The 72,089-nt window shown below is 43.3% G+C and overlaps 1 long non-coding RNA gene across 1 annotated transcript; it reads left to right on the forward strand.

Moving 5' to 3' along the window:
- Nucleotides 1-14,821: 14,821 nt before the first annotated feature.
- Nucleotides 14,822-48,741, forward strand: LOC140908280 (uncharacterized). Its single transcript, XR_012157824.2, has 3 exons — nucleotides 14,822-14,871; nucleotides 15,747-15,814; nucleotides 48,640-48,741. It is a non-coding gene; the product is annotated as an uncharacterized LOC140908280 (long non-coding RNA).
- The last annotated feature ends 23,348 nt before the right edge of the window (nucleotides 48,742-72,089 follow it).

Here is a 72,089-nt window from a genome sequence, read left to right on the forward strand (position 1 = left end):
TGGGCATGACTCAGGCTGGGCTGGTGGAAACTGGTCAGTCTCCTGGTTTGGGACACTGGGGGTGGGTGGCGGAACCCAGGATTGGAGAGACTGAATTCTCCCAAGGTGGATTTTACTGAATGTTCCTGATTTCTGTGCTAACAAGATATGTTCTACACTGTGTTCCTGTCACCTAATAAACCCTTCTGTTTTACAACACTGGCTGAGAGTCACAGCTGACTGCGAAGTTGGGGTGAATGGCCCCTATGGGGACATGTAAGGCTTCCCCAGGTGTCCCTTCCAGGTGGATTCACTGCGGGAAGCTCACAATGTGAACAGGGGTGCTGAATGCTTCGAGGCCAGACCCAGAAAGTACTGAAGCCGAAGAGGCTTTTTGCCCTGGTGAGAGTGCGTCTTGAGGGGAGACACTCCCCTAGAGTCCTGCCTGGCACCATTCAGAGCAGTTTCAGAGCACCGAGATTGTGACTCCATCACAGAGGGCACAAAATCCATTTGTGAATTCAGGTTGAATGTAGCAGTGTTAGTCAAAAAAATATTTTTTTTTCTAGGGACGTCAAAACATTTTGTTTCAATGTTTCATCTCAAAATGACATTTTCAAAACAAAATGTCAAATTAAATCAACATTTCATTTTGAAAACGTTGAATCAAAACAATGTTCAAAACATTTTGTTCAACCCAAACAAAGTGTTCGATTCAAAACTACAAACTTTTTCCAGATTTTTCACTTTGGCCACTGAACTGAAAAATTGTCCACGCTGCATTGTAAACCTGGGCTTATGATTGCTGGACCCAGGTCTCACAGCTATGCTAATATGTCCTTATTGTGCTAGGCAGACCTTCTGACTTGGGTCTGCAACCTGAACTGTGTCCATACTTCAAAATGACAGGGCTTGGACCCAAATCATAGAGGGACTCGGGCTCTGACCCATTGTACTAGCAGGGTCCTAGTCATGAGTGCTTGCTGACCCAAGTCAGGATGGGTCTACATCCACAGTGGCATGTACAGTACAGACAATGCACACCCAGCTAGCATGGATATAAATAGCAGTGTAAATGGTGAGGCACTGCTTAGGTGAGTAAAGTAGAATGGCCAGCATGCCTGAACTCCCAGGGTATATACCCTACATGACTCTACCTGACCAAGCCATGCCTCACATGTCTAAAAATACACTACACTAAAAATAGCAATGTAGTGCCCCCCCACCCCCGCCAGAATCTTTTTCTATTGCAGTGAAAGGCTCCAGCTGCAGGGAGTCGATAAAGCCTTTCCCTGCCACAGTGAAAGACTCTAGCAATAGGGAAAGGCTCTGGCAGGTTGAAGGCAGCAGTGAAAAGCTCTGGCTGTGGGCAGGCGGGGGGCACGGAGGTCAATGGTGAAAGGCTCCAGCAGCTCCCCACTGTCAGAGCCATTCCCCATTACCTCCCTCCTGCCAGAGCCTTTCACTGCTGCATGAAGCTACGCAATGCAGTGAGTGTGGACGTAGCCTGCTTTCCACTGAAGCATATAGCTACACATTCCCTACTTGCTGTTGCAAGTGTAGACAAGATCTCACATTGATTTGTGTGTGGATGGAAGGGGGACTTGGGCTCAAACCTGAGTCAGAGTTCAGGCTTAGAGTGCAGTGTAGACATCTCCTTTATGGCCCTGCACACTGCCAGCTCAGCATACAAAGGTTGCAGTAGGGAGCAGAATCTGGCCTCTGTTGCTCTCCCTAGTTCAAGCACCTGATGCTTAGTGTCACCTTCCTCTTGCTTGGAAATTCTTGAGACACTGTTTTCTCTTGGCCACTGACAGCTGCATCAATGAAAGAGGAGTCATGGTATATGAGCAACATCCTCCCATACCCAGTCCTCAAAGAGAACAAAAACATCTGGCTATTTTATGCTAATAAACACCAGAGTTGTTTATTATTAACAGCAGTGCTGTGTCCAATGGCCTCAGTCAGAATCAGGGCCTAGCTGTGCTAGAAACTGTAGAAACACTAGGTGGGTAGTGAGTAGCGCTGAGTGAAAATTGGAATGTCCACTCTGCAGGAAATTCCAATACTTGTTTTTCTCCTGAAGGGGGGTGAAAAGTTGAAATATTAATTTTTCACAGAATAAAAATTTCCCCCAAAATTATAATTTTTGGAAATGGTGAAATGTTTTGTTTCAAGTCTGTTCAATATTAACTGCATTTCCCTATGGTGGTACATTGCCTCATGACAGTTGTAGTTCAGGGCTGATGTCTCCCTTGTCCCCTGTGAGCCAGGTTCTCTGGCCAGGCTACACCTCCTATGATCCACCCTGTGACTCCCATGATGCACCATGCTGGTCAGAAGGGAGACTACATTGCTTCATAGGAGATATAGTCCAGCCAGGGAGCTCAGCCCATAGGGGAGAATGGGGAATCAGTTATCTTAACTACAACTCCTGTGGGGCAAAGTAGATATGCAGCTGGATGTTTGAACTTACTCAAAACAAGATGTTTTGTTTTCTTTTTCCCACATGAAAAATTTGGCAAACTTGACGTGACCTTTGTGAATCAAATGGATGGCTTATTCTAGTTCCAGGTGGAGAGTCAGGTGTCCACAACCCAGTGTCACACTTGTCATTAGTTCATACTCTGGTGGGAAGCCTCAGCAGAGAAGCCAAGGACAGAATAGGCCCAAAGACGGAATACACCCTCCACACCTCCGGGCCATGGCTAAGGCATGGCGGCCAAGCATTGTGGGGAGGATTGCATTTTTACTGCCTGTTCTGTACCTCTTTTGGGCATAAAAGAGTTCATTCTCAAGGATTTTCAATCCAACACTTTTCCCTAGCACTAAATTCATTTCCCCCTTCCTATTACTCTTCCTCCAACCCCCCACAATAAATAAAAAGCACACACACACACACACACACACAAGAATGGTGACATGCAGCAGAATTAAAAGGCAGTTCCATGGCCAGAAGCCTTGTGTCCCATGGCTTGATGAACAAAGCAGTTGTTCTTTCTCTCTTAAGATGATCATCTGTGCCAAGTATTCTGGCACATTTCTGAGCCTGCTTTCCAAACTTATTCACTTAATAACAGGAGTGTTTGTCTTTGGGGAATGCTCTAAGTTATACCATTGGGGTTTCCAGGGCATGAGAATTTTCAGTCCTGGAAAATGAATAAAAGGCCATCTCCTTTCTCTGCAGGCAAGTGGAGACTCTGAATTCCCTCAGTGTAGGCTCCTCTTTGTTTTTAGTCCAAAGATTGTCTTAGATCCAAGCCAACAAAACAAAAGCTGATTCTCTCACCTTTAAATAGAGGGATTACTGAAGACAAGTTGAAGCTGTGGGGGAAACTGTGAGCTCCACTTGAACAACTGAGGACACAACATTTCATATGAAACAAAGGTGAAGAAGAAAAAAAAAGCCCTGCTGAAGATTTACACAGAGTGATAGCTGCAGGAATCATTGCTGACACTTGAGATATTGTTTATAGCTCTTTGTATTTATATAAAGAGGGCATGTAAATAAACAGCAACATTATTTCCCTCTGCAATAAGAAACTAGCTTTTAAGCTAAGAAAGTTCACTATAAAAGCAATCTTAGTGAGTTGTGTGTAACAGAAGAAAAATGCCAATGTCCTCAAATACTGATGTCTGTCTTTCTTCTTTTCCCATACCTCAGCAATAAATCATGTTTAGAGACATGTATATTACCAGCTATTCATGGTGGATGCCATGCAAACAACAGTGCTACAAGACAATTTCTCATACCTTCTTTGGAACAAATCACTCCTAGCAACAATGTGAAAAACAATTATGTCCCAAAATAACATCTCACTCTGGCCGGGAAATGCTCAGCACAATTCAGGTGGTGGGTATGGAGCAAAGGTAGTTGCAAGCATTTTTTGCACTCCCCCAACCTTGGGCTGCTCCATACTGGAAAAATCCTCTGGCACAAGTTAGAGAAGCCTGAAAAGTGCTTTTATCTTCACTGCCTGCAGACAGATCCAAGCAGCCATTATAGTAGTCTGGGATTGCTGGGGATCTCTGAGGCAAAGGAATACCCTGGCCTTGCTTCCTGGCTATGTTCCCTGCACCAGCTGTAGGGAAGGTATTGGTGCTGGGAGTCACTCTGGCAGCTCTATGCCAAACAAGGGTCCTCCTAAATGGGAGTAATCTTCCTCTGACCTACCACCATTTGCTGTGGGAGAACAAAGCTAAAAGAAGGGGAGGTGGATTCTAGGCTTTTCCCTGAGCATGGGCACACCCCTGTCTATTACAGTACTGTCTTTGGCAGCTGTACTTGCAGAAGAATGACATTGACTTATAGAAGTCTCCCCCCAAATCAGTTTTTTATAGGGGCTAGCATTGATTCTGAGCCTTTAAATATTGATCCAGTTTTCAAAAGAAAAAGAATCTTCATGGTAATTGGAACCAAGTTAGGAAAAGAGCACTGACACTACCATCAAGCTGATCCACAATATTTCATATCTTTAAATGAACTAAAACCAGTGAGAGAAAGAACACATCAACAATATGTAATTGTCATTCTACCTGTGCCTGATTTAAACTGGTGTGATTTCAATGGTGATAATTCTGATTTATAGCAAGGTAACTGAGAGGAAGAATCAGGCCCGTAATATCTATAAGAGCGGCCATGCTAGGAAAGGGTTACAGGTTTAATTTGTCATCTTAGGCAAGACAAAACAGATTTTCTTGCCACCTACCCATGACCTTGCAGCCCATGATGGCTCAAAGCTCTCAAATATGGGTTTATGAACTCAAGGAGGGTGGGAATCAAGCTATGAGAACTCTGTGAAGCATTTTTTCCTGCATTTCATCTTTTTCTCTGGTTTTCCTTACAACAGCATAATCTACATCTGCCACAGCGGTGCACTGCATGAATAGCATTTGATGTCATGCAGGCTTTTGGAAAACTTGAAGATATTGCCTGGTTCAAGTGTCAGACAGGCACTGGCAGGAACAATTTACAGCAGAGTCAGAAATCTGAGACAGTCTGAAGTACGCTTGTCCCCCCAAAAAAGTGCATTATGAAAATTGATGTGACATTGTGCAGCGGTGAAAGAGGAAATGAGTTTCATTTTACTTTAAGGAGTATGTATGGCTTCAGATTCTAATACTAAGAAAAACTAGTAGGAATATCTTGCATGGATTTCCCATCCAGGTGTAAGACCAGTTTTGTGTGTGTGTGTGTGTGTGTTTGTTTTTCTTAAAAGCTCTGGGGGAATTTGGATTTATACCTGTATAACTAAGAGTAGGATCTGATGCAAGCAGTAAGAGTAAAGAGAAGACACAGATCACCCTGCAGAACAGAGGCAAGGATTCTGAACCAGTCTTTGCTGGCAAACTGAAATTTTTCTCCTATATAAAGCAATGGGGAATAGCAATCAAAATTGATTGTTCCAGTTAAAAGGCTGGATCATGATGTTACCAAAAAAGTATCATGATGAGCTCAGCTCTTCTGCTAACATGTTGCAATAAATATAGACAGGAACCCGTTAAGATTAAACAGTTCTTTGGCGCATTGTACATTTGCTTGGTTCATTGTGCATCATTAAACATATTTTTTTATGATGCTTTGTTTATTTCCTGGACAAGACATTAAATTCAAATGACATCTTAAAGAAGTTTTACTCATTTCAGATCTCACGGTGGGAATATCTCATTATCAGGGTTTGTAATTCTAATGCAGATGAATGGGTTAGACTTTGACAGCAGGTCAAGGAGATTAGGTGAGCTCAGAGTCATTTGGATCCAAGGCACTTTTTACATTAGCTAGTCTGCTGCTACTTTTTTGTAAGGAATCTACAAAATATTTATGTAGATCTGGGCACCGAGGTGATAAAAATGATAGAGAGCCCTTTTTTTCTGCCCCCAAAACATAATTTAATGTTATTGTTGATTATGGTGACATTGAATAGTCAGTAAAACATGTATGTGTATCTCACAGTGTGTAAATGGTGTTTCAGATTCCTGTCTAAAATGCATAAAAATATTCAGTGGCACAGTATCTAAAATGGTCCCTCCCTCCCACTCCCTTTCCCCTCATTCCTTTGCCAGTTGGTCATGAATTTTAAGAGTAAAAGGCTAAAGCTGTATAATCAAATTCATTATACAAAAGTAGAAAGGCTTTATTTGTCATTAATTTGAAAAAAATTTGTCATTGCATTCTCTCTTCCTTTACCTAGAGATAAGCATTTTATAGCATTTAATAAAGTGCATAGGGTGAGTGCAGAGTTGAAAGACTTGTGCAATTGTTAAAGGTCCTCTCAACATTATCACAGGTTTCTTTAAACTGTTGCTGGCTCTCGCTCACCCCCCTCCCCCCTCCCCAAGATTCATCCCCACCACATTAAGTTAGGGTTTGCCATGGTCAAAGAGCTCAAAATTGAAAGACAGTTTTTCTTGATAATAACAGAGATTCAGACCTGAGTAATTTCAAATCCTTTCTGGTTTTTAAGAAACCAGTGGAAAATTCTCTATGATTCATGGCCAGTCTCTCTCACCTTTGGAAATGCATGTGCTTGTCAGTTTTACCATCACCTACTGCATTATAGTTTGCTATTTATGGACCCAATCAAGCAAGGGGCTGAGTCCCCTCAGTTCCTTTGGGAATTGAAGGAGCTCAAGCACCTTGGAGGAGGGGCTAAGCACCTTATAGGATGAGGTATAAGCCCTACAAGCAACATTTTGTTCTGATCAGATACAAACCATCAATGCTGAGCGACCCTTAAGATAATGCATGAATTTCTTTTAACTTGCCTGTCATTTTTATTTATGATAATGCTTTGCTGTTTGCTAAAATCCCAATAAGATGCTGTATTATAAAGATAAGCCTTTCTCCAAGATTGCATTGTATTTTTGTGTCCTAGAAAAAGAGCATGTTCAAGGTTGTGCTCCAAGATACATCACTATGTTGTACAGGACTTACAGTTTTCTAATTACTGCATTGGATACTTACCCAAGAGATAGGCTGTGAGCCTGGGCAAGCCACTGCAGAGAGAGCGAGCAAGCAGGGCCTGCTGGAGGGTGCCACAGTGAGCTTCACTCCTAGCGCAGGGATCTTTGGAAGATCTCTTGCTGGAAACTTGATAATCATTCAGTGAGAAAATGCAAACTGCTAAACTTCTCTGGGGGAATTTGGGGAATATGTGAGTAATTCTAAACTCCAGCAAAGGAAATTAGTAAACAAGGTTAGTTGCTGTGACCCCCAATTCCCATTTTGGTTCAGAAATTGCTGAATGCTTCAGCCTCACCCCTTAAAATATCACGGATGCTAACTTTGTTCTTAACCATGAAATGAATGGTTGCATAGGACTCTATCAGAATTGTTAATAGGAGAACGTGTTTTATCAGAAACATGATGATTACTAACAGCCTCCGTAACAACAATAAAAAGAGAATTGACCATTGCATTTGCACCCTTCCTTTAGCCTTCCTTTTGTACAGTATGCATTTCCCTTTATTTATCCCTAACTGGGAGCTGCTGCAATGAAATTCTGTCAGAGCAGAAAGACAAGGTGTGTGCTAAGCAGCAACCACCAGTGCAGCTGCACATAGGTCAGGACTGCATTGCAGTGAGGGCCTCTTCAACCAGACAAGGTTCCTCGCTTTCATGGTAAACTTAACCTCCATTGACCCTGGAGATGAGATCTCTACCCCATCAAAGTCAGTGGGAGTTTTGCCATTGATGTCAGTGGGGCCAGGATTTCACCCTAGGTTTATAACAACTTGAGACTGCTTCAAAACCAAGAATCCCCTTCCCTTTTCGTTGCCAAAGCAAGATGCCACTTGAACCCAAGCTGACTTGTGTAATAATACTTGTTACATAAAGTGTTAAACATCATTAAGAGGAGGCAGTAGAGCTTCAAGTCAAGCTTGTGTCTCCAAAAATTCTCAACCAGGTCAGAGCCAGGGCTTAGATAAACAGGGTGGGCTAGATCTGAAAGGTGGTCTTTGATGCTTAACTGCCACTTTAGGCACCAAAGTCCAACAATTAGGCATCACTTGCATTCACAAAATCAGAACTCAGCTGCCACCTAACCCCATAGGTACCTACCTCCAGGACAGGGTTCATGGCTGTAAATCCCAAGCGGAGATAGGCAACTCCTTCTGGCCCAGAATTAGGTGCCTAACCATCCTGGAAGGGCAGGGCTTAGGCCCCATCCCTCTCCTCAGCATTTCTACTGCCTATCTTATGCAGCTTCCTACTCAGCTTCCTACTCAGCCCTAGGTAGTGGCTGGCTAGGGCTGGTGGGTGTTCAGACCCCTCCCAAATCTATTGAGCAGTTCACCAACTTTTCTCCAGTTTTAGCATAAAGCTACTCTCCAACAGCTCTGCTGTACCACTTTCTGAGCTACCCCGCATGCATGCCCAAGCCCAGCATGACAGGCAAAGTCCATGTCCGACAGCACCAGGGTCGGGGGGGTGGGGAGCGGGAAGACCCCACCTATGCATGGATGTGCCCATCATGTGACACTGTGGTGGACTCCTCCAACTCCATGAGGAGCAAGAGCCAACAAGTCAGAGTGGAGAGTAGGGACCCCGGCTAGAGGCTGAGTGCAGGTGGGCTTGCTCTCCAACACTCCCAGTGCCCACCCCCACCCCCTCGCACCAGGCTGGGATAGACATGCTATAACTATGAATCGTTCGGTTCTGAACGGCACTAAAAGTTCCTGAGCACCGTTACTATTAAGTTTTGCTCAGCCCACCCCCAAGGAATATTTTCACCCACTGCCTATGCCCCTCAGCTTGCTGACTTTTGTGGATCCCATGAGTAGATGCCTAATTCTCCCCATGTAGTGCATAGGGAGCCTGGGAACCAAACTCAGGGTGGCTGTGGATTCCATTAGGCAGCAGGGTGCCTAGAAGGTAGGCATTGTGGCACTGAGTCTCCCTCGTGGATCTAGTCCTGAGCTTTTTATATTGAGATTTGTATTGATTAAGAACTATTTAGGGCCAGCTCCTCAGCTGGTGTAAACCAGCATAGCTCCGTGGACTGCAGACACAAACACTGAGCTTCTATATTGCTGGTGTCACACGTTGTGTAGTTTTATAGCAATATGGCTGTCTCCACTGAGTTATCATAGAATATCAGGGTTGGAAGGGACCTCAGGAGGTCATCTAGTCCAACCCCCTGCTCAAAGCAGGACCAACACCAACTAAATCATCCCAGCCAGGGCTTTGTCAAGCCTGACCTTAAAAACTTCTAAGGAAGGAGATTCCACCACCTCCCTAGGTAACACATTCCAGTGTTTCACCACCCTCCTAGTAAAAAAGTTTTTCCTAATATCCAACCTAAACCTCCCCCACTGCAACTTGAGACCATTACTCCTTGTTCTGTCATCTGCTACCACTGAGAACAATCCAGATCCATCCTCTTTGGAACCCCCTTTTAGGTAGTTGAAAGCAGCTATCAAGTCCCCCCTCATTCTTCTCTTTCATCCATTCATCCAGCCCATACTTCTTTAACTTACAGGCAAGAATCCAGTCAAAGGAAAAAAGGAAAAGTTCCAGAGCAACTGGAAGTTTGATACATAGTGAGAATTTCTCATGGTGTGAATTTTAAGAACCCTACACCCAGCAAAATGGAGCTAGCTTAGTTTTGTAGACAAGGGCTCTGTACAGCTCACCCTGCACATCAAACTCCTCTAGAAATCACCCTGCTTGTAAAGGTTCATCTACGTTAAGTCTTAATTACCCAGCAAACAAAAAGGGAGCTTAGTTCTGCTAGTCACAAACTTGGTGGATTGCCCCTCTTCCTCTCATAAACAAAGGCTGACATCATGCTGCTCACTGTCTGAATACTGCTTTCGGTGGAACAGCATAGCTTGCAATAAATAAGAGACTCTCAGCAGGGTAGCTGCTGGCATTCAGTCTCTCATCAGTGGTGAGGAGATAGGAAACCAGCACTTTAGCTCTGTATCTGCTTTGTTCAAGGGTGGGATAAACTGAGAGCTCAGTGCTTTTCATACAGTTGTGTTATCAGGCAGACATTTCGTTCTTTGGGGGGCCTGGCTGATAGTATTTATCCCAAAACATGAAAGTTTTAAAAATTGTTTTTTTACTGCCAACTGATTTGCATGGGCAGTGTCTGCCTCATTAGCCTCCACCTCCAAAATCACCCAACTTCTGCGGGGGACTTGTGCTCTGCTGAGTTGTGCCCTGTGTCTGAAGGCCTGACTGAATTTCCCTGATGGCCAATTGCAGCATCCTGTGGCTAGGATGGGACCACAATTCCCAATTTGCCACTTGAACTAAATTTGATAGCAAACAACTGATACATAACAGTGTTTGATAGGAAAATCAGGGCACACTGGGAGTGATGTTTTGTTGTCATTGTGTGTCCTGTTTAAAGACTGCCATTTTCTCCAGCTCTCCATTAGTGGCAGTTTTACTTAGTAAGGATTGTGGGATATATTCACAAAGGGACTTTAGGTGTTACAAGGTCTAACTCTTACATGCTCTGCCACCCAGGGGAATTCATTGCCCTGAGTTAGGCACCCAGGCATCCCATACAATCCACGGGAAGTGTTAGGTGCCTAAGAAAGGCATTCTCTGAAGCCAGCAGACTGAGCAGGGAGAGACCTAAGCTTCCACATGAAACACAGAGGAAAGAGATAGGGCTTAGGGCCCAGATTCACAAAGGTACTCAGGCATCTAGCTCCCATTGATCTGGGCTTCAAAGGCAAAGCAGGAATTTGAATCTGGGTGTCCCACAGCCCAGGTGAGTGTTGTCAGCACACACACAGGTCTTTGGTGCAGGGGTGCCCTGAGCACACCAGTTGGATCAGCCCCTGCAGGGGAGATAGGTAGGGAATACCTACTTTGAGAGTCCCTCTGGGGCTTAGGCTAAGCAAGGGCTCTGAGCTGCTCATTAGCTGTGGGGCAGCATCAGGACTTAGGAAGCTGGTGGAGACTTAAGTAATTAGGAGACCTTAGGTGCCTTCAGGGTTAGATGCCAGCTGAGTAGGGGTTTCAAGGATCTCAGTGGTGACTAAATGTTGGACATAGGTACCTAAAGAGCCAGTCGGGTGCGTAAGTACTTTTGTGAATCTGGCCCTGTAAGATTAGGCTCACCCGATCTGATCCTTTCAGATGCCTCCAGTGGAAGCTAAGGGCACTCAGCAATTGGCAGGATTGGGCTCATAAAGTTCATTGAGCACTTTAAAATCCTCAGATGAAAGGTTCTGTGTAGGGCCCTGATTCAGCAAAGCACTAATGTTAAGCAGATGAGTAGTCCAATGAGTTCAATAAGACTAATCATGTGCAATCACACGTGTCATAAATATAAAGGGAAGGGTAACCACCTTTCTGTATACAGAACTATAAAATCCCTTCTGGCCAGAGGCAAAACCCTTTCACCTGTAAAGGGTTAAGAAGCTAAAATAACCTCACTGGCACCTGACCAAAATGGTGCCAGAGACCTAGACAGAGCCAGTCCCAGAACCGGAACTGATGGAATAACCAGAACCATTGCCAGCACTGAATCCAGTACTTGCAACCCCAACACCAGAGGGCCCCACCGAACCTGCACTGGCAGCAGCAGATAACCCTACACAAGAGGCTCAGCCGGAACCTGAACCCCAACATAGTGCACAAGCGGAAAGCGGTTCACAGTCAATGGAAACAGCCCCATCTCCTACATCGCTTCCAGAGGGACCAAGCCCAGATCCACAATCCAATGAACAACTGATGTCTCCAGCCTCAAGGGAACAGTTCCAGACCGAACAGGAAGCAGAAGAAAGCCTCCAAAGAGCTTGGATGGCGGCATGGAGCAACCCACCACCTCTCAGCTCTTCTAATTGATCCAGGTTTGTTTTAGAAAGAGGACTTTTATACAAGGAAACTCTTTTGGGTGGACACCAGGAAGACTGGCATCCTCAGAGACAGTTGGTAGTTCCGACTAGGTACCGGGTAAAGCTATTAAGCTTAGTCCACAATCATCCTAGAGGCCATGCCAGGGTGAACAGAACCAAAGACCATTTGGGAAAGTCATTCTGCTGGGAGGGAATGGGCAAGGATGTTTCTACCTATGTCCAGTCTTATGGGGTGTGCCAAAGAGTGGGAAAACCCCAAGACCAGGTCAAAGCCCGTCTCCAGCCACTTCCCATCATTGGGATTCCATTTCAGCGAGTAGCTGTGGATATTCTGGGTCCTTTTCAGAAAAAGACACCCAGAGGAAAGCAGTTCATACTGACTTTCATGGATTTTGCCACCCGATGTCCGGAAGCAGTAGCTCTAAGCAACAGTAGGGCTAAAAGTATGTGCCAGGCACTAACAGACATTTTTACCAGGGTAGGTTGGCCCTCCGACATCCTCACAGATGTAGGAACTATTTTCCTGGCAGGAACTATTGAAAGCCTTTGGGAAGCTCATGGGATAAATCACTTGGTTGCCACTCCTTACCACCATCAAACAAATGGCATGGTGGTGAAGTTTAATGAAACTTTGGGGGCATGATATGTAAATTCGTAAATGAGCACTCCAATGATTGGGACCTAGTGTTGCAGCAGTTGCTCTTTGCCTACAGAGCTGTACCACACCCCAGTTTAGGGTTTTCACCATTTGAACTTGTATATGGCCGCGAGATTAAGGGGCCATTACAGTTGGTGAAGCAGCAATGGGAGGGGTTTACACCTTCTCCAAGAACTAACATTCTGGACTTTGTAACCAACCTACAAAACACCCTCCGAACCTCTTTAGCCCTTGCTAAAGAAAACCCACAGGCTGCTCAAAAAGAGCAAAAAGCCTGGTATGATAAACATGCCAGACAGCGTTCCTTCAAAGTAGGGGACCAGGTCATGGTCTTAAAGGTGCTCCAGGCCCATAAAATGGAAACATCATGGGAAGGGCCATTCATGGTCCAAGAGTGCCTGGGAGCTGTTAATTATCTCATAGCATTCCCCATCTCCAACTGAAAACCTAAGGTGTACCATATTAATTCTCTAAAGCCCTTTTATTCCAGAGAATTAAAGGTTTGTCAGTTTACAACCCAGGGAGGAGATGACGCTGAGTGTCCTGAAAGTGTCTACTACGAAGGGAAAAGTGATGGTGGCGTGGAAGAGGTAAACATCTCTATGACCCTTGGGCGTATGCAGCGACAGCAGATCAAGGAGATGTGCACTAGCTACGCGCCGACATTCTCAGCCACCCTAGGACTGACTGAACAGGCATACCACTCCATTGACACAGGTAATGCTCACCCAATTAAAGTCCAACCTTACCGGATGTCTCCTCAAGCTAAAACTGCTACAGAACGGGAGATCCAGGATATGCTACAGATGAGTGTAATCTGCCCCTCTGGCAGTGCATGGGCATCTCCAGTGGTTCTAGTTCCCAAACCAGATGGGGAGATACGATTTTGCGTGGACTACCATAAGCTAAATGCTGTAACTCACCCAGACAACTATCCAATGCCATGCACAGATGAACGATTGGAGAAACTGGGACAGGCCCAGTTCATCTCTACCTTGGACTTAACCAAGGGGTACTGGCAGGTACCATTAGATGAATCCACCAAGGAAAGGTCAGCCTTCACCACACATCTCGGGCTGTATGAATTTAATGTACTTCCTTTCGGGCTGCGGAATGCACCCGCCACCTTCCAAAGACTTGTAGATGGTCTCCTAGCAGGATTAGGAGAATATGCAGTCGCCTACCTTGACGATGTGGCCATATTTTCAGATTCCTGGGCAGAACACCTGAAACTTCTACAAAATGTCTTCAAGCACATAAGGGAAGCAGGACTAACTGTTAAAGCTAAGAAGTGTCAAATAGGCCTAAACAGAGTGACTTACCTTGGACACCAGGTGGATCAAAGAAATATCAACCCCTACAGGCCAAAATGGATGCTATCCAAAAGTGTCCTGTCCCAAAGTCAAAGAAACCGGTCCAATCCTTCTTAGGCTTGGCCGGATATTACAGGTGATTTGTACCGCAATACAGCCAAATCACCACCCCACTGACAGACCTAACCAAAAAGAAACAGCCAAATGCCGTGCAGTGGACCGAAGAGTGTCAGAAGGGCCTTTAACCAGCTTAAAGTGACACTCATGTCTGACCCTGTGCTAAGGGCCCCAGACTTTGACAAACCATTCCGAGTAACCACAGATGCATCCGAGCATGGTGTGGGAGCAGTTCTAATGCAGGAAGAACCGGATCAAGAATTCCATCCTGTAGTGTTTCTCAGCAAGAAGCTATCTGAGAGGGAAAGCAACTGGTCAGTCAGTGAAAAAGAATGTTACGCCATTGTCTACGCTCTGGAAAAGCTACGCCCCTACATTTGGGGATGGCATTTCCACCTGCAAACTGACCATGCTGCGCTACAGTGGCTTCATATCGCCACGGGAAATAACAAAAAACTTATTTGGTGGAGATTAGCTCTCCAAGATTTTGATTTTGACGTCCAACACATCTCAGGAGCTTCTAACAAAGTGGCTGATGCACTCTCCCGTGAAAGTTCCCCAGAATCAACTGGTTAAAATCGTCCTTGAGATGTGGAAAATCTTGTTAGTCTTTCTACACTTTGTAGTATATTTAGAGGTGCAAGTGTCTTATTAACTCTGTTTTCTCCTAGAGCTCCAGGGTGAAACACTGGCTGTGATTTCTTCCATCTGTGATTTGGGGGGCGTGTCACAAATATAAAGGGAAGGGTAACCACCTTTCTGTATACAGAACTATAAAATTCCTCCTGGCCAGAGGCAAAACCCTTTTACCTGTAAAGGGTTAAGAAGCTAAGATAAACTCGCTGGCACCTGACCAAAATGACCAATGAGGAGACAAGATACTTTCAAAGCTGGAGGGGGAGGGGGGAACAAAGGGCTGTCTGTCTGTGTGATGCTTTTGCCGGGAACAGATCAGGAATGCAGTCTCAGAAACTCTGTTAAGTAAGTTAGTAAGCAATTTAGCTAGAAATGTGTTAGATTTCCTTTTGTTTAATGGCTGGTAAAATAGCTGTGCTGAATGGAATGTATATTCCTGTTTTTGTGTCTTTTTGTAACTTAAGGTTTTGCCTAGAGGGATTCTCTGTGTTTTGAATCTGATTACCCTGTAAGGTATTTACTATTCTGATTTTACAGAGGTGATTCTTTTACTTTTTCTTTAATTAAAATTCTTCTTTTAAGAACCTGATTGATTTTTCATTGTTCTTAAGATCCAAGGGTTTGGGTCTGTGTTCACCTGTACAGATTGGTGAGGATTTTTATCAAGCCTTCCCCAGGAAAGGGGGTGTAGGTCTTGGGGGGATATTTTGGGGGGGGGAAGACGTCTCCAAGTGGTCTCTTTCCCTGTTCTTTAACACGTTTGGTGGTGGCAGCATAGGGTTTAAGGACAAGACAAAGTTTGTACCTTGAGGAAGTTTAATCTAAGCTGGTAAGAATAAGCTTGGGGGTCTTTCATGCAGGTACCCACATCTGTACCCTAGAGTTCAGAGTGGGGAAGGACCCTTGACAACATGTAAAGTTAAGCATCTGCTAATTACTTCACTGAATCAGGGCCTAAACATTGGTTATTAACAATTTTAAAATGATTATTGTTATTCTGAGTGAAACAAGATTGATGTACTGGTAAAACAAATATTATCTACAGTGTATATTCATTTTGCTGGTTATAAATGCTCTCTGGTCAGCTAGTATTTATAGAACAAAAACTCCTTCCAGGTGTCTGGCAGTCAGCTTAGCAAGTACTTTGTAATCAGTATTGAAGAATGAGATTGGCTTATAGACCATGCAATTATTTGTTTCTTTGTGTGTTTTCTAATAAGATTGCAGCTGTTTCCAGGGATTGTGACTTTATTCCATGCAGAATGTCTCTGATTACTGCCACCATGAGGTACGTACTGTAGCTTTGATTGGACGCTCAGTTAAATTTCGGTGATAAAGCCAGCCAGTTTGCTTTGTTTGTTACACAGCGAAAAGGGGCTCTGATATTTTCCATCTCTTTAGACTACTTTTGTTCCAGTCTTAAGATATCATTTTTTGTCACCTCGTCAGGGAGAGAACAGAATGCATGCTTTTAAAGGATAGAGTAGGGGACTAGTTTATCATCTCCAGTAATTTATCACATCAATAGCATTGCTGTTCCATTTTTGCTTCCTTCTGTTCTTTCCTCAATATACCAGGCCTGACCCTCCACTTGGTTACCTCAGTTTAATTCCATCAACTTCCATGGAGTGACCGTGGCATTAAACTGGCTTAACAGACCAGAAAATCTGCCCTACCCTCTTTGAAGTGGCGTCTGCCTTCATTCACAATACTACTACTAACCCGTGTGCCTTCTGAGGCCAACTTCATGGGATAGGTATTTTGGCAATATCACCATATGTCAGAGAAGCTTGTTTGAAAAGTCTGAATGGCTGGTCTCTTGCTGTAGGATTCCCCACGTGTTTATTATTATCTTTTCTAGCACCCAGAATGTACATCTTTTTTACTACTGCCAGTTAGTTAAAAATGAGCTTTATTTAATTCATTGGGCTTTCAAAAATGTTATTTTTATACTAGAGTGTTTTACGGTATTTATACTATGGCATAAATATTTTTGCAAGTACACCATCAACCAGATTGCATCTCCCCCTCACTGTGACTTCAGTGAAAGTTTTCCACATTCCTGTGAATTTAATGAAGCCTTTCTATTGCTTCCTAGGTCTCCTGCTATAGGCACACAGGTACTCAGTGACAGACATACACATACCCCATGGCTCTCAGAGTAACACAGCACAAGCTACGTTCAGCAATTTAGATGCAAGTGCCTGTTGAGGGAGCTCACACCTCAAACAAAACATGAGGAATGGTTAATCAGACAAGCCTTGGCCCGGATTCAATAAATCATCCGTATTCAGGATAGGGCTTATGCATGTGCTTAAGTGCTGTCCAGAATCAGGCCTCTTGTTTATACCAGGAAAAAAAACAACCACTTTTCTGCACCAGTGCAACTCAATCTGTGCTGCTAACAATGCAAGCTGCAGTGTAGACAGGATACAAACATATTTACAATTGTGTCATCTGGCCCTATTTTTCAATTTGCAACTGTGATGACTTGGGGGCTCTGTCTGTACAAATTATGCATTCTAGTTGATATTGCAAAGTTATTCTTAAGTTATCTGGAAATTCCTGTATCATGGAAAGCCTATGTATGCATACCATCATCGGCGATCCCTACCACAGATTTACATATGAGTCCTGAGATGACTCAGGAGTCCGATCCTGGAACCATGGATCCACTTGCAGTACATACAGACATTTTCTGGTCGGCCAGCTCCCTGCTGGGAAAATTTTTTTCCTTCCTTCTCTCTCTCTCTCTCTCTCTCTCTCTCTCTCTCTCTCTCTCTGTCTTTTCAGCTTCAATGGCAAGGCATTGCTCCTCAAAGCAGACCACTGCCTAACGGAGAATGTGGCACCATTGGGGTCAGTTAATGGCTTGCTCCTCCAAGCTTGTGATGTCCACATCAGTTTTCTTGAGATACCCTTTCAGTGTCTCTTTGTAGCATCTCCTCTGACCACCATGGGATCTCTGACCATGGGTGAGCTGAGAGCAGAGGCCTTGTTTTGGGAGGTGAGAGAGTCTGGCATCCACATGCCATGTCCAGCTCAGCGGAGTTGGTGCATGAGGATCATTGCTTCAATGCTGACGACATTGGCTTCAGTGAGGATGCTGGCATTAGTGCAGCAATCTTCCCACTTAATGTGAAGAATCTTCCAGAGGCATTGTTGAGGTGCTGTTGATAGGTCACCCAGGTTTTGCATCCATAAAGGAGTGTAGGAATAACAGTGGTCTTATAGACCTGGATCGTGGTGTCCTGCCATAGGTCACGGTCCGTAAAAACACATCGGAGCAATTTCCCAAAGGAAGCATTTGCACACTGGATCCTGTGCTGGATCTCACTGTTGCTTATTGCATTTTGAGAAAGTTGGCTACAGAGATAGCAAAAGTGCTCCACTGTCTCCAAAGCCTGTCCCTCAATGGTGATTTGTGGTGGGTCATGTGCAAGGCCTGAAGCAGGCCGATAGAGCACTTTAGTCTTCTCAATATTGATTGAGTCCTAGGCTTTGATAAGCTTGTGCAAAAAAATCCAGTCTGGACTGCAGGTCATTCTCAGTGTGCGCAAGGATAACGCTGTCATCAGCATACTGAAGATCAGTAAAGGACACTCTGAGGACTTTATACTTTGAGCGGAGACATCAAAGATTAAAAAGCTGTCCAGCTATTCTGTATTGAATGTAAACTCCACTGGGGAGGTGGTCTTTAATGATGATCAAAATGACTGCTAAATACATGGAGAACAGGGATGGGGCAATAACGCATCCTTGCTTAACCCCAGTTTTGATGAGAAAAGGATCCATATGCATACCGCCATTGTGGAGAGGACCTACAGCAGGTGTACACCAGACTGGAGACAATGAATAGTGCTTATCTTTAACAACTATGCTTTGACCACGTAATAGTTATGTTAAAGAGTAACTGCATCGTAGGGGAAGCCTGTTTTATTGTACCTCTCTGAGGGCAGGTTTTCTTGAGTAGTAGAAAGATACCAAAATACAGAACGAAGAATCAAAGATGCTAGTAGGGGTAGGTATGTAAGTAGGCACACACACAGCCTCACAGAAGAGCTGGGGGTGTGACTGCAGGAAATTTAGGCAGGAGGAAGATAGGGCACAGATCAAGGTTAGAGGGGGTGAACTGAGGGGAGAAAACATGTTTTAATTCACAAACCATGCTCTGTAGCAGAACCACCTCGACAGCCCAGAGGATCATGATTCCAGCCCAAAGAATGAGTGGTGAGGAAACAGGCACAGAAATAAATTTAAGGTTTATTATTTTGTACAGATCTGTGTATGTCTCATGCTACTAAAGAGCAATAATATATTCGACTCTGGGCAAAGTGTCTATGTGTGCTGTATACTTTACATTTACCACAGGCCACCTGAGAGAGTTAAACTGTAAACCAGAGAGCTCACACCTTTGGAAGCAGCTCTGGGAGAGGAAGTATTTAAGCTACTGGGGAGCCTGAAGGGTCAGCACTGAGCCCTTGGGTTAGGCAACTGGACACCATGTTCTAACTCTTAAGGAGATGGTGCCACACAATGGCTCAGCTCTGGTCAGCTCTAGAGGCATAAAAGCATGCTGGGCCCAGTGGCTGGGTTCCTTCACAGCTGGCTAGAGAGTGGCAGGGGGGACAACACTTGATTGGGATGTAGGAGAGTACCCATGTCATTTACACTGAGGAAATCACCTGCAGCAAATACCTTGATAAAGTACTGCACTGAAGAGGTCTCCCGGGTCCAGTACAGGTTTAGCACTCTTACTTTACACTACAAACTTCTGCCAGCATACCTACATCAGCCAGGGTGTAAAGACATGTGAACCCTGATCAACATAGCTATGACAGCAATAGCCCCTAGTCTAACTGTATAGACAATTATACCAGCAAAGCTGCATTTTTACCAATATAGTTTATTTCGGTGGGGGGAGACTAGGGAGTGGAATGAGCTATACCAATTAAAGTGCTGTTTTGCTGGTACAAGCTGTGTCTATACTTTCAGAGCTTTCCAATGTAGTACGCTGGTATTCCTGGACCAGTAAAGTGCTAGTACTGTAGGCATGGTAGAGATATGGTTGTAGAAGATTATAATTCAGAGACGCTACCTCGTACGGGACAGTATTAGGAACATAGGAATTTGGAGATGTGCCCTAGAGGTGGGGGTTAGGAACACCACATGGTTGTGTGCAGCAGTTCACCGGAGATTCTCTTCAGTTCGTTTTATTCCTTTCTTATTCACTGGTTTGTTATTTAATGAACCCTGTCAAGGTTCCTTCCCCACTCTGAACTCTAGGGTAAAGATGTGGGAACCTGCATGAAAGACCCCCAAGCTTATTTTTACCAGCTTAGGTTAAAAACTTCCTCAAGGTACAAACTTGGCCTTGTCCTTGAACCCCATGCTGCCACCACAAAGCGTGTTAAACAAAGAACAGGGAAAGAGCCCACTTGGAGATGTCTTTCCCCCCAAATATCCCTCCAAACCCTACACCCCCTTTCCTGGGGAAGGCTTGATAAAAATCCTCACCAATTTGTACAGGTGAACACTGACCCAAACCCTTGGATCTTAAGAACAATGAAAAAAATCAATCAGGTTCTTAAAAGAAGAATTTTAATTAAAGAAAAGATAAAAGAATCACCTCTGTAAAATCAGGATGGTAAATACCTTACAGGGTAATCAGATTCAAAACACAGAGAATCCCTCTAAGCAAAATCTTAAGTTACAAAAAGACACAAAAACAGGAATATACATTCCATTCAGCATAGTGTATTTTACCAGCCATTAAACAAAAGGAAATTAAATGCATTTCTAGCTAGATTACCTACTAACTTACTTAGCAGAGTTTTTGAGACTGCATTCCTGATCTGTTCCCGGCAAAAGCATCACACAGACAGACAGACCCTTTGTTCCCCCCTCCCACTCCAGCTTTGAAAGTATCTTGTCTCCTCATTGGTCATTGTGGTCAGGTGCCAGCGAGGTTATCCTAGCTTCTTAACCCTTTACAGGTGAAAGGGTTTTGCCTCTGGCCAGAAGGGATTTTATAGCACTGTATATAGAAAGGTGGTTACCCTTCCCTTTATTTTTATGACAAACCCCAAGATTGCTACAGGCATGGCCTTAGAGTGCAGCTTCAGTGGGAAAATTTGCAACTGTTTTTTCCCCTTGCACCAGTGCTGCTCCATTGGTGTTGACAGTGGTGGGTACTGTGGTATAAAAAGCTGCCATATTGTTTAAATCTCTGAGCAGGCATGTATGACACAGTGGTAAAATCACCAGCAGCCAGTCAACACCATCACGCCATCCTTGCTCACACCAATGTCAGTGCGCTATTGTTACAACACTGGTGGGAGATTTATAAAACAAAGCTCAACGTAGGCAAGGCCAGTGCTGACTTTCTGCCTGATTCACCACTGGGTTACTCCAGATTTGTGCCAGTGGAACTCTGTTGGTTTCAACGGATTAACACACTGATTAATCAAGCCTTTGGATTTGAGGTAAGCAGGTATGTTCCAGTGTCTGATGAACTCTTACATTCAAAATTAATGCAAATTGGCTTGTACCTGAAGACTGTCGTGTGGATTAAAAACTGGCTGAAGGGTGGTGAGAACAATGGGTAATGATTAACTGCAAAGTATCAAACTGGAGGGAGGTGTCTCATTGGAAACAGAGGGATGTGTTAGGTCCAGTTTTAGGCCCCAATCTTGCATTGGGGTCTTCAGGATTGGGGTGTTATTTAGTCTCTTCATTAATGCTGTAGAAGAGGGAGTAAGTGAAACTCATCAATGGAATTTGCAGACGATAATAAACTGGGACGAGCTCTCAACACCAGAGAGGACAGCTGAATATTACAAGAACGGCCTAGATCTTAGAAACATGAGCAGGAAATAAAATCTGATTAATCTTGAGACAATACAAGATAATGGATCTGGGCAAAACAGCCCCAAAACACAGATACGCAATAGCAGGGAAAGCATTGAGCTGGCCTTGGTTCCTTTCTGTGTAGAATTGTTTCTTGTTCCACATGTTCTCAGACAAAGACAAAGCCAGAGCCAGCTGGCCTGGCTTGGTATTTAATGGCTCTTGCTACTGCTACGAGAAGGGGCACGTGTTCAAGGAATACTTTTTCTATGCAATATCTATTTAAAAGGATGTGCCTTTTGCTTTGGACAAGTAAATTTGATGGATGTAATCTGTACACAATTCTGTAGTTTTAACTGAAATGGTATTTAAATGGTCATTAGGCTTAGAAAGTAACACACTCTGTTAAGATGAATGGAGGAAGTTAACACCTCTCTTGGGGCCTGATCCAAAGCCCATTGAAGTATCTTTCCATTTACTATAGTAGGCTTTGGGTCAGGCCTTCAGTGCTTCGTTTCTGTCTGCTTGGCTGTAGAATCAAACAAATGACCTGTGTATCAATTGTATTGGGAAGTTTATTCTCATATCCAGAAGTACTAAAAATCTCTACTAAAAAAATCTGGAGAACTGAACAAAATCTGCAATTTCCACCGAGTTTTCTGCAGTCCATATTTTCTTTTCTGTTTGTTACAGAGACAGATCACCAGCATTTTATACAGAGTTGGAAACAAACGTTGCCTTGACTTTCCAGAATCAGTTGCTACTGCAGTATGTTGTTTACTTATACTCTTAGAAAAACTGGTTGTGTAAGGAAAAGTGGACCCAAGGCCTTTTTTTTTGGTATGAGGCAAGGGCATAAGTTATCTGCTAACTACAGCTTCAGAGATGCTTTATATGGATGTGGATATCCTGAGAAAGATCCTCAAGCAGATGTAATAAACGTTAATTGTGCTGAGATCTGGCAGGAGTTACCCTGAAATTCCTCTGTAATGCCATTTTGTTCCATCAAATAACATAGTTATCATGACATCTCATAGTAAATTATGATATTTTCTATGATGACTGTGGAGCAATGCTGTATTTCCACTGAATGTAAGAAATATAATAATTCTGGGCCTGATTCAAAGCTAATGAAATACATGGGAAGCTTTCCATCAGTTTTAATGGGAGTTGGAATGCACCCTAAATGAGCTAAAGTGAGAAGAGGAGGCTTCCTAGAGTACGTATTTTTGTTTATTTCTTTAGCTTTGCAAAAGGTTGCTCTAGGGGTCTATCCTGAGTTACGAGTGGCATTGTCACAGAGTGGCTGACCTCATTAAAGAGAGACGAGCCCAGCCCCACCTGTGATATACAACTCACCCCCTCAGTGGAGCGAATGAAGAATGTCATATGACAGGTGGGTCATGTGACTAAATCAGGCCACTGAAGTAAGGGGGAGGAGGCACTGAATTCTCTCCTGAGGGAGAAAGACCACCCCAGGAAGCCCTGAGAGTTGCTGCTCAGTAGAGAGCAGGGAGTACATGAACAAGTGTTGCATGACTATTCAGGATTCTGAGTAGGGTTCCCACTTTGAAATGCAAAAAAACCAGTACTCCCCACCACCCCCAAGGCCAGCCTGCTGCAACCCCAACCCCCAACCACAAGGCAACTCTGCAACCTCCCCTTCCACAGCCACTTAGAGTATCTAGACAGATAAACACATATAGATAAGATTGAGAACACCATTTTCTTACCTTGGTCACATTTCTCCAAGCTGCTTTGTTTGTGTCTGTCTTCATTGAGATTGTTTTTGCCCAAACTGCATTGATTCTATATTTTAACTATATACTTGAATGTGAATGTTTTGTAACTTTATACATAAAGAAACTCCAAAGATCCTACTTCTTGAATTTGTATTTGCCATTTGATTTTGCCGTTTCAAGCAATTTCTTATTTTTAACGGCAAAATCGTAGCATCTTTAGCTGGACACAAACTTTTAACATTAGATATCCCCGTGTGTTGTGATAATAATGCAAATATTTAGACCCACGTAACCCTCCCCCCCCAACCCCCCGGCAGATTAAATTATTTTTCAGGCATCTGACAAATCCATAAAAAAAACTGGCTAGACCAGTCAAATACCAGCCAGGTGGTAACCCTCAATCTGAAGGACTTGGTTAGAAGTTAAGACTCCCTTTGGGGGACCTGGTTTTCATTTTGAACTTTGTGCTAATAAACGAGCCCCAAGAAGGGGTATCAGTGGACAGAGGAAAGCCCTTGTGGGGTTCTAGAGGAGCCCAAGAGGGAAACCTGAGGCAGCAGTGAACGTGAGCACAGAGCAGGTAGGGCGTCTAGTCTAGAGGGAGACATATTTCAAGCTGCAGTAGAAAGGACTGCTCATCCCACTCTAACAAATACATAAATCGACCAGATAATAAAAGAAACTGAGACATCTCCAATCTTCTGACCACGCACTCCCCAAAAGCCAAGGGAGTAAAGACACAGCTTGCAGTACTGCCAAAAGGCTAACAAATCCAGACTACTGCAGATCCAAGTAGGTGGATAGGAAGTGACTTCCAAAGATGGGGAGCCATGCTTTGCTAGAAGCTTCCTCCTGTTCATAGCAAGGGAACTCCTGCTCAAAACACATCCGCTCATTGCCACTGTCGCAATATGTCATGGGAGGAGAGGCAGTCTCTCAAGTAACCAGGTCCCAAACCAGTCAGGGATTGATAGTGTCAAAGCAACTCCTTGAATTCTACCCAGAAATGTATTAGAAACCGAAGCATTGGTACAATTTGATCCCACCATTAATGTCTGCTTAAAAAGCGTACCTCAGCATAGCTTGTTTCCAAATGGTTTTGGTCTAGAGATTATTGCAGCATTTTACTCTGCAGATGAGAGGGGGCAAGGATAATTAGGGCAAGGTCTGCAGTAGAAGAGAAGGGCTACGCTTTGCTTATTTGATGCAGACCAAAAAAGTGTTGTTGGCAAAAGACAGAGCTTTCAGGAACAGCCCAGGATCTAACACCACCGATAAGTTCCCACCCCCATGTTACAAATGGCAGTTGTACTCCCTCAGTGTGCAGCACTGATTGACATTCTGCCAAATCTTCTTTCGGCTTTCAGTCAACCCACCAAAATTCGCCTCAATAGTTTCTGGATTATTTTGCAGCCACCTAGCTCTCATCCAAGCCTCCAGTTCATCTGGACACTGGGTAAGTCATTCCACTGCTCCAGCGGGGTGACATCTTCATACTGAATAAATCCCAGCCCATATCTCCTCACTAACTGCCCATGAGGTCTCATATGCAGGATGAATGACTATATAGACCACCATCATACCTTTCAGGAAAGGTCTAGGTGCAGAGGAGCAATTGCTAATAACTACTTTTTGAGTTCTCCCAGAGAAATAAGTGCAGAGTCACAGGAGAACAATTCCATCCACTTCTGCTAAGGTCTGAGAGATCTCAAAGAGCCACAATGGCCACTTTCTCTTTATCTTCTTCTAGCAGAAGATAATCAGATAACTGAACCAGTTTCTGTCCCATATCCAGTTTTTATCCATAATCAACTGACCAGGCTTGGGGAAATCTAAGGACTCAAGAAGTTACTAGTAGCCCCACCAACAATCTGAGTGACCGCCTCCAAAAATGGGAGATTGTAAGCCTCAAGAGTTGGTTTCTCAAGCATTGCCCTTATGAAAACTTCTTTAAGAACCATCATCATCCTTTCTCCCAAACATGTACACCAGGAACAGGGGTGGTAGTGAGACCATAGCCGTCTAGGGTACACTCAATGGTATATTTAATTGTTGTATGACACTTGAATACCACAGTGATAAGTGTAGAAAACCCTAATATTTATAGGTCCATTGAATTGAAGCAGCTCTCTCACACCCCTTTAAACTTTCATGCTTAATATTACAATTTTCTCTCTACATATGAAATGACTGCTATAACAGAAGTATTCAAGTGGTAACTGCACTCTCTTTTGAAGACCGCTGTGATCTCATTCTCAGCACTAGTACTATGCTGTTGCAAAGGCAGGGCAGGAAGAAGGGATGAGTATAGGTCATGGCAATTGACTAATCTTTTAAGAAGGGGTGAATCCCCGCCTGCTGCCGCTGAACCAATATTAAATTATGTTTTCTAAGAAACAAGGTTCAAATATTATTTACAATACATGGAATACTACACATGAAAACAAAACTTGTCATGTCTGCTCAGCTCATTGATCACTCTAGTATCTGACCGCAGAGGTCACCAATATTGGAATCTTTAGAAGATGAACTCCTCCTGTACTGCACATAACCACTTGTTCAGTGCTATACAAAAGTGAAAATCTCCTTCCTGATCACCTACTATGATCAGTTCATGTCCCGAACCATGAGGTTTGATTGTCCTTAACATGATCTTAAGTTAAAAAAGTAGTATTTATAGAAGTAACCTCTAAACTTCTTACCCTGCAGTTCTTGTTCTAGGTTGGTTTGCAGCTGATGCTGATACCACAAACAGCAATTTGGACAGCAGCCTCAGAGACGAGTGTAATTAGGTTTTAAGTGTATATCTTTTTAGTAAAATAAATAATAGCTGACTTTTACATTAAGATAACACAAAGCAGGATTTTTTTATCATCCTCTGAATTGTACCAGTAAAATACCACCCATACAGATGACTGAACACTGCAGTTAAGAGTTTTAACAAGTTTTCCCCCCACCCCCATCTTATTCTCAACCCAGATTATCTGAGACCTCCTAAGTGGTATATTTTAAGGAACAGACTTAGACAGATGTATCATCTGTCATGGGGTTTGAACCCACTGTCATCAGGGAGAGAGCTGCTATCAATGGATGAAGATGTCAAAATAATGTTACAGGAGTAGCCATGACTGCATATTTATCACAGTGTCACAGGCTCCCTCACAAACTGAAAGATTTAGCTGTTCATTCACAGTGAAGACACTTAATTAATGACTAGGCCTAATCAGGCTGTTTTATTATTTACAGGGATTCCAGCATGGCTTAGCTCAACTGATATGCAAACAAACCATCCTCGGACTGCTTTAATTAATAATTCTGAACCAGACTCAGAGACTGGCACTGTCAAGTAGCTCTTTGGTGATTTACAACACCTCCGCTGCCATGTCCACATCCCTTGCATACAAATGAGCAGCCACCCCTGCAAATCCGTCATTTTAAAATCCAATGTGCTGTCTTGTTGATGACAGGAATGCCCTTATCTTTGCACATGACTTAATGGAGACAAATGCCTGAGCTGGGCAAGTTCCTGGGGTCTTTCATGGACACAGACCTACAAGGGGCATCGTTTCAGAAACATTCAAGGGGAAGGGAAAAGAGAGAGCAGGGACAGGCCCTTTATCGCATATAGCATCTCTGGTGTTTCACAATCCTTCCATCTTATATAGTGCTGCCACCTCCAAAAAAAGCCTGATTGGCTCACTGCTTTGCACTTTGCTGTGGTCATTGACACCTGTAGTAGGGGGCACCTCTGCTAAACAAGTGTAGAATGCTACCAAGTCAGCAGGGTGGAAGGTGTAAATAATGACCTACAGTATCAGGCTGGAAATAATCCAATCCCAAGCATTTTAAAGGGAAGTAAGAAGCACAGATTCTTCCTCAGAACTGACAGGGTAGAGGTGCAGAATGTTGCAAATGGAAACAATAGTAGTTTGCATTTCTGAAGCGCCTTCTATCTAAGGAAGGATTTCAAAGCACTTTACAAGCATTAATGAATTAACTCTCACAACACCCCGTGAATTAGGTTTTCTTATCCGTTTTACAGACGGGGAAGTGGAAGGAAAGAAGTTAAATGATTTGCCCAGGGTCAATCAAGAAGTCAGTGATACAACCAGGAATAGGACCCAGACTTCTTGTGTTCCAGTCTTGGGCTTTACCCAGAAGGCCGTCCTTCCTTGGAAAGTGAATTCTAAATAAGTGGCAAAAGCATTAGCAGTGCAATAGAAGGCAGATGAAAACAGCTGATGAGTGTGTGATGCCATATGATTAAAACATGACCATTTATATCATTAATATTGCCAGTTAGACAACTGCAACAAATCTTATACTAAGTATGTCATATAGGGTGTAAATGGAAAGTTACGATTTGCTGAGTAGGATTATCCTGTTTATATGCATGCATCGTTTATATATCTTAAGTTATGAATATTGATTGTGTACTAGTATTTCAAATGTGTCTGTCCTGAGTAACACCCTCCAGGTAAAATCTACATTAAAGACAGACAGCAAATTGTAAATGGACTATTCAAGTTGATGGCCCAATCAAAGAATACTTAACTCACAATGGGCCATAGAAGAAGCTTGTCCCCACCCAATGAGCCTTCCTGTGGATGCTTTGGCCAGAGTATGGGTAATGTTTGCTCCTCTGAGTCATCAAATCATGCACAGGCCTGTGACTAGCTCATGTGACCCTAGACTCCATCTTGTTCTTGCAATTTTCCACAAATTAAGACTGAGAGCATTCCCTCCACATGGGTGAAGATATAAAAGACCCTGGAAGTATCTCCATTTGGCTTCTTTCCTGCTCTGATCTCTTGACCAGGGTTATGCGCAACAGGGAGCAAGCAGGGGCATAGGCCCCTCAGTCAGCAGGGGCACCGAACTCCTCCAGCTGTTGGGGGAGAGCAAGATCCACCAGCCCCGGGGCCACTGTGGCAGAGGGAACAGCCAGCTCCTCTGGCTCCAGGGCCATTGAAGTGGGGTGAGCCAGCTCCTCCAGCCATGGTGGGAGAAAGATAGTCAGCTCCTCTGGCTGCAGGAAGTGCCCCTCCAAAAGCAGCCAGATTTTTATTCCCATGCACACCCCTGCTCTGACTATGTACTTACACAAAAGGAGCATTCCAACCAAAGGACTGAGGACTTTCCAGTCTTTTGAAGTTACCAGAGACTTTACAAGCCAGCAGTTTATTCCATCACTTCTTCAAACCTGATACAAGGACTCTGCAATGAGTATATGTATTAGTTAAAATGGTCAAGAAAAACACTCTCTCTTTTCTCTTATAAACCTTTAGATATTAGATACTAAAAGATTGGCAACAGCGTGATTATTGGGTAAGATCTGAGTTCTATATTGACCTGGCTATGTGGCTGATCTTTTAAGATCAGAAGGACCCTTTGTTTGATGAAACTTGTTTTGAAATAAGGATGGGCCAAAAATTCATGACTTTTTTTGAATTAAAGGTGATTTTTGTACCCTAAACAAACTATTTAGTTGACATTTTTGAATCTCTCCAAACAATTCTTTTTCAACCCTAAAAGGATCATTTAAAAAATTAACAATATCTGGTTCCTGTTAAAATACAAGAGAAGGGGATAGGAGATTAAAAAAAGTTTATAATGGACCTCTGCTTGCAAGCTAAACTATGGAGTCTCAGTTAATTACATCCACATTTGGAAGCACTTCATTGACCATTGAAATGCAGGCCCCTCTGGGGTGCTGTGACATTAATCTAACAGAGCACAGTAGCACTACACACAAGTTTAGGACAGGAAGTGAAAGACATGACACCAAAACTGCATAATTATGAGTATCTGAATACATGCTGTGAGAGAGAGACAGACAAAAAGGAAGGAGGATGAGACACCCTGTAAACATATGATCTTATTTTTATTCAGCCATGCAGCAATAATTTTTCCAGAAGAACATGTGCAGTGTTAGGGGACGTAGGGTTTTTAAATGGCTTTTCCCATCATGCTTAAGTTAAGGGCTGGGTTTTCTAGATTCAGAAATTACATAAAGCATAACTGGATAAAACAGACAGCCAAATGGACAATTTATCAAAATATTATCTACTCAGCGAGGTGAAAATTATTAATTTGTAACTGGGTTATTAAGAACTGTCAAGCCTTGAGTCAGGTTTGCAATTCTCAAGTTTGAAAATTCAATTTGTGGACTGCAGCATTAAATTAAAAAGTCTCCTTTTGTGTCAGTCTTCACTACTGTTTGTAGGTATAATAGGGGCTTCTGGAGTCAGTGAGCCTGGTTCTCTGCTACTCCATTTCTTTGCTTGCAGGAAGGATGAAGGTGAAGAGGGGGTAGACAAAAGGTGGCTTAACTCGACAGTTGTAATCCTCATATTCAGGACTGCCTAACCCCCAGTGGACTCCGGGGAAGCAGAGAGTAGTTGTAGTGCTCTATACTCCAGCCACCCCTCCAAAATGGTCCATGTCCTGGGGGCTTTGAGCAGGGCCAATACAGAGCCTTGACTGGCCATGCAAGTCTTCTGCACTGGAGTAGAGCTGACCAACATTTTTTCATGGAAAATCTTTTTAAATCAATAAATGGGGTTTCTTTGAAAATGACATTTTTCACCAAAACCCATCATTTCCCAACAAAACGTTTCATATTCTGAAAAAAAAAAGTTTAAAAATGAAACACTTCCTAAAACATTTTGGAATTTTGCAAATTTTCCGTTTTAAAAGTGTGGCAATATTTCCATTTTTTTCAAAGTAGAAAAGGGGGGGGGAAGGGTTTAAAAATGCAAGAAAATATTTCTTCTCCCACTTATTCACTTTTCCCCCACTGGTAGATGGAAAAAAGTGAGAGAAGATCAGGGAAGGGAGATGGAAATGCTGATTTCAACTCAGCTGTAACTGAAATTAAAACAGCATAGTTAATGTGGCCGTGCTGCAGCTTTGGTGTTTGTACATCCCTGCTGTCTCACTAGTTCAATTATCAATGGTTCATGTCTCTAATGTAGGCATAGTTTATGTTAAATACCTACCTAATAAAGCTCTGAATAGTTTACAGAGGGACTAATTAGACACTAAATTATTTGTAGTATAACAGATCACCTCGCTTTGATTGGATTATTTTGAGCAACAGACTTGACTTTGCAAAGAATAGTGCCTATTTGCGGGCTGGTGAAAACTGTGCATACAGAAAAATACTCTAACATGTCTGGGCAACGTCCCACAGAGCTCCTGTGCAGTAACTATGCTACCCTCCTTGGGGTTTGTCTTCACTAGGAAATTTAATCATGTTTAACAAATGGGTTAGGTGACACAATACTGACTGACTGGCTGGTCAACGTGCAGCATTAGGTCAGCTAGTCACAGAAAACCCTACTGAGTCTAGACCAGTCGATATGATGCTGAACAATCTCGCCTTGTCTATATTGACCCTTCAGCATTGTGTCAGCTAACTTGATTGCTAAAAATCAAGTTTAAACACAATTACATTTCCTAGTGAAGACAGGGCCGAAGAGGTTGCCACAGACCTGCAAGCTCCAACGGCTATTGCAAAGGAGAGGGAGCGCTGAGGTCTTCCCTCCTCATTGCCACTTTCAGAGAGGCGAGTGTCTACAAGGGCCCCGAGTCCTGATCAGAACAGTGGTGCTTCAGTTTTGGCTGCTGCATCCCATGTCCTGGCACACGGAGCTCACAAAGGAAAAGAAGACAGCTTGCCCTTCTGCACATCCACATGGTGTCCAGCCCCAATCTGTCCAATAGCCTTTAGAAAGCATCAAATACCTTGTAGAAGTCATTCAGTGCCTCTGGCTTGCTGTGGTGCAGCCTGTTTAGTCACAGGTACATAGAGCACGTGGAGTTACACAGTAATGATATTGTTCTCACATTTGCGAGCTCTATAATTAGGCTGTAAAATGTTTAGGGTCCCTCCCATGTGTAATTACAAAGTTTACTCGGGTGTCATTTTTAAAATGAGCAATTGGTTTTTTGTACATAAAAAAACCCAACCCCCAGACGAACAAGCCTGAGTGTGACATTTATCAAGGAAGCGAAAGAGGGGGCTGGAAGGGCTGGCAGCTTTATTCTGGGCCACCATTTTGTTGCTGCTCTGGGAGCCCACCATATTATAGCTACTGGGGAGATTCCTTAATATATATTTTAAACTGGGAGAACAAAATTCTTGCCATAGAGGCCAGGTTGACTGCCTGGGTGACTGACATCTTGTGTTTACCCACAGAACAGAGACAGCTGTAGAGGAAGCTGATCTGCACACAGGCCTCAATCCTGACCTGGAGGCACCACATATAGAGCTAACAGGGCAGCCCAGTTTCCATGGCTCTTTTGGTCCTAGGCCTCTCAGTTGATTCTTCCTCAAAGGGTGCCAGCTGTGATGAGCACCGTCCACCAAGGTTTAGTCTGAAACTGCCAGTTTGCTTCACAGAGACCGTATGAACTCCCATGGAAAACATGTTAGGCTGTATCCAATCCACAGACGAGTGTGCAAGAGAGAAAGAGGGCACCAGGAGCCTCCACCACCTTCTGACAATATGGAGGGGCCGGGAAACTAGAAGTCTTCATGCTCAGGGATTGCAAGGACATGGCAGGGCTAATGCCACTGCCAGGGTAGCCTCTGCAAAGGGAGCAGAAACAGGTGGAGAGGAGATGGGACCATAGCCTCCTCACCCTCCACACCAACTGGTGGAAGTGGCCAGCCACACTGGGGGAAGCATGCCATACTCTCCTAACAGCGTAGAATCAGCTGTGCTTTCCAGGAGCTCTGAAGTACTAAGGGTGTTTGGACTCTGAATAGTATTCTGGAATTAGATATGTGCTTATCCCACTGATCTCTTGGAATTCATTGATATTAAGGCCAGAAGGGACCATTGTGATCATCTAGTCTGACCTCCTGTATAGCACAGGCCACAGAATGTTCTGAAAATAATCCCTAGAGCATAACTTTTTGAAAAAACATCCAGCCTTGATTTAAACATACTCAAGGATGGAGCGTCCACTTCGGCCTGTGGTAAATTTGTTCCAGTGATTAATTACACTCATTGTGAAAAATGTATGCCTTAATTCCAGTCTGAATCTCTCTAGCTTCAGCTTCCAGCCATTGGATCATGTTATAGCTTTCTCTGTTAGACTAAAGAGCCCACTATTAAATATTTGTTCCTCATATTGGTACTTATAGACTGTAAGCAAGTCACCCCTTTATCTTCTCTTTGTTACATTAGACTCAAGGAACTCAATCTGTATCTCTCATAAGGCACGTTTTCTAATCCTTTAATTATGCTCTGAACTCAATTTATCAACATCCTTCTTGAATAGTGGGTTCCAGAACTGGACACAGAGTATTCCACCAGCAGTCACATCAGTGCCAAATACAAAGGTAAAATAACCTCTCTACTTCTAGTCAAGATTTCCCAAATACGGGCAATGAACATTCTAATGTTTCAGTGTAAAAAAAGCAAAACAAAAAAGCAAACAGTATATTTATGAACTTATATTATCCAATACACAGAACCTTATCCTGACATGGCGGATAATTACGTTTTACGTCCATTCCTAGATAACACAAACACTAAGGCCTTGTCGGTATTGTTAACAAGTTTACCTACACAATCCATTTTCCCTAATACAATATTAAACACAATTTTGCCCTTACTGTGGAGAAGGGCAGTAGTTGTTTCAAAATATGTTAACTTTGACCACAACAAGATAACTTTGTCCACATCAAGATCAAAAATCACATTTAACATCAAGCTAGATACAACGTGCTACCTAACATGATGCATTTTCCCAGTATAGACAAGGCCTAAAACTACAAGAAATCCTGATTTAGGCTCTCTCCCAACCTTTAGTAATCACTTTCTCTTTCAGATCTGGCATAGTATATTAGTATGAAAAGAAAAAATTTACACAGCAACTTCACAACAAGTCTGAATTAGAGCTGCGTGGAAGGACTGATTTCTCTTCAGTTTGCTGGCAATTCTGAAAAATAATAATGCATTATTTCAAGTTGATACAAAATGAAAGTTTTTGGTGAATGTAAAAATAAAAAACAAACTATTTTAGGTCAAATAAAACACTTCATTAGACCCAAAATGAAACTTTTAGTTTAGATTTTGAGCTTTTAACTTTTTAAATTAAAACAAGTTCAAGGAAATTTCTAAATGAAAAATCATTTCAAATAGCAAGATCAAAACATTTTGTTTCGAAAATGTGGAGATGAAAGGTTTCAATTTTTTTCAGATTCTTTTTCCAACTGAAACAATTAGACAAATTTGAAACAAATTCATGAAATGTTTCAATGGACCTGACTCTGCATATTTCTCTGAAAAAGGCTTTGGCTGAAAAATTTCACATGGCTCTAATCTGAATTCAGTGTTTCTGTGCATTAATGTAGTTGCATGTTTAATCATTTCTGAAGAACTATGCAGTCTTAACAATAAGATGGCTGCACACAACATTTAAAATAACGACCCTAGGTAATGAACAACAAAATATGAAGTCACAATAAATGTATCTCATATAAACAGTCAAACTGTAAGAAAAAAAATTCAGAATACCATTCACAAAACAAAAAAAATCAAAACATGACTTATGCTTGCTTTAAGAACTTTAAAGATTCTTTATTTCAGACATTATGCATGGGATTTTTAAAAACACTCCACTTTGGTTCCTGATGAAGTCAATGTGAGTTTTACTGTTGGCTTCAGTGGGAGCAGAATTAGGGCAATGTGAAATGCTTTGGAAAATCCCACCCCGTAAATATATCTAAACACCTAAGTACGTTTGTTGAGAAATGCTGGAGTGTAACTTGATGAGGTTATGTCAACAATGTAAGCAAATACTTCATATTTCTCAACAAATACTCTGTATCAGAGACATTATCTACAGACTAGTAGTTTTGAATTTTGAGTGTATTGAACTAGAGGGACCAAAGGCTAATCAGTGAAAAGTGTCAAACATGAATAATTTTTAAATGCTTCTGACCTATGCAAAAGAATCAGTTAAAATTGTCAAAACTATTAAATCTCAGTAAGTGGTGGGAGGTTGGGAAAGAATTATTTGGTTTTTAGAAAATCAGTGAGAAAGAGTCCTGGCTTTAAATGCATTTTTCTTCGTAGCCCTAACTAGGGCGTTGTGACTACTTCAGAAAATAAGGTAAATACAATGATCAAACACTTGGACGTACCTTGTGTTACCAAAGGAGAAAAGTAGCCAGTTTTTAGTGATTTTTGCTGAAGCCTAGAAATTTAAAGTAGCATTTTAAAGCAAAGGTTTGCTTAAAATTAATACAAGTATGGAGTAGAATAACACAGTAGTACAAATCCTCAGACCTTTTTAACTATCTCCCCTTATAGCTCATTTCCTCTCTAACACGGATAAGTGTGTTATCCCACTGTAACTCATTATGTTCTCTACCTCCCTTTGTCCTTTTGTATTCTGATAATCATTTGTTCTGTGGCATACTGTTGGGCACTGAAACATATTCGCAAAAGGGTTTGTAAATTGCCCAGTTGAAGCTCTGGCTATCCTGTGAAGAAATTTAGCAAATTGCAAGAATGGAGCCTGACATGGAAATATAATAGGAAGAATTTAAAAAACAAACAAACTAATAAAAATAAAAAAACCACATCCCAACACCAGCTCCCAACAAAAATTCCCTGACACCCCCCCCTCACAAAAACAAAAGCCCCAAAACAAACCACAGCCTGAGACTTGGAGTTATTGGGTGGGGAAAATGAGAGAGAGAGGCAGGTGGTCAGCTGGGGGTGGTGGAAGAGGATGCACTTTTCAGAAAGCAAAACATATTGCAGTCCTACACTGGGAGGGGTTTGACTAAGATATACAACTTCAGCTACGCTATTCGTGTAGCTGAAGTTGAAGTATCTTAGTTGGCTTACCTGGCCGTCCTCATGGTGGTGAGTCGACTGCGGTGGCTCCCCTGTTGACTCCACTTACTCCTCCTGCTGAGGTGGAGTACAGGTGACGATTCGCGATAAATCAATCCCCGATAGATCGATCACTACCCGCCAGTGTGGCGGGTAGTGAAGACGTACCCTCAGTAGGGCTAGTTTCATAAACATTACAATCACCCATTCTCTCTTTCTGTCTTCATAGATTTTGCCAAAGGGTAAATCCAGACTAGGAAAGGATTTCATTTGTTACTGGAATACTTCATTGAAATATTTTGTTTTGCTATTGGGACATGATTTACAGTGGTACATTTGTGCCAGGCTGTTTCATGAGCTATTGAAGTAGCTCAGCTGTCCAAGACAACAGACTCTTTAAATCTGTCCCTCTGTGTTAGTCCTTCCCTTTACATTTGTCTGAATCTGCCCTTTCTCAGAGTGTTGACACAGAGCAGCAAGTTTTGCTGAGGCTACTTTCTCACTCCTAATAAATTCCAAAGCCTGCCACAGAAATGCTTGGTCATCAGGCCAACTTTCTTCTGCTATTTGAAGAACAGACATTTCTAGAGTGGGAGCTGTCTTATTTCATATTATATTAAATTGCTTCATAGTGTAATTTTCTGACAAAGGGCTATATCCTGCAAAGTGTGCAGTGCCATGAGAGCACTGAACCTAATGTCCACAAAGGGCACTCAACACCTCCCATAGACAGATCTAGATCAAAATTTTAGCTGGGCGTGGCCATTTGCCTATTCGGTGTGTGTGCTCACTTAGGGCCTGTCTCTCGAAGCTTGATGCAGTTTGTATGGCATTCATTCAGGCCAGTAGTCCAACTGAATTACTTACGTGAGTAAATTCTACTCAGGGTTGCAAAATCTTCCCTTGTGCCTTCCCTACATCAAGGTATGGGCACTTTTGAGAGTGCGCCCCTGTGGGGGGCGGCGGGGTTTGTCGTGAATAGGTTGTTCAATTAAGTCCCGCTAGCGCTGCTAATTTAGAGCCTGCTGGGGGAAATGCTCACACACGGCTCCCCGTCTAGAAGAGCTTTTCAAGAGCAGTGATTCTCAACCTTTCCCGAATACTGAACCCCTTCCAGGGATCTGATTGATCTTGCATACGCCTAGTTTCACTTCACTTAAAAACTCAGACTTTGGCTTCAGCCCCATGCAGCTAGGCTTGGCCTTGGGCTTTTTGCCCTGGGCACCAGTGAGTCTAATGCTGACCCTGGTGACCCCATTAAAATGAACTCGTGACCCACTTTGGGGTCATGACCAGTGTTCATTAATTTTTCTCACCCCTGTGTGGAATGAATGCTGTTATGTGCACCAATATGGAGGTGATGTGTGACACATCACCTTCATATTGATGCACATTAAAAAAATCATGTGGTGGGGTTGTGGATGGGGTGTTCAGAGTGTGGGAGGGGGTTCAGGGCAGAGGGTTGGAGTGCAGGGGTGTGAAGGCTCCGGCTGGGGGTGTGGGCTCTGGGGTGGGGCCGGGGATGATGGGCTCAAGGCTGGGGCAGAGGGTTGGGTGCATGGGGCGAGGGTTCCAGCTCCGGGTGTGGGCGGGTTCTCTGGGGTTACGGTGGGGGAGAGAGGACTCCCCGCAGTGCTCTCTCCCTGCAGCAGCAGCACCTGGTCAGGAGGGGTGGGGGAGAGAGAGAAGAGGCACCTGTCCCTGCTGTGGGAGGGCTGGGGCTGCAGGATAGGTGCCTGGGTCCAGGCCGCGGGAGGGCAAGTGCTGAGTTGGGGCCGGGGGAGGCGCACCTGCACATCTCCCAGAGCACGGGCACAGCTCTAAATAGGCTGCTACGTGGCCATACATCTTACAGGGAACCACTGTTGAAAACCGTCAAAAATATAGGGCAGCATAAGCAAGTCATTGTATGAAATTTTAGTTTGTATTGACTTTGCTACTGCTTTTTATGTAGCCCTGTTGTAAAACTAGGCAAATATCTGGATGATATTGATGGGGGATATTGATGTCCCCCCTGGAAGACCTCTGCGTACTTCTGTGTACCCCTGGTTGAGAACCACTATTCTAGAAAACAACAAAACAAAACAAAAACCCCAACAATTGTGGCAGGCACAAGCTATTAAGATGTTGGTAATTTTATTTTACCTCCAATTCATCTATTTTATTTTTGGGAGTGGCACAATTCTCTGGGTGCCATCCCCAAATAGAGTCTCCATTGCTCAGCACCTTGCAGAATCAGGCTCTACAGACCAGATCCTCAGCTGGTGGAAGTGTAGTGTAGCACCACTGGCTTCAGTAAGAGCTGTGCTGATTTACCCCATCCTAGGATCTGGCCTTCACTGTGTGTGGATACTACTGTTCTCTACTGGGTAGAATGTCAGACATTGATAAGTGTGTGACGGTGGCAAGCCTACAGAGCATAAGCCCTACTCATTCTATGACTAACAAAGCTCACATGGGAGAGGCCTGGTCTGAAGCTGCAGGGCTTAGGCCTTGTCTACACTACACAATTAAGCTGGCTTAAATTGCGTCGATGTACAGCCACCACAGTAATTAAACCACTTTTGCACGTTCACACTATGCTCCTTGTGTTGCTGGTATGCATCCACAGAAGCAGCGCTTGCATCGATGCAGAGAGCAGTGCACTGTGGGTAGCTTTCCCACTGTGCACCTTCTAGCCACCATCTAGCATGGGGTATTTTAGAAAGGGTTTGCAATGCCTTATGGGTGCAAACAAGTCATGGAGAGGTGGCTGGGAACATAGATTCAGCATCCCATGATGCAGTTTTCTCCGTCCCATCACTCCATGGGCATCTTATTACCTTTAGCACCACTTTTTGAGTGCCTGCCTATCCACCATCTTTGAGAGAAGAATGGATCCAGCATTGCTCTTCAGTATTGTGCTGATCCTGCAGTGTCATGAGCTGCAAGTCTGATGATTATGCCTTGGTGGCTGTCTTGCTGTGGACCACGGAAAAAAACAATTCAAGATTGCTGTTGGCATTCATGGAGCAGCTGCACATGTTGGACCACCAGTTCTGGGCTCAAGAAACAAGCATTCACTGGTGGGAATGCATCGTTAATGAAGGTATGGGATGATGAGCATTGGCCATGGAACTTTCGAATGTACAAGGTCCCATTCCTGGAACTGTGCATGGCGCTCACCCCAGCCCTCCAATGGAGTGACACCAAAATGAGAGGTGAACTAATGGTGGAGAAGTGAGTGGAGATCTCTTTGTGGAAGCTGGCAATGCCAGATTGCTACCACTCAGTCAGGAATCAATTTGGAGTTGGTAAATCCACTGTGGGGGATGCTGTGGACACAAGTGTGCAGGGCCGTTAATGGCATCCTGCTATGCAGGACCATGACTCTGGGCAACTTGTGGGCTGACAGAGCCTCCTCTCCCCACAGACCCAGGAGATCCACCACTTCCGCTAATAGGGAAGGAATGGCATCAGAGGACAGGGATGGGGCCCAAGCCAAGACCCACACCCACAGAGGAGGGAAACCACCTATACTATAGGCAGAACGCTATACTCTAGGCAGAAGCTTGTTTGCTGCAGCTGGGCAGTGGCTATGTGAGTGCTTCACACTGAGCAAACAGGACAAGGAATTTGGCTTTAAAAGAGGAGGGGCATGCACCTGGCTGCCAGACAGTAGAATTCAAAAAGGTGACCAAAGTGATCACGGTGCAGCATTGTGGGACACCTCTGGGAGGCCATTAAAGCCAACATAAGCAATGCAGTGTCTACACTGATACTGCGTCATCCTAAGTGCTATGCCTCTCGCCAAGATGGATTGACTAGGTCGGCGTAGTGGGTGAATTGCAGGAGGAACACTGTAGTGTAGACTCCTACACAATTAGGTTGATGTGAGGAGCCTCATGCTGAGCTCTGTAGTGTAGACCAGGCCTACAGTTCTGTCGCTGGTGCCTGAAATATGTGGCTTAGCTGGTATGATGATCATTAGGGGTATTTGTGACCATGGATTCATTAAAAACAGGGGGAAAAAAGTAAAGAAAGGCTTCTGAATTCGGAGTGGAACCTGGAGGGAGAGAGTTAAAAAAAGAAATAATGGAAGCAAAGCAAAGGCAAGGCATAGGGCTTGAGTACATCTGATATCCCTGCTCCACGGAAGTCAATGGGATTATTGCCATTGATGTCAGTGGCGCCAGGATTTCACCCCCCCCCTTTTTTTTTTTAAAAATGCACAGTAGATCTTGATTTGTGACTTCATTCTTCATGCTAGCTTTATGGTGAGAGCACCCGTGACTGGATCCTAAATCCACATCTTTCAGCATATGACCACAAAAGCTAATGAAAACATACATATTCTATATCAATCTGAAGGAGCAGAAGTAGATATGGATCTCAGCAGGGGCACCGATGAAACAGTTGAGGACTGAATATAATTCAAGCAGCTGGTCAGACTGACATTTCAATACAATAGCTTACGTTTCTATTGTACCTTCCTTCCCAAAGAATCTGGTACAAGCACTATACTGCTATCAAGGAAAAGCTTCACCCACTCAAATGCAGTCACTTCTGGGGGACACGCAGTAGCTGTTTAACACAGCTAAGCAACACTACATAGCAGTTTAGGACAAGAAGTGAAGACGAGCAGAACCATTTGAAATTGCAGGGGAAGTTAATACATCAGCAGTGTTTGGCCAGTTCTCCTTATTTGATATGCACTATGCCAGATTTTCCATAGCTAAGCAAATAATTTCAGGCATCTTTGTGTGGTGTCTCTTTCATGAGGATGGTAGCAACTAGCATAGCATAGGGTTATTTTAAACATTATGGATCCATGTGAGAAGGAGCTCTCACACATTAATGCTCCAAAGCATATCAAATTAATACGACTATTAAATTCTGTCAAATACCTCTCCAGCATCCAGCAAGAGAACCAAGAAATTAATTTGCCTCATTTTGTAGCATTTGTCATACTTGGGGTCTGCAGGCATTTTACTAGAAATGTCCCTGTAAATACTGGTAGGTTTGAGTGAACACATTGTGGAAGCAGTGTTTCCATGTACAGCAGCGTGAAATCCTCTGAGTTCAGTTCACACTAGTCTCTGAACTAGAATCAGTGAATACAGTTTTCAGGGGGTTCATGCCTATAACCTTAAACTCCAAGCTACCCTCAAGCAAACCCAGAAAAATTCATCGGTTTTGGAATAAATACCAGTGAGTTTCGCCACCCATTCCCTCTTCACAGCAGTCCCCACTAGGCTGATTCCTACCCTTTACCTCCAGGCTTGATGGCCTTCTCCTCTCCCTCATCTCCAGATACCTTCAAAGAACAGTTGGGTCCTTCACAGATATATATATATATATATTTAGGGAACAGTTAGCTGGCCTGCTCCCCACCCCGCATTGTGATCTTCTTGGAGGGCAGCTGGTAGACTTCCTCCCTCAGATCTGTAGCTAAGCCAGTTTCTGTCCCCTTACCTCTTTCTGAAGTAGAGCCAAAAATGGTACTTTGTATCCAGCTGCAGAACTTGCTGCATCGCCTGAGGTCCTTTATCTCCCTCTGAGGGAAGGAATTTTCTCTTGGTGTCTGTCCTCTGGGTCACCTCTGCCCTTGAGTCTGGTGAAATGCTAGCAAGTCCATGAGCTACTTTTCAAATCTATAATTTAAAGGGATCCCTACAGTTACCATTTAACTGAAGTTATAGCAAATATAACTTTATAGAAAGGTAGTTAAAAAAAAACCTGGCCATATAACTCGAGGTAAATCAATACCACCACTCCCATTTTAAAATTAAACTAAGAGCGGCTAAACAAGAGGCTAACAGTGTAATTAAAGATTGTTTGGAATGATGTGTTTTGGGTAATTCTCCCCTAGTGGTTTATGTTCAGGTAAAGTAGTGTCTTGCTTTCCAAAAGCAGGAAGCTCTCATTATCATGATTAAATAAATATATTACAGTAGTGCCCATATTCAGCATCAAGGCCCCCCTATGCTAGATGCTATGCAAATTCCCGTGAAGACAGTCCCTGTGCTGAATGTGGCTGCTGGAGCTCTCAAAGATGGAAGGGGAGTTGAGCCCAAGGGATTTTCTTTATCCTGCAAAGGAGAAAGTCTTTCTTCAGAGTGTAAGTTTCTGGGCTAGATTCTATCTTAGGGCCCCCCGAGGTGCTTTCGAGTGATATGGAGGGGCTACACAGCAGCTGGACTCTCCAGGAGGAATTCTCGCTTAATAAGCCAGAGTTTCTCCTACCAGCTTGCAGACGCAACATACTGGCAGGGCAGCTGTACCAAGCTTAAAGAGGTTGCATCATACGTCTCCTTTTTAACTGTCTAATGTGGAGGTGGGGCAGAGCCGAGCCATGCTCTGGTGCCCACCCCACCACTTCTGCTGCCTTTTAGACACTCAGTGTCCCTGGGAGGGGGCAAAGCGGAGAAGGGATTTGCTCTCCAACAAGATTCTGGCCAGGCTCTTCACAGTGGCATGTGATGAGACAACACAAATTTGCTTTGGACACAGCATGCTTTGATCTTAAGAACATAAGAACGGCCGTGCTGGGTCAGACCAAAGGTCCATCCAGCCCAGTATCTGTCTGCCGACAGTGGCCAATGCCAGGTGCCCCAGAGGGAATGAACTAACAGGTAATGATCAAGTGATCTCTCTCCTCCCATCCATCTCCACCCTCTGGCAAACAAAGGCTAGGGACACCATTCCTTACCCTTTCCGGATAATAGCCATTAATGGACTTAACCTCCATGAATTTATCCAGTTCTCTTTTAGACCCTGTTATAGTCCTAGCCTTCACAACCGCCTCAGACAAGGAGTTCCACAGGTTGACTGTGCGCTGTGTGAAGAAGAACTTCCTTTTATTTGTTTCAAACCAGCTGCCCATTAATTTCATTTGGTGGCCCCTGGTTCTTATATTATGGGAACAAGTAAATAACTTTTCCTTATTCACTTTCTCCACACCGCTCATGATTTATATACCTCTATCATATCCCCCCATTTGCCACCTCTTTTCCAAGCTGAAAAGTCCTAACCTCTATAATCTCTTCTCTTATGGGACCTGTTCCAACCCCCTAATCATTTTAGCTGCCCTTCTCTGAACCTTTTCTAATGCCAGTATATCTTTTTTGAGATGAGGAGACCACATCTGTACCCACATTCCCTATCCCCAGTGCACACTGCAGGTGCCAGCCCGTATGTGGCCCCCTGTTTGTCATATTTTCTTTAATAAGCCATGCAATCTGCTCTCAGGAGTTTATTACCTACCAGCGCATCTGTCCCAAACTGTATTAGCAATTTTCTGAAGGCATGATAATGATATAGATAGACTGCAAACGTTACTAGACCATAACATATATTTCATTCCTTTCCCTATCCCCACCTCCTGTCTAATCTCGGTTCATTTGCTGACTTGATCATCTTCTCTGATCACTTACTCTTCCCTTCCACCTCCTTCAATCCACCACCAGCTGCTCACAGCGTCTCCCTATCAAAGTCCCACTTTACAGGCAAGGAAGACTGACGAGATCTCTGAGTCCATCAACACTATGCAATCAACCAGACAGTTCTCTGCTGGGAGACATAAGGGACTCTCTCAGAGGCCAAACATGCAGCTTCCACAAGCTCGCTCCCTCTCTCCGCCCCCACAAAATCTAGGAAATAAGAGATCAAGAAGCAAATTCAGCACCATGTGCAATCCTATTGACTTCAGTGGGAGTGCATGGGATGTGTGTCTATGCTGAACTTGCCCTGAGGAATCTGAACTACAGACCATTTCCCCCACTTTCCTCCTCTTTTCCGATGTAGATAGAGTTAGAATTATACACACCTGATTCTAATTCTGCTTCAGGTTTTACCTTGATCATCAGTGGAGTTACAATATGTTTTGTAGCTTGTTACATGTCCAGTTATGCAGCAAAATGCTTTGCACAGCATAGATGAGCCGGGCAACTATTACATAAACAAAGCTATTTCACCAGCTGTGGAATAAATGGCAATCCATTAGATAAACAGACTTCTTGTCTGCAGTAGTGAGTGCCACTAAGCTTTGTCCACGCCACAGCAGTGTCATGGAAACAAAAATATATCTGTTGATGTGATAAGGAGTAGGCAAGAAAAGCCAGAAGAGACTGAAACACCATGAAAACCTCACTAATACAGGACATAAGTGAAATATATTAGGATTACTATTCCTATCCCATTTTATTGTCACTGGCTTGGGAAAACGAGCATAACTCACCCATAGCAATAAAACTTTATACCACACCATCATACCTTCTAGATTTAAGCATATTTATAGTATACATCTCTAGACTGGAACTTGCTTTGTGGTGATCTTCAGTTGTTTGGAGGGAGAAAGCACAAAGAGCCTTCCCCATGTCCACCCTGTCATTTGCCTTGTGTCCCTGCTCATGGGCCATCCACAAACTGAGCAGGGAGCACAGGTTCTGTGCTAGGATTGCATTGCCAGCAGCAGAAGCCTCCCCTGCAAAGAGGGTGGGGAAGGGCTCCAGCCATTGTATGCTCTTCCTCCACCCCAAAGGAAAGCTTGCTGGGTGAGGAGTCACCCAGGATAAAGACCACTGTTGGCAGCTCTGCTCCTCTGGTGCAATGAAACTCTCTACAACAAGGGTGAAGCTCTTTTGTGTAGGAGACTGTGCTTTCTACGGGGCTGGTCTGAGACTGTGGAATTCACTCCCCTAGGAGCTAAAGACTATCACAAATCTCACCACCTTCCACGCCAAATGCAAGGTGCACTTCTTTGACCTGCTCTTCTCAAATATAAATATATAGCAAACAGAAACCCTACCAAAACAAGACACTCCACTGCACACACTTCTCCCCCGAGGAGAAGATGAGATGACAAACATCACGAGACAGATGTTAGTCACATCCTTTAATACACTACCAGAAGGTGCTCAGATACTACAGGGATGAGAGCATTATAAGAGGCTAAACAGAATAGAAAGCATCAAGGAGGTGAAACTGAGAGAGGAAGAGATTTTAATTCAGAATCCTTAAAGCACTTAGTTTGGTGTTTCTTTGTCAGCCATTTGAGTTAAATAGGAGTTAACCAAACAGTTGGGAAGCATTCTCTTTGTTAAAGATGCAATCCCTCTCTACCTGAAATTAAGTATTAAGACGGTGCCTTTTCTGCTTCTTTGGTCCAAAATCAACAGTAAAAACACAGACAACAAGACCTGATAGTTCTAAAATAAAATTAAAGCAGGAAGAAAAAAGGAACCCCTTTCAGGCCTTCTTTATTCACTATAAAGAAACAAAGAAGGGCACAAACCCAATTGATTTCCCTTTTTCAGGTCACCTTTAAAGGCACATTCTGGCCCTCAGAGCCAGATACAGTAACTCCTCACTTAAAGTCGTCCCGGTTAACATTGTTTCATTGCTGATCAATTAGGGAACATGCTCGTTTAAAGTTGTGCAATGCTCCCTTATAAGGTCCTCGTTTGTCCACTGCTTTCAGGAAGAGCAGCCCATTGGAGCCAGCTGGTGGGGGCTTGGAACCAGGGTGGGCCGGCAGCCCCCCATCAGTTCCCCTATGTTCCCTGTGCGGCAGCCGCCCAGCAGGCTATCAATTGCTGGCAGTTCAGCTGTCCCTCCCCCCACTGCCGTGTGCTGCTCCTGCCCTCTGCCTTGGAGCTGCTCTCCAGAGCCTCCTGCTTGCTGGGGTGGGGGGGAAGAAGAGGGGCTAATGTCAGGGTATCTCCCTCCCCTCTGCTCCTGCACCCCGCTTACCCCGTCTCCATAGAGCAGGGGACACACAGGACAGGGCTCAGGAGGGAGGGAGCTTCCTGGCAGCAGCTGCTGCAGTCTCAGCTTCCTGATTAACTTAACAAGATAATGTAGTAGGTGTCAGCCTACTTAAAGGGGAAATGCACATCTCTCTCTCTCACACACAGGGTTTGTGTCTCTCTGTCTGCCATGCTGTCTCCCCTCCCTCCATTCCTGCCGCCTTGTAGCCTGTGAGGCTACATTAACAACGTGTTAACCCTTGAGGGCTCAGCCGATGCTAGTTCATCATTTAGCAGTAAGGCCTCCCCTGGGAAATGTCCCACCCTCTGACTCCACCACCTCAACCAAGTTTCCCAGTCATCATCGCTGTGTACAGTATTAAATTGTTTGTTTAAAACTTATACTGTGTTTGTGTATGTATGTATATATATATATATAGTCTTTTGTCTGGCAAAAAAAAAAAAAAGGTCCCTGGAACCTAACCCCCCTTATTTACATTAATTCTTATGGGGAAATTTGATCCACTTAACATCATTTTGCTTAAAGTCGCATTTTTCAGGAAAATAACTACAACATTAAGTGAGAAGTTACTGTACAGTGCTGGTGAAATTCCATTTAAGCCAATGGAGTTATTCCAGGGAGAAATTTGGCTTGATATTCTAAAGCTGCTAGGGTCAGATCAACTTTCATTTACTCTCCTGCACTGGGTACCTGTAGTGTGAGAGGGAGAACAGTCTCTGTGGGGCTGCTGCACTGCATCTTGTGCCACTTGGGAGTAGGGCAAGCCTTGGTTCCATTCCCTCCCCCGCCAATGCTCCAGCCATGCAGCTGAGCCAGCACAGGGAGTGAAGTAATCTGAATGGGGGCAGGGGCAGATTGCTTCACTCCTGAGACAAGAAGGGACCTGGGAATCAGGTTGGGATTCTGAGTCACTGTCTGATTCTGGGTCTATAAGGCCACATATTGCCTGTTGTTCAAGGCTCACAGCAAAGCTGTAATTTAGCCCAAAGTAAGTAGGCTTTAGCTCCACACATTTAGTCTCTTGTACCGAGACAAGGCTTGCGCCAGATGAAAGATTAATGAACACAATTTTTATTTTTTTAGCACCTTAAAAATTCGATTGCAATCTTATTCAGATCAGAGTCTTACTGGTCAGCACTTTCTTGTATGATGAAATCTTTATAAACTCTGGGACCATGGGCTGCAGTAATATTAGCAGTTGTTGCCTTACTGCATAACATATTTGGTGTTCCTGTCTTCAGGAACATTTTTGACTGCCTTATGATTGATTGACAAAAAACCTGCATCTGATCTTTAAGAAAAGGGTCAAGAAGCAAAGTAAGAAATTTAATTTCCTATGTGAATGGAATGCTGTGTGTATTTGGTTCTATCACAACTCTAGAAACATTGGCTGTGGCATATTGCTTGAAATAAATACAAGAGGCAGCGGAACAAGAGTGAATTTTCAGCCCCCAAGATTTATGCATCAAAAACGTCTCAGCCCTAGAACATGTTTTATGAGAATTAAACTAGAAGGTACAGTCCCTCTTGTCTCAGATGGTGAGCAGGCTATAGCTCTACAAGATTTAGCTTTTCATAGACATTCCTGAAATTCCTTAAACCTGTGAAATCATGAATGATTGCTCCAGAGGGCAATAAAGTCTATTGCTGGATCCCAAACCTAGTTCCAATCACTGCCTATAATTACAGTGGAATTTTTGGTACCTAACCGATCATAAAAAATTATGGGGGGCAGGAAAGGGAGTCAGTTGTATTTCATAGCATAATTATTCAATAAACCTATTTCCCCCAAAAAATAAGGCTGGGAAGCTCTTCAACTATATTAAGACAGTGTCTACAGTTTACACATTGTGGGTTAGTGCACATATGTGAGACTTACCAGGTAAACAGTATGAGCTGAAGATCCTGCCAGACTGACGAGGGCCAGTTTCTGCCAGCAGTAATCATGATGAGTAGTACCTTACTACATGTAGTATAGAAAGGAGAAGCAGACATCACCTCTAGTATCAAAGGGAGAAGCTGAGAAGATATCTACCCCACCCCTTTCCTCACTCTACGGAAGGAGAGAAATCTGACCTAGGATCACTCATGTAGCAAACAAACAGTGCTGATTGGTTTAAGGAATGACTTGGTCATGAGATCTGCACACCAGGTTTCCAATGTTATAACCCCTTCCCCATCAACCGCATTTTAGAGAGCACTGTTTCCTGGAATGACTTCACAAGTGCTGGGGCATGCCTTGTTGTTTGTAAGAGTTGAGCTCAAAGGAACTGCCTCAACTAATAGTTGCTGAATGCCCGATGCATTCAGGGGCACATTAAAATTTTGGCCCCTTTCTGCCTAGGATGATGACTGGGGAGGGGAAGGAATAGTTCTTGAATTTAAAAGCTTAGGTTTCTCTTATATTCAAGGGGATTATTGTTTCCCTTAATATGCTAGGAACAAACACTGCTACAATCATTATGAATCACTACTCTTGATTAGTCTAATTCTTTTTACTGCCATTACAGCAGATGCTCACATTTCTATTCTCAGTGGCCAAATCAATCTTCCCCAACTCCTCATAAATAGTCTAATATGAATACTAGATATTATATGTATACAGTGCTGTTGTAGCCATATCGGTCCCAGGATACTACATATTATTTCAGTCTCCACTGGCTTTAGCAGGAGAGGAGCGAACCACACATCCTCAGGTCAACTTTCTGGACCACATGCCTGGTAAACCGAAGGGGATACAGCATAGAGTTCCATCACCGACTGCCCCTGTTGTGTAGGCAGACATTCAGAATGACACCACATTTCCCTGTGAATGACCTCCCCTTTAGTATTTTTCTCTCTATGGCTGAGATTCTGCTTTCAGTATCATCCATCTTCCAGCACTTGAGCCATTTTGCAGTCAATTAGAGAACTCTGGGGATTTTTTTTCCTTTGGAAATATCTCAGAATGCAAACCACCCAACCAAAATGCCCACCACATCCTATAAAACCACAAAGCAAAGTCTAGCTAAAAATCAATGCGTTTGGGATGCATGTAAAACTAAATTTAAAATGTCAGATTCACAATCCCCTTAGCTAGATGGAATGTCTCCTCCGTGATGAGCTGCTGCCTTGGTAAGCATGTGGATTGTGTTACCACCAATACGTAGGGCTGTATCTGCCCATCCCTTTCTCCCAGGCTTCCATTCTTTACCTCCAGGTTCTCATGCATGCACAGTCAACTTACTATTACTGCAATTTATAGATATCCCAAAAGTGTTTTCAGAAATTTTGGTAACATTCCAACTATTTTATAAAGCTGACTTTAAAAAAAAAACAGCCAAGAGGGTTTGTGAAAAATTTGTCATCAAAATTTGAAAAATTTCAGCCTGAGATTCTAGCTGCATTATGTACAAATAAAGAGTAATAGACGGTCCCTGCCTCCCCTCTTCCCCCCCGCCAGGAGTTTCTGGTCTAAATAGACAAAACAGACACTGGGTGGGAGGGGAAACAAGCTTAAAGAAAGGTGAGTGATTTCCCCAAGGTCTGACAGCAGACCAGTGGCAGAATGAGGTGCTGCTCCTGATTCTGAGTCCCAGGCCCATTCCCTGGCCACAGCACTATGCTGCTTAAGTGATGTGGGGTAAAATGGGAGAAAAGTGATGCTGCTTTGGTCAGTTTTTGCTTTGTACCTTCTATAGTCTTGTTTTTTTTAAATGCGTGCCCAAAGTGGCATTTGTGGAGAAGCTTATACAAGATTGAAATCTAAATAAATATAATTCATTTTTGAACTAGGTGGCTTATTCCTAAGATTTGCCCTTGTTTGATAGTAATTATATCTGTAGAACTCATGTAAGGAATAACACTCGAGAGCACAGAGATGTTCAGAGAGATTTTCTTTCCTAATGCATGTTTTATTTCTCTTTCAGAAGGAAGAGGGCCCTTGTTCATGAAAATATTGTTTTCTGGAAGTGATCTTTTCCAGGATAACAATGCAGCTTTGCTGTGCAGCACACCTGGCATGTGGGTGTTTTAAAGGCAGGATGCTACTTTCAGCAAAAGTTATTTCAGTCTTTTTTATCTTTAAATAATAAAATCAAAATAATGTAATAAGATTCATGGACGATTGAAAAGGGATTTTCTTCCCACCCCATTTAGCTAATGGTCAATGCTTTTAAAAAATATACCCACTTAATGATGGGACATGGCCAGATGATTATATACTATATAACTCGTGGGTGATGTATGTATTACTGTATGCTTCCAGAGCTTCATCCTAAGCCCACTGAAATCAATGGGAATCTTGCCATTCCCAGATACATGCAGTTAGTGTTCCATAATCAAATGCATTTGTCTTCACCAGACGATCATATTGCTAGATGATTTATTTGACCTGTGTTCATCTTGCTTGGGCTGTCACCACACCAGAGGTAGCCATTTGGTTTATAACAGTTTTAATCACATCTATCGTTAATGGCTGACCTCTGTTACCTGAAACCACAGCTCTTTTGAGTGTTTGTGTCACTGTGCCCCGGTCATGGTGTGGAAGATCCAATTTATTTAAGACTGTCTTGAGATGTTGTCTCAAGTCCTTCCCCCCTCATTTTTAAACAAATTACATTTCTTTCCCTTGCTTTATATTTGGGGGCCATTTGCTTCTCTGGAATGTGATTCCTCCATCTTGGCTTTTGCACTTCTTGTTCTCTTAGGAGGTCTCTAGGTGAGGATGAAAGGTTAGAAGTGTTAGCTAACACGTAACTAAGGGTATAACTACACTTAAATCACTTCAGCGGCACAGGTGCAGCACTTCAGTGTAGATACTACCTACGGCAAAAGGAGGGGGTTCTCCCGTTGGCATAGGTAATCCAACTCCCCAAGAGGGAGTAGCTAGGTCAATGGAAGAATTCTTCCATCAACTTAGTACTCTCTATAAAGGGGGTTAGGTCACCACAGCTTTCACTCTCAGGGAGGGGGATTTTTCACATCCCTGAGAGGCAGCTATGCTAAAGTAAGTTCCCAGGGCAGACCAGCCCACACACCTTCTGGAACACTAGTGTAGACATGGCAAATTGTACTTTAGCAAGTGCTAGTTAGTTGAGCTGAGGGAGAGCCTCAGGTTCATCTTTACCAGCTAATTGTAAAATAAATTGTCGCTGACTATACTAGTTTTTCAAAACACGTTAAAGGTTGGAGCAAACACATTAAAAAACCACACCCCCCTTTTATTCCAGTTTAGAAAAGCTATTATAACTATTTTTTTTTAAATCACAAAGGGCCTGGTTTATGGGTTGCGGCCTCCAGTGTTGAATTTGCTACCTACAGATCCTCCTAGTTTCTCTTCATTTTTCTTAGCCTTCATTAGAATCTGGGATTTGTAAAGTGTGTGTGTGGGGGAGGAGCCAAACTGAAAACACAAGCCAACAACATCAATCATATATTTCAGCACATTTTCTTCATTCCAAACCTATATAAATTATGAGGCTTCTGAGTCATTAGTGCACCAGTGTGAGGCTGATCATAATCTTTGTCCTTGCCTTTTTTGTGTGATCATTGCTGCTGATTTGTATTTCAGCGTGTGGGGACTATAAGCAGAGACAGTACTGAAATGATATTTGGAGGCCAGACTCTGTTCTCAGTTACAACAGTATAAATCTGGAGTAACGCCACTGAAGTCAGCAGAATCGTGTCAGACTTAGAGGTCTGCTGGAGATCAGAATCTGGCCGCAAGTCTGCAAGATTTCCTTTCTGCACCATCTTGCTGATGAGGGAGATAAATACATATTCATCAAAATGTCCTGGCTAAATAAAGGATTAAATAAAAAGCGGCAATAACAATATATTTATTTTTTAAAGCCAGGATTCTCGCCAGCTTCAAATTATTTCCCTCAGTTATTCATTGCTAAAGAACTCTTCTTAATAAAGTTCAGAGAACAGACAAAGGCAAACAGGAGGCTGTAAGTAATGGATATCTATGAAAGCTGTGTTAAAAACAAGTACACCTGTGAGGAGCAATTGGCAGACTGTTGGGACTTTATAGGTAATTACATTACATGGCTCTCATAATGTCAGATGTAATGTAATAGGCAGCTCATTTTGGTGTTCCCTATAGTCAGCTAGAGCTATCACAGAGACAACGCCTCATTTTTCCCATTGGTCTGGAAATTACGGCTTCTAGTCTGCAGCTCTTTACTTAACAGAATACCACACCCCCAAAAATTTCTCTTCTCTCTTCAGTGTCATAATTAGATTATACCAAACTGGCTGCATTGAAACATTGGTGCTTGTATTTTCTCAGTTATATTCCTGGACTCCCTTCAAAATTGTTTCATTTGTCACAGTGACCTTGACTGATGAAAGCAGAGGCACTCAAATGCAGTTAGCTAAGGCCCAATCTTGAGAGGTTCTGAGCAATCCCTTGCAAGGTGCTGAGCCCTCTCACACCCTATAGGCACTGTACAGAGTTGAGGGTGATCAGTACCTTGTAGGAGGTCCCCATTGTCTTGTAAGATCCAGTCCCTATTGTTGTTCTTTCCCCCATGGAGACCATGACCTACTCTAATGCCATGATTCTCAACCAGGGGTACATACACATACTCCAGGGGATAGGCAGAGGTCTTCTAGGGAGTACATCAAGTCATCTAGATATTTGCCTAGTTTTACAATGCATGTGGCAAATTGCTGGCACAATTATGATGGGTCCTGCGCTTCCTCTTCTTGTGGGTTTGTGTGTGTGTGTGTGGGGGGGTTTCAGGGCACAGTTTCCTGCCCCTGAACTAGGGTATCTACTGTCCAACTAGTAACCCAGAGAAGGGTAGTGGAGAGGGAGGGAGGGAGGGACCCGGGCCTGCCCTCTACTCTGGGTCCCAGCCCAGGGGCCCTAGGGATAGTGGCAAACCACTTGAACTAGTGCTTCCTTCCCCCTGGGCTACTTCCCTCTCCTGTTCTTCAGCTTGTGGGGCTTCCTGCCCGCTCTCTGTACAAGCCAGGTGTTTCTTTACCTAGGGTCTTGGTCTTCTAGCCAGCCACAGCACTTCTACAAACTCTCCTCTGCTCCAACTCCTTTCCCTGGCTGATTTAAAAACCCTGCTTCAATCAGATGACTGGCTTCAAGTGCTCTAATTGGCTTCAGGTGCTTTTAATTAATCTATAGAAACCTTTCTTCCCTCTTCAGGGAATAATACCTCTCCTCATCCTGGAACTTACATCTCTCTCCTATATTGCTCTCCTACTGCCTTCTGGCCATGCTGCATCACACAGGTTAGATAAAAAGCACTAGCAAAGTCAGTACAAACTAAAATTTCATACAAAGAATGACTTGCTTATACTGCTCTATATACAATCCACTGAAATGTAAGTGCAATATTAATATTCCAATGGATTTTATGATTATATGGTAAATAGAGAAAGAAAGCAAATTTTCAGTAAGTGTGCTTTGACACTTTTGTATTTTTATCTCTGATTTTGTAAGCAAGAAGTTTTTAAATGAGATGTAACTTGGGGTATGCAAGACAAATCAGATTCCTGAAAGGGATTCAGTCATCTGGAAAGATTGAGAACTAGAGCGCTAATGGTTTTGTTTTAGATAGAGTAATGTTGTTGCATAGAAAACAGCCTGTGAAATATGTAAGCAAATATAATTCCAATTTTAAAGATAGGGAAACTGAGGCAGAGTAAAGTGACTTGCCCAAGGCCAGAAGAGAAATCAATGTTGGAGGAGAAATTACAACTCAGGAGGAGTTCATGACTCTTACCAAAGGCTATTCTAGCTATAGGCAAACTTGGCAGCTGCCTAGAGCAGCAGGGCCAAACCTGAGTGGTGCTGTGACCCCACATGCCAGGTCACAATGCCACTCACTCAATTTTGGTCCCAGCCACCTCCCTGCCACTCTCATGGTAGAGAGGCAGCCAGGCCAAACCTCAGTGAGTTGCACTGCAACCTGGCCCTTGGCCTTCCCATTTCTAGCAAAACCATGGAACCACTAGAAGGCTTGTCATGCTCCCCCAAAAGTCTCATGTGCACCCACCCACAGTTCAGAACCTTTGGCCTAGGAAAGGGGCAGAACAATGAAGTTTTGCCTAGGGTAGCAGGCCTCTGCCTCGTACCAGTTTCCTGGCTCCCAGTCCTCGGTCCTGTGTACAAACCACTGGACCATGCCTCTCAAGAAAACATGTGGGGAGAAATAAAGGTCTCGAATTCTAGGCTACTACTTGACATAAGATTAGTTGACTATGCACAAGTCATACCAGACCTCTCATCCTCTTCCGAGACCTCCAAGAATGGGCCGTCAGGATACGGAAACCTTGTTGGCCAACCATAGGTAAACAAACAACTGGCTGCCTTCTCAGCTGAAAGCTGAAGAAGAGTTGCTGGAGTATGGATAATTAAATGTGCAATGTATACATCCAGTTGGCAGTCACTATAGAGACTGGTTTGTGTTTCCACTTGAACCACTGCCCAGCCACAGAAAAAAGGGCACTGCTCTGAAACAGAAAGCTGGAGTAGAAGATAGTGTGTGCCCTTGTTTTAATATGGAAATGTTGGCAACATGCCCAACAGCAGCAGCAAATCAATCTAACTGATCTTCTCCTCCCATCTCTTCTCTACCCTATGCAAAATAGTCACATTATTTAGTCAGATGGAAATCAGCTCTTTCCAGTTAGCCTTAGCTGAATTTCAGGTCTTTTTGGAATGATGCCATTGTGTACCAGTCTGGACTCTTGTGCACTGGGAATGGCATTTACTGAGAGGACTTGAAGGCAGAGGAGTCTGTTTTTTAACTACATCTAGCAATCAGGTGCCTTTGAACATTGTAGACCTACAGAAACAGCAGGCCCTCATTTCACCAAGCATTCATTAGAATTAGACACTTGCTTTAGGCGTCTCTCAGAGTTGTATAAGGGAGGGAATAAAACAAACCAAACCATCTTTCACAGTCTGTTTTAGGAGCCAACTCTTTTTTTATGGTGTGATGATACATGCATTTAATAAAGATATACAGTATTCTGAGCAAAGCAAATGGACACCCCTATGTTACAGAGACTTAGAATGAGGATTTCATTTAATTGTGGCAAACTGCTGTGCACAATGTACCAAAATGGTATAAACAGCTATTGAACTGTAACATCTAAAGAGGTCTAAGTGCTTAGATAAGGTCTTATTTTGTAGATGATAGTAATAAAATAGATAAAAATAGGAGGAAAATCTAACAGAGGTGCCCTAAGACAAGAGGAAAATAGGGGCAGGGAGGGAGTCACAAAATACAGGGTTATTTCTTACGCTGTCCCCAAATTTGGTAGACGTTGTCTATCTACTTCACTTTTTATTAGTTAGTTGTTCTTCACAGAGCCATAGGTGTGCAAGGGGAACTCCCGGTCCATAAGATGACAACCATGTACCCCAAATAATGAATCTAGATTATATACGTTGTCAATTGTTTGGTGCAGGGACTATCTTTTTACTACAGTTCCAAACAGCACCTAGCACACTGGGGCCCCTAGGTTCTACCATAATATAACTCAGCATGGGATGGCAATAAAACAAAGGGATGGAGGGAAGAAAGATAAGTGACAACAGAAGTCCAGCAGGGTATCACCACTTTTAACACATCATAGTTCTTGGTCTGCTCCTCACCCAACACCACATAACCAGCTTGGGCTTCTCCTGCCAGATAAGGGGCTAACTATAGGAGTCATAATCCTTCATCCCAGCCCACACAATTAGCAATTCTTTCAGAAGTCAATAAGAATGCATCAGAACCTTCCCCAGGGCCCATTTTACAGAGTCCCCTCCCAAACGTCCCTTCCCCACAGCAGGATGTGTCACATTTTGTCTTAACTGCAGCTGTACCTGGGCCTGTTCCTTCACACACTCCTGAAACAGTTACTGCTGCTGCACCTGCCAGCCCAGCATGTCACTGTGTCTGTTGGAGTGTCTGCAGCAGCCTTCTGTTGGCCTACCAGCCATTGCAGCAGCTCCTCCAGCTTTTTCCCAGTTCAGCCATTCTCACACGCCCCCACTCAACCTTCTTGGCTCTGGCTGACAAGTGATTTCCAGACAAGCCCTCACTTGTGAATAAGCTCCCCCCTCAGCTCCTGGAACCCCTGACTTATAAGCTCTCTTTGTGATTTAAGCAGCATGCCTTGTCCAGTAGGATCTCTCCAACAAGTGTCTTTATTGCTGTTTATACTCTAGCTCTGTCCCCATATAACAGTAGTTTTATCAAGCCTTTGAGACCGCTTGCTTTCTTCTCAGTGCTGTCCAGCTGGTGAGCAAATTATCTCATTAGCTCATCAGGCTCCCTGCAGGTGCCAACCAACCCAAGTCCCTCCTACTCTAACTACATCCAGTGTGCCCTGGGTGGTCTAAGTTACCAGGGTGCTCTAAGTTACTAGTGCTGACTTTCAAAGGACTCAATTTATAGCTTCCAAGAGCTTGTCACAGATATGCTGATAGTTATGAAAGCATCTCATTAATCTCTAGGATTTTTGGAGTTGCTGCTGCTGTTTTTTGATGCAGGAGGGTAAAATTCAGGACACTTTCCAGAAGGAGGGACAGGGGAGTTAGGAAAGGAATGCTTATCTGCCAGCAATGGTCATGGAATCAAGGTGTGTTACATATCTATACATACCAGCAAGAAAAGGAAAGGTGAGGTAAAAGACACTCATTTAAGAACTTTTCCATGCTCCTATAACAGCTGCCTTTTTATCTGTAAGGTGGGAATGCCCATTGTAGCTATTCGACATAGGCAGGCCAAAGGTACTTGGTGTATGTTTCAATGGCTTTGTCTGAATTTGTTCCTCAGTAGCGTGGGGTGATGACTAACAGATTCTGAGCCCTCAGTAGCTGTTGGACAACTAGCAGAGTCTGTGCTCTTTGATTTATGCTGACTAATGCAAGAGCAGCAGTCAATAAGTTTAACACCATGAGTGATTTAATTATGGGTGACCCACGCAGCCAGTTGTGCATGGCTAAATGAGACCTAGCTAGATGACACTGCAGAGCCATTTTTGGCCCAGATGTCTCCCACTGGGCACTTAGCTGTGTATGAACGAAACGAGCATCATGGAGTTGGTGTGGCCATGTTGGTTGCATCAACTATCAAATGTAAGGTGGGTTCCCACTCCAAACCTAGGTCTAAGAGCATGTGTCTACCTAATGTGTGAGTTAGGGGATGCAGTTATGATAGAACTAGTGTTAGGGCAGAAAAGAAGGAGGAAGAGTGGGGGGAGAAGGGTTATAAGCAAAAGGAGCAGCATGGAAGATGGTACAAAGATGAGAGTGGGAGAAGGATACAGTTGGCTATTGAGGAAGGAGGTTTAGGAAGAGTGTATGCAATGGGAATGGGAGCAGGAGGAAACAAAAACAAAAATGTAAATGGGGCAGAGTTCTGCAGAAACTTCAAGAGGGGGTACTGGTGTATGATCACCCAGTTCCTTCTTCACTAATAATTGGCCAACTTGATAGGAGTAGTTAACTGATTGTGGTGTTTGGGGGAAGGGAGTTTTTCTCTGTATGGCTGACAAAGACTTGAAGTTCACCCCAGCTTCTCCTTACTTTAATCCCCAAATTCTCAAGCCCTGTGTTGCAATCATCATTCTTCCAGCTGAGAAGTACAAGATAAGGATCCCTTAGAACCTCTCATGCATTGACTGGCAGTGCATAGCACATACTTAGGACATATGGACTGTACCATGCATGACATCTCTGAAATACAAGGAGAGAGTACACACTTCTGTAGGGCCATATAGGTATCAGTATTCAGTCTGTGATTTTCAAATCCACTGGGCATTGAAAGGCTAATTACAGCCAGAGTAGGTGGTGTTAACGCTAAGTTATGGACCTTTTTTTCATAAACAGGATAAATGAGGTACTCCAAGCACCTACCTGTCTGGGGCGGCTCTACCAATTTTGCTGCCCCAAGCAGTCGCCGCCAAATTGTTGCCGCCGTGGGCTAAGGACTGCCGCCCCAAGCACCTGCTTGGAAAGCCAGTGCTTGGAGCCAGCCCTGGCTGCAGTGAAGAACTGAGTTTCAAAATCTGGTAGATAATAATGTAAGCCACCGTTCTTTGGCCAGTTATCTACTCAGTTCATAGACACCTGAGTATTGTTTATCAAGGGTATTATGTTGAAACATAGTGCTAAGACTGTGTATCTTTCCTTATTCTTATTAAAAGGATGTATAATCCACCTTTCAGAGATTAGAAAGTAAAGTTCACAGATATTATTAGCTTCCAATATGTGCAGTCAGAAAATTACACACTGAAAGTTATCTCACATTCATGTAAATTACATTGAATGGAAACTATCTAATTATCTCTCGGAGATAACAAATATATATGTCAATGTTTTAATCTAATGATAATAATATGTCTAGGGAGGGATATTACAATTTGAAATCTAGAGTAATCACAAAACTGTGATTGTGTGAACTGTGATTGTGTGAACTTCCTAGGTAATGGATCTGAAGTCTTGGTTGTTGATGAAATAAAAGCTATGGGGTTTTGTTGTGTTTAGATCATTCACATGCTTAGTTATTTGCTCCATTTAGCATTCAAAGATGAATGACAACGTTCAGAGGCAAAAACAAACAAAACTCATTCTGTAGCAAGAGCTGAATTCCATTTTTAATTATGTCTTGGGAGCTGGAGTAGGACAGGACTACATATCCCTTTCCTCCCACAGTGAATTTGCCAGTTATGTCAATTTCCCTCTCTTCCCTTCCTTTGGAAGCTCATTTTATACATTTTTTCCTCAAGAAAATGATAAATTCATATCCCTCCCACTTTTATTACAAAAGTGAACACATAAAGATGGGTGAGTAACTAAAAATAAGTGAGCTGAATGATTAATCTGAAAGAAATATTGTGAATATTATGAGAAAAAGTTCAACAATTATTTCACCAGCTCTATGGAAAACTATCCTGCAACACTGAGGAGTGTGTGTGCAGGCATAAAATTACAAATACTTGCTGATTTTTAAAGCACCCTTTTAAAGCACCCTTTACCTGTCAAGACCTGAGATCAGGATTTTCTTTTTCTGTTGTGTTGTTGAGTAGATAGCATCCAATCAAACAGTGGGAACAAAGCAGGAAGGGAAGGAAAATGACTCCTCTCTTTCTTTGTGAACTTACTACATTTTTAGTGGAGATGAAAGGTGCTAGATTGACATCCCTGGAAACTAAAATCCTTTATGCCCACAATAGGTACAGTGGAAGCTTTCACATATGGTCTTGACAATGAGCCCTGATCTGGAGGGATCACCTCTATTCATGGCAGAGTAGTTCCATTCTCCATGCCTCATTCAGTCCTTGGCTTCATTCAAATGCCCAAAGTTTCTAATTAGTGCCAATTTTGGTGTTGGTTTCTCTGAGGTAGACAGCTGCCCACTGGAACCTTGCTGAACCCACCAAACTTGTATCTCACAGACCCCCAAACAGCCATCAAATGCTGACAAGCTTCAGTCACTGCGAAACAGGACCAGATTTGAGACAGCTTCCTAGAGATGAAAGGCTCCGTAGGCTATTGCAGCATAGTTTGGGGTAATAATTGTCTAAAACCACATTCTGATTGGCTGGCTGAGTCTTTTCTTGTGATATAATGACCGTTTACCCACTGCCAACAATGCTCAGCACAAGCAGCAGTAGCATAGTCAAGGATAAACTTGGATAAATGGAGGTTACCCACTTCTCATTTGAGGAATAGGAAGTTTAGTTCAGGTTAGTTTAACCCACTTTTTTTTTTAAAATCACTACACACTGTGAAGTAGCCTACTCATTAGCAGTTTCTGGACTTCCAGACACAGTTAGCTCACTTTTTCATGTAAAAATGAAGGCCCTGATCTAGCAAAGGAGTTCTAGGTGGGGTTTTGGAGAGAAGGATGAGGGGTTAAATAGTCCTGGAGACCCTAAAAAAGCAAACTGATTAGAAAAATATACATGGTCAAAATTGTAGACAAAGGATGGTTTATAGATAATAGTGCACAAAAACAAGCTCAGTTTCCAAATGGTTGTTCAGTTTAACCTTGTTTGTGCCCTTTTTACATTCATGCCATGTTTTGGAACTGGCTTTTTGTTTTTTAATAGAGGTACCTGCATTTGCATGTGAGCAAAAGTACTGGTGAAGAACCAAAGGTGAGATGCTGGCCCCACTGGAATGTATAGGAGTTATGCTGCTGATTTCAAGAGATCCAGATTTTCACCTAAAGAGTATTCTCTATTCAGTAGACATCATTAATTATTCTCCTGGTTAAAAGGTTTTCAGTCATCCATGGAACAGAATCTCTACTTACATGACCAATCACACAGGTTTTAACAAATAGTGAAAAGTGCACAGTTCATGAACAACTCCCTGCCAGGAATTTGTTCAGTCAAGAATTACAAAAAGAATACATTCTGAAAAAGTAAAGTCTGTTCATGAGCACTGTGCAACCAGAAAAAATTAAAAGGATGAAATTCACTGAATAATTTATTTGCCACAAATAATTGAACTAGAGGATACACTGAAAAACTCCCCCACGTTTTCCATTAAAAAACCAAAACCACACAGTACACTAATAGCAATAATCCATGCCTGCATGTGCATAGGCTATTTCTATACTTCTTGAAAGGCTGATACCATGAGGCAGACAAACTTAAACCATGTACGAATAGCCTTCTAATTCAAGACCTTTTGTGCCTCACAACTGTATTACTATTCCCCTGAGCCATCAGTCCATCCTTCCCACTCTTCATGACATCAGCTGATGCTGGTGAATTAAACAAAAGAATCTTGAGCCCAAGTCTTAGCAAGTAACTGAAAAAGAATTTGCTTTTAAAAAAAAATCATTTCAAACGTATTTACATTTTTATTTGGGGATCTACACATTTGCCATTGGCTTTCAAGATCTTTCTGATCCTCTTCTCCTTTCTTTTTTTGGCTCTCTGAATATTTTGGCTACAGCAACTGTGCGAATGAGAGAGTTTTCTTCCTGTCCTCTTTTCTTCCATAGCACATGAAATCTATGTTAAATTAGTAGCTCTAAAAGGAGATCTGTCTCTAGTTGTTGCTTTGGAAAGTTGGCCTCTTTGTCTAAGGACTGACATATTGGCTGATATGTGCAGTGTTGTTGTAGCCTTGTTGGTCCCAGGATATTAGAGACACAAGGTGGGTGAAATAATATTTATTAGACTAATTTCTGTTGGTGAGAGACAAGCTTTCAAGCTACAGAGAGCTGAGGAATATTGGCTGCTGGCATTTGGCTGCCATCTGCGCTGGCTGCAGATGTGTTCCAGGATCTGAAGCAGTGATATGTTTTGTGCATGTGTTATAATGAGTCTGTTGCCCTCAATTATTCTCATGCAATTCCCATGGATTGCAGTGGAAGTCACATGCATATATCTGAGAACAGAGGGCCTGAGTCAAAGCCCATGGCTGCAAATGGAAGCATTTCCATTTAATTCAGTGGGCTTTGAATCAAACCCAGAATAAGGCCTCATAGTATGCTGTATGTATGTATTTAATTAGTACGTTGTTCTCTGCCCCCTATAAGGAGTAGAACATAGGCAGACAGATCTAGAAAGGCCTCAGAGAAACAAGTCTGCAGAGGGTATGGTTTTCTTCTTTGCCTTACTACATTATTTGTTTGTTAGTAATAATTAGCTCTGTTCAGGGTGACAAACACTGCACGGACTTGTCGACATGCAGAGCTGTGCTGGTTTAATTTAAGGGGTGAGCGTAAACTGATTTAAGTTAATCCAGTGCAAAAGACTGCGTTGACACTCTGATTTCCATTTTGCTTAAGTCTAAGGCAAAATAAACAGGGTTTAACCAAAAGAAAAGGGTCCATGCAGTCGTTTCCATTGCTGTAACTAAACCAGTTTAAAAATCAATTTTAGGTCATGTCTATACATGCAGCGGTGCAGCAGCGCAGCTGTACTGTGTCTGGTGAAGACACTCTATGCTGATGGGAGAGAGCTGTCCGGTCGGGATAAAAAACCCCCACCTCCACCAGCAGCATAAGATATGTCTGTGAGAGAAGCTCTCCCACTGACAATAGCGCTGTGCACACGAGCGTTTGTCAGTGAAATTTATGTCGGGGCTGGAATACCCCCCGAGTAACATAAGTTTTGCCAACATAGGCTGTCGTGTAGACCTAGCTTAAGTTAAACAAGTGCCAACTCTGTGTGCAGACAAGGCCTAAGATATGGGGTCAGGGCAAGGGAAGTGGAAGAGAAGTAGTAGGGAAGAGAATGTATCTGGCTTTTCCTGTTGAGAAAAGCCAGTAGCTAGCCATACAGGGTTGCACTCCTCAGCATCCCGGGAGTGAATAGTACTTGCTGTTGTGTATGCAAACATATGAAGCTCATCCTTCTAAACTGGAACTAATAAATGAAACTGAGTGTGGGGAGTTTTAAATTTCGTGCACAACTACAGCATGTATAAATTCAAATAATTTTCCAATGCACATAGAGTTTGGCACCTTGAAATGATCTTACAAATAGGAGGAAATCAGCCATTTGTGACGCTGTCCAAGATAATCTCATGAAGGAACAGGTGGTTCTTATCGGAGGGACCTAAGGGCTTTACAGCAATCCAGAGAATTTTTGCTTATGATGTACATGGAATGTACCAGTACATGTAATACATCTGGAATTGCTACTCCTAATTCTTTTGAAGCTACAACCAGCTGGTAACAGTTTTAAAAAGTGTCTCAATTTATATGTCATTGCATTTGTTTTTATTGCTGTTACTGAATTAATGTTTAGTTAAAAATTACATTCCCTATGTTATGACCTTATTCTGAATTAAAAGAAAAGTATACTGTTTGCTCCACAGATAAAATATGGCTACAAATTAATATTTCCCAAATCTTGGTTGTTTAATAAAAATTGTTAAATATAAAGGTTATTCTTAAAAAAAGAAAAATTGACAGTATACTTAAGTTAATGGTCAGTTTTCAGGTGGATTTATTAACTAAGTGCACATAAATCCATGAGAAGTATTGGTATAATTATGAAAGCTCAAATCATATAACATATATGGGTAATTCTAATGTAATTAACCATGAATTAATGGCCACACTTTTTTTAAAATCAGGTGTTACCTATACATATTGCAAGCAGAACAATTAAATAATAAAAGCCGTTCACACTGATTTATGCAGCTCTGGTTCCAAGTAGAACAGAATCCCAGGTGGGCCACAACTTTAAATTGTACTGTAGCAAAAATGAATTTACTTTGTTCCATTTCTTTGCCCTACTTTTTCTGAGAGTACATGATTTCAGTGTCACTTGTGGTTCTCATGCACAGCAGAACCGTTTTTATCCACTTAGCAGTGAGTACTCATACTTCACAACATATGATGTGCTATAGAAAATACCAGTTAGTGTTTATCCATCAAAAAGCACGGTAGTATTTTAAAAAATATAGAGAAAGAAAAAAATCAGAAATAGTTTGCACTATTCTAAAACTCAGTGCTCGTATATACAAGAAACACCAAAGCCTTTTGTTGTGTTCTTTTTATGGTGGCTGAAATAAAAACTGATGTCACTGACTTTTGTTTTGTTCTTTTGTTAATCCAAATGTATGTCATGCTTTGTATGGGAGCATAATGTAGTAAAAATCTCATTTGGGGGCAAGTTAGTGGTAGAAAGGTAAGGGAGATGTCATTTGATTCATAAGTCTACAAAATCATAACTTCAATGGCATCACTCTCTTTGGTGTGGCAGAGGGGAAGGACTTGCTGCTCTCCAAGCTCTGGGCCCTTCAGTTGGTGGAAATTTTGATAATACCATGTTGTTGGAAATGGTTCAAGCTGAGTATCAATCACAAGTCACTCCTCCCAGGAACACAATGGTACCAAACATGACAAACCTAGAACAATTATATAGATATCATTGAAAAAAGTGTTTAAAAATCAACTTCAAATTATACTTTAACCTGGGGATGCACTGCTTTCCTTGAAAAAGACTTTGATCTCTGATAATTCTAGGGAATTGACATATAGGATTGAAAACATACTGATGAGGACTTTGAATGTATCATCTCCACCTAAGGCACCACTGCTAGCCATGTTGTCACACTGATCCGCATCCGCACATCTCTCTACCAGGCAAGTGCTGGCCAAGCATTTGCAGATTGTGAGCATGTAGTCTTTGCAGTTGAGCATTTGATTTGCTGAAGGATTGATTAGGGAATGATGGTATTTCACACACAAGTGGTGTGGTCAGTCCATCCTCCAAGATCCATCCATGCCCAATAAAGGAGGGTAGCTTTGGATGAGCTTGATCATCCTGGAGCCATTCCATTCCTGATAATTTTCCCTCTTGATAGCAGGTATAAATGCGCCCCTTGCTGGTGGCAGTTGATCTTCATTTGTCTGCTTGTTAGAAAACATCCACCAACATAGCTCTACAAGTGTTGTAATGCTGGTCTTCCAATGGTAAACTCAGCATTAGAACACCTCCAGTCCATTTGTGGCCTCATCAGTGACTGTCTCAGCAATTCCAAGTACCTTCAGAGTGAGGACAGTGTCTCCGGAGGCTGAATCAAATGCCTTCCAGTAAGATAACTTGTTCTTTCCAACCAACCTTCCAGCAATGTTATATCCTGAAAGGGCATGAAAACTTAGCAATCTGGCAGCATTTCATGGTGAAAGTGATAGGAACACAACTTCGAAGGATGTACAGTGATTCTGTTCCCCAGCAGCCGGCACAAAAACAGAATCACGTGGAAGTCTTGGGTTGCATATCCAAGAAAGCACTAGAACAATCAGTTCTTTTGCAAAATTATGGAGTTTAGTAGCACCTCTCTGTGGCCCTGATGGCATGCAAGGTAGTTTGTGTCAGCCTCCTCACGGGAACTACCAAGAAACTCCACTGAACACTGTCGGTCAGCAAATTTACTACACTATGCAATGACAAAATTCTTCAAGCAATTCTTCACATGCTGGAGCGTTTTTCCTGCAATGTATGCTATTAACTCAGCCTTTGTGAAACTATGAGATAGTAGCTTCTTCATTGTGACATTAGTGATGTTCATGGAGTCAATGATTTTGTGCTGAACAAGTGAAACAACAGACTTGCTTCTTTTTAGGAAATATTTTTGATTCCTCTGCACACATGTCAAACACAAAGTGGACTTCATCATCAGTCCAGTATTTTCTTGGTAGCCTCAGAATGAAGTGTTTAGCTGAATTGCAGCAGATGTTAACAATTTCTGATTTGGCGAGAGCTTGTACCTCAGCCATACCATCTATGATTTTTACATTGAAAGGCCTTTGCTGGCATAGGGTACTGGCCACATGGTCAATAGGTGCTGGCTTAGGAAGACCATGCAAGATGTGTATTAGTTTTGCTTGTAACCTGGCACATATATATTGTTCTGACACATTCAAACATTGATCATGATACCACAGAGAACTTGTACTTTCCCAAAGTCTCATGTAGATCAACATCATGCTGAGATCTGGACATGACCAGGAGACAAGCAAACAATGGCCTGTCTGTGGTTAGCTCTGTTACATTCATTCAGCTCTGTTAGTTCTGCCATTCATTCATTCTCACTTTCTTCTTTGCTTTCAAGCACAGTTTTAGTCTGTTCTTCATTGGAGCCTATACAGTGATGGATTTTGAAGGCTTCATACAAGTCACGACCCATAATATCCATTGGACTGATATCTTTAGCATCTTGTCACTGAAGATTGCTTTCATCATTATATTAATTAGCTCTGGTCCATCATACTTGAATGGGTTGCCAGTAAACTCATCCTATAGCTTTAAAATTGCCCCTTCTCAGAATTTAACAGCACCTAATGAGTCTAGATGGTGCTTAGTTACTTTTGGGGAAGTCATCCACAGCCGTGTTTCATCTGAAATTTAATGGAATTCTGGTGTGGATACTGTGTTATGCCCATCAAGGACTTTTAGTGCTCTGTTTTCCTGTTCCAGGGTTCATCTGAACCAAGTGCACAGAAGTCAACTGGCAATCTTTTAACAACCCAGTTTCCTTTTAGAAATTCCTCCCATGTGCCAGGGTCAGACTTTTTTCTACACATCTTATTTCAGCATGGTACCAGGCAATCATTTCAGAATTGTTGGTTAAATCTAAAGCAAATGCATATTTCTCGAAGTCATTCAGTGCTGAGAGGTGCAAATTCCAATTAGCAATCCTGACAGATCAAATAAAGAGCAGCAAAAACTCAACCATCTTCATGTATTGCTGCATCAATTATTTTGGGATTGGAATTAATTATGTTATGTAACTATGTGCATACTGTTTGCAGATGGAGTCCAGTAATTTCTAACTGGATACTGACATCTTAACCAGTGCCTTCCTTGTTAACACTCTTTTGGAATAATGAGTAAAGCTGATAATAAATACCACCGAACCACTTTTTTGCCGATGACTGCAAATAAAGTTGAAACACTTCTTCCATGTATAGTAATCTGTAACATTAAAATAAAATCAATCAGGTGGTGACCCAACGTATGTAAGGTAGCCCACACTGAAAATGCGAAGATGAGGGCAGACTGCAAAAAGAAGAGCAGAATCTCCCAAAACTAGTGGTTAACACTGTTAGATTAATCAACCAGTCACAAACTGTGCTTTTGATCCCATCACCCTGGTTATCCAAAAGCTAAAAAAAGAAATCACACAACCCCCTTTATTGCGTTCTAGTTCTCTGGCTCCCACTCAGCAAATAGGTGCAGTAAGGTGAGGAATTATTAAAAACCTCTACTCACTAGACAAAAAGTGTTCTGCTGATCCCCAAAGGGCCAGCCACGTTACCAGATCACTATTAATTTGGATCTTACCCAGAATACCAGGCTGCCAGCCAGTCCTTAATATCTAAAGCTGAAGGTTTATTATTAAAAGAAAAGAACAAGAAGAGAATTGTTATATGGTCAAAGCAATCAGATACTTACATAAGACTTCAGAGTCCACATATCAGGTTCTTAGCTGCATTGGTGAGTTTGCTGGCTTGTAGATTCCCTCTGGAACCATCCTCCAGAGGTAAGAAGCAGAACTGAAGACAAAAATGGAGAAGATGCAGCTGCCATTTTATATCCTTTGCCATGTGGCTTGTACATCCTCTGTCCCAAAGACAAGCTCAGAGCACATGGGCATGGAAAAAAGCACTTGGGAGTCCCCGTCCACAGGCATGTCCCTGCATGTCCTGCTGCCTCCTAGGTGTAGACCCTGGCTTCTCTCATTGGGTTCATTGTATAGCTGATTTCCTTGATGGGCCATCAAGCAGGAGCAGGTTTAGTGCAGATGATGATCTGTCTGGGGATGTCACCCAGATACACAGCGCAAGTTTGAAATACAGATCTACCATACATATTTATTACTCACAGTACAAAGAGGATACATACATATAAACATGATCATATTTAGCGAATCATAACTTTTCCACTGATACCTTATATGGCATATTTTATATAAGATTCACTGCAATTTTATAATATTGGTATTGGTAATATTATAAATGGTCACTCATATTCCATACAGTATCGCACAGGTATCATGTTCTGAGCATTAACTGACAACAGCACTGTCTGTTGAGGGCCACAATTTAACTCTGTGAGGGCTGCATGTTTGACATGCCTGTGTTTAAACAGAATTTTAAAAAATATTTCTAAAATAAATATGTATATAATTGTTCTAGGTTTGTCATGTTTGGTACCATTGTGTTTGCAGGCAAAATGATTTTCAAATGATACCCAGCATGACCTCTTTCTGAGGCACTATATTAAAATTTCTACCAACTGGAGGACCTGAAGCTGGGAGGGTAGGGGGCAAGTGAGTCCATCCAGCCACACTGAAGAGGGTGACAACACTGAAATTATAATTCTGTAAATTGTTGTGAATCAAATGACACCTCCCTTTCTTTTCTCTCATTAACTTTCCCACAGAATTACACACGCTCACAGGCTAGCTCTTTTGGGGAGATACTGTCTTTTCTGGCCACCTTTTTGTGGTTGTGGTTAATCTCTTGACTTGCTGGGCTTTGCTGAAAATGTCTGAGTGAAATATTACACTGATATAGCACCGCACTGCAGTGACTGTCAAGTGCTGCCTGTAGCTCTCTGGGGATTAGGCGGACAGGGATATGTTTCTTTCAGACATCATTTACAACTTGCTGTTGTGATGCTAAAGAATCAGGCAGCTTCCAATCAGGTAGCTTTTTTTTTTTTCCTTGTGTGGAATTTTGGAATCTGCTCTATCAGATCCTAATTGAAGGATGAGAGCCTAACTTGCTAAACAAATAGAAAATACTAAATGTGATGTAGGGTTGGGATATGTTTGGACTCTGTTGCTTTTTTTTTTTAACTCTGATTTTTTAAAATTATGGTGCTTATGAAAGGTGCAATTCAAAGCCATAGAAAATTAAATCCTTTATCCTCAAAAAGATGCAGGAAATGCAGCTTTCTCCACACTGCTCCATCTGTAGGCCTCAACTATATATTCTACAGACTCATTCAATCCTTGGATTCTATGCTGAGACACCCTATAAAAAGCATACCAATTAGCATCAGTGTTATCTAGGAGGTGAACACCTTTGCAATATGAATTGCACATGGACTACCAACTCCTTTTATATAGGTTGCCAGTCAGCTATCAGAGGATCGCAATTTTAGGTCATCACTGACTGGACATATTCAAAACTCAAATATTCCGTGGTTATCTAACCTTTTCAACACAAGAATTTCCTCAGAAATCCTATTATAATGCACCTTATACTGAGGTAACCATTGGAGGAGTGTGGAGAGGGAGGGGTAACTGTTTCTAGCCAGAGGACTTCTGCTGTCCATGTGTGAGAGGCCTGATTTCTGCTGCTCAGTTAACATGTCTGTCTAAACCAAATGTTCATTTTCACTCTGACACATCATGTGTGAGCTGTGCTCCCTGCAAAGTGCTAATTAATGGCCTCAGTCTGAGTGTGCTGTATACCTTCAAGTCATGGGGGTTGTGAGTCCTCTGGTCTTTTCAGAATCAGATTTGATCCTTGGAGGCATCCTGTATCCCTAGGTATTAGAATAATTCACCGCATCCTAATTTTGATTTGCTACACCTCATTGTACATGAATTTAACCAGCCTTTGGGAGCAGCAAACTTAGACCTAAAGGCAGCCTTCGACTCTGTCCATAGTGCTGCCTTGTGAAAGGCCCCATGAGGCATCAGCATTCTGCACATCCTCCTGAGGCTAATTCATGATCTAAATAATGACTCAGGGGCAAGGTTGCATTGGGGGACCCATAGGTTTGACAGGTTTCATTCTAGATCTGGGGTGAAGCAAGGATATGTCTTGGCCCAAGCCCTGTTCTGCTGTGCAGTGGATTGGCTCCTTGAATATATCTCAACAAACATTTGTCAGTTCAACCTCTGTTACCAACCTGGAGTATGCGGATGATGTTGCCCTCCTTGGTCGGGATGCAAAAAAATATTCTCAAAGCTCAACTAGAGAGCTTCCAGCACAAGTCAGCTGCCCTTGGGCTAAGGATTTCTTGGGCAAAAACAAATCACTGCCACAAAAATTGTGATACAAGACATCTGTGCTTCCGGACAAACCATGGAAATAGTGGATGACTTCCTCTATCTAGGCAGTATGCTGTCATCAAACAGGTGCAGCCAGACAGACTTCCTAAGGGTATGTCTACACTACGGAATAAGGTCGAATTTATAGAAGTCGGTTTTTTAGAAATTGGTTTTATATATTCGAGTGTGTGTGTCCCCACAGAAAATGCTCTAAGTGCATTAAGTGCATTAACTCGGCGGAGCGCTTCCACAGTACCGAGGCTAGAGTCGACTTCCGGAGCGTTGCACTGTGGGTAGCTATCCCACAGTTCCCGCAGTCTCCGCTGCCCATTGGAATTCTGGGTTGAGATCCCAATGCCTGATGGGGCTAAAACATTGTCGCGGGTGGTTCTGGGTACATATCGTCAGGCCCCCGTTCCCTCCCTCCCTCCGTGAAAGCAAGGGCAGACAATCATTTCGCGCCTTTTTTCCTGAGTTACCTGTGCAGACGCCATACCACGGCAAGCATGGAGCCCGCTCAGGTAACCGTCACCCTATGTCTCCTGGGTGCTGGCAGACGTGGTACGGCATTGCTACACAGTAGCAGCAACCCCTTGCCTTGTGGCAGCAGACGGTACAGTACGACTGGTAGCCGTCATCGTCATGTCCGAGGTGCTCCTGGCCACGTCGGCTGGGAGCGCCTGGGCAGACATGGGTGCAGGGACTAAATTTGGAGTGACTTGACCAGGTCATTCTCTTTAGTCCTGCAGTCAGTCCTATTGAACCGTCTTATGGTGAGCAGGCAGGCGATACGGACTGCTAGCAGTCGTACTGTACCATCTTCTGCCGAGCAGCCATGAGATGTGGATGGCATGCAGTCCTTCTGCACCGTCTGCTGCCAGCCAAAGATGTAAAAGATAGATGGAGTGGATCAAAACAAGAAATAGACCAGATTTGTTTTGTACTCATTTGCTTCCCCCCCTCCCCTGTCTAGGGGACTCATTCTTCTAGGTCACACTGCAGTCACTCACAGAGAAGGTGCAGCGAGGTAAATCTAGCCATGTATCAATCAGAGGCCAGGCTAACCTTCTTGTTCCAATAAGGACAATAACTTAGGTGCACCATTTCTTATTGGAACCCTCCGTGAAGTCCTGCCTGAAATACTCCTTGATGTAAAGCCACCCCCTTTGTTGATTTTAGCTCCCTGAAGCCAACCCTGTAAGCAGTGTCCTCAGTCGCCCCTCCCGGCATCAGAGCAACGGCAAACGATCGGGCATCTGAGAGTGCTGTCCAGAGCAGTCACAATCGAGCACTCTGATGGGGCTAAAACATTGTCGCGGGTGGTTCTGGGTACGTATCGTCAGGCCCCCGTTCCCTCCCTCCCTCCGTGAAAGCAAGGGCAGACAATCGTTTCGCGCCTTTTTTCCTGAGTTACCTGTGCAGACGCCATACCACGGCAAGCATGGAGCCCGCTCAGGTAACCATCACCCTATGTCTCCTGGGTGCTGGTAGACGCGGTACGGCTTTGCTGCACAGTAGCAGCAACCCATTGCCTTCTGGCAGCAGACGGTGCAATACAACTGGTAGTCGTCCTCGTCGTGTCCGAGGTGCTCCTGGCCACGTCGGCTGGGAGCGCCTGGGCAGACATGGGCGCAGGGACTAAATTTGGAGTGACTTGACCAGGTCATTCTCTTTAGTCCTGCAGTCAGTCCTATTGAACCGTCTTATGGTGAGCGGGCAGGTGATACGGACTGCTAGCAGTCGTACTGTACCATCTTCTGCCAGGCAGGCAAGAGATGAGGATTGCTAGTAGTCGTATTGTACCATCTTCTGCCAGGCAGGCAAGAGATGAGGATGGCTAGCAGTCGTACTGTACCATCTTCTGCTGAGCAGCCATGAGATGTGGATGGCATGCAGTCCTTCTGCGCCGTCTGCTGCCAGCCAAAGATGTAAAAGATAGATGGAGTGGATCAAAACAAGAAATAGACCAGATTTGTTCTGTATTCATTTGCTTCCCCCCCTCACCCATCTAGGGGGCTCATTCTTCTAGGTCACACTGCAGTCACTCACAGAGAAGGTGCAGTGAGGTAAATCTAGCCATGTATCAATCAGAGGCCAGGCTAACCTCCTTGTTCCAATAAGAACGATAACTTAGGTGCACCATTTCTTATTGGAACCCTCCGTGAAGTCCTGCCTGAAATACTCCTTGATGTACAGACACCCCCTTTGTTGATTTTAGCTCCCTGAAGCCAACCCTGTAAGCTGTGTTGTCAGTCGCCCCTCCCTCCGTCAGAGCAACGGCAGACAATCGTTCCGCGCCTTTTTTCTGTGCGGACGCCATACCAAGGCAAGCATGGAGGCTGCTCAGCTCACTTTGGCAATTAGGAGCACATTAAACACCACACGAATTATCCAGCAGTATATGCAGCACCAGAACCTGGCAAAGCGATACCGGGCGAGGAGGCGACGTCAGCACGGTCACGTGAGTGATCAGGACATGGACACAGATTTCTCTGAAAGCATGGGCCCTGCCAATGCATGCATCATGGTGCTAATGGGGCAGGTTCATGCTGTGGAACGCCGATTCTGGGCTCGGGAAACAAGCACAGACTGGTGGGACCGCATAATGTTGCAGGTCTGGGACGATTCCCAGTGGCTGCGAAACTTTCGCATGCGTAAGGGCACTTTCATGGAACTTTGTGACTTGCTTTCCCCTGCCCTGAGGCCCATGAATACCAAGATGAGAGCAGCCCTCACAGTTGAGAAGCGAGTGGCGATAGCCCTGTGGAAGCTTGCAACGCCAGACAGCTACCGGTCAGTTGGGAATCAATTTGGAGTGGGCAAATCTACTGTTGGGGCTGCTGTGATGCAAGTAGCCAACGCAATCAAAGATCTGCTGATATCAAGGGTAGTGACCCTGGGAAATGTGTAGGTCATAGTGGATGGCTTAGCTGCAAGGGGATTCCCTAACTGTGGGGGGGCCATAGACGGAACCCATATCCCTATCTTGGCACCGGAGCACCAAGCCGCCGAATACATAAACCGCAAGGGGTACTTTTCGATAGTGCTTCAAGCTCTGGTGGATCACAAGGGACGTTTCACCAACATCAACGTGGGATGGCCGGAAAAGGTGCATGATGCTTGCATCTTCAGGAACTCTGGTCTGTTTCAAAAGCTGCAGGAAGGGACTTTATTCCCAGACCAGAAAATAACTGTTGGGGATGTTGAAATGCCTATATGTATCCTTGGGGACCCAGCCTACCCCTTAATGCCATGGCTCATGAAGCCGTACACAGGCAGCCTGGACAGTAGTCAGGAGCTGTTCAACTACAGGCTGAGCAAGTGCAGAATGGTGGTAGAATGTGCATTTGGACGTTTAAAGGCGCGCTGGCGCAGTTTACTGACTCGCTTAGACCTTAGCGAAACCAATATTCCCACTGTTATTACTGCTTGCTGTGTGCTCCACAATATCTGTGAGAGTAAGGGGGAGACGTTTATGACGGGGTGGGAGGTTGAGGCAAATCGCCTGGCTGCTGGTTACGCGCAGCCAGACACCAGGGCGGTTAGAAGAGCACAGGAGGGCGCGGTACGCATCAGAGAAGCTTTGAAAACCAGTTTCATGACTGTCCAGGCTACGGTGTGAAAGTTCTGTTTGTTTCTCCTTGATGAAACCCCCCGCCCCTTGGTTCACTCTACTTCCCTGTAAGCTAACCACCCACCCCTCCTCCCTTCAATCACCGCTTGCAGAGGCAATAAAGTCATTGTTGCTTCACATTCATGCATTCTTTATTCATTCATCACACAAATAGGGGGATGACTACCAAGGTAGCCCAGGAGGGGTGGTGGAGGAGGGAAGGAAAATGCCACACAGCACTTTAAGCA

The sequence above is a fragment of the Lepidochelys kempii genome, chromosome 3 (assembly GCF_965140285.1).
Source record: "Lepidochelys kempii isolate rLepKem1 chromosome 3, rLepKem1.hap1, whole genome shotgun sequence".
NCBI classification, from domain to species: Eukaryota; Metazoa; Chordata; order Testudines; family Cheloniidae; genus Lepidochelys; species Lepidochelys kempii.